The sequence below is a fragment of the Sylvia atricapilla genome, chromosome 18 (assembly GCF_009819655.1).
Source record: "Sylvia atricapilla isolate bSylAtr1 chromosome 18, bSylAtr1.pri, whole genome shotgun sequence".
NCBI lineage: Eukaryota > Metazoa > Chordata > Aves > Passeriformes > Sylviidae > Sylvia > Sylvia atricapilla.
In genome coordinates, this window is record NC_089157.1 from 9,344,696 (window position 1) to 9,416,605 (window position 71,910).

Below are 71,910 nucleotides of genomic sequence, written 5' to 3' on the forward strand. Positions count from 1 at the left end.
ATTCCGCCAAGAGCTGGGCACCAAAAACAGCTTTGAAATCTGGATCAGTGCATCGTTTCTTCCCCAGAATGGACTTTCCCAAAGCATCAATTGTGGTGCAGAGCAGGCACAAGGGCACGTGCTGCTCTGCTGTGCAGGTCCTGAGGATTTATTCCTGGGCTCTGTGCTCGCCTCTACCCAGAATTTGGTGCTGTTTACACACAAACATTTCTGGCTCTGTTCCTGCTGGAGTCTTCACATGTACGTGTTTATTGCCATGTCCACACCAATCTATAGCCCAGGTGGGGTAGGAGCCCAGCAGATGATTTTTCAGGAGGTTTTATTTCCATGAGAAGCTTCAGAGCACATTTTCACTCAGCACTGACTCATCGTTCTCTCTCTCTCTCCTTTATTTTTTTTTTTTTTTTTTTTTTTTTTTATTGCTACCTAATCCAAGAAACTCTGACTAAGTCAGCTCTGCCACGTCCCGAGTGTAGCAGGGATTCCTTGATGCAAACAGAACTGGTAATTCTCCTCTGAAATAGCAAGAAATTGCTATTTGTGGGCTCCTGCTTTACGCAATGCTGACCTTGGCTGAGGCAGCCCCAGTGGAAAGGGCCGTGGTGCATGAAGTCAATGCCACTGTGGTAAATAAAGGCCCAATTTCAACATCTCCTGGCACAGGAGGCAGAGCTGGGCAGGGGCACCGAGCTGGATTTTCTGAGCAGCAGTCTGGGAACCTCATGGCTCTGTGTCATGGGGACACAGCCCAGCTCGCCGTCTCAGCCGGGTGTTTTGGTGACTCCTTTGTGAACATGCAAACCCTTTCCATGTTCTGCACAGCCCTTAAAGAGAGCTGGCAGGAAAACCGATGGGCAGGGAGCACAAGGAGAGGGTTTTTTTCAGTGGCCCAGGCTGCTGGGACTTCAGAGCGTTGCAGGTATTGACTGAAATTAAAAAAAAAAAAGAGAGAGAATAAAAAAATGAGAGCTCGTTTCAGCACTTCGGCTTGGCAGAAAGAAATCACTGAGCCAGACCAGGGCTAGGCCATGATTTAGCCTCACACAGACCAGTTTAGATGGCAAAAGTCAAATTAGGTGAATACCTGCAGCCCATAAACCCCGGTGCCATGTGTACAAGTCTCTAAAGCAAAACACAGCTCAGACTCCTGAAAAAGGCCAACCACCCTCACTCAGCTTGCCCAGAGCTCTGCTCTGTGAGGCTGAGCCATCTTTTTCCCCCTGTAAATCCTTAAATAACACCATGAGCAGCCAGGACCCATCAAGTTCCCTTAGCTGATCAAAATTAAATTGCAGGATCAGGCTTGGAGAACCCTGGATCTGCCTTTCCCTGTGGATGGACAATCCTCTTCCCAGGAGGGGATCAGGAACCCTGTGGCTGTCCCAGAGCTCTTTGAACAGGGTCATTTCCCTCCTCCACATCCTCCCCAGCTGCATTTTAACCCCCAGGAAAGAGCTGAGACCACTTCCCTGCTGGGTGTGACCCTCCATCCAAGGCAGTGCTTTCATCCCAACCCCTTGTGTGACGTTTAAATTGATAAATCTGTGGATTTATCAAGCTAATACCTCGATTTGCTAAATTCCATATCTTCCCGTGGTGTTTTCCCTCTCTGGACATTTCCCAGACGTGTTTGCTGTGCAGCTTCTTTCCCTGCACAGGCTGGATCCTCGTTATCACATGAAATCATGTTTTACTGGGAGAAATATCACCTCAGAAACACGCTGGTGGTACCTGAGCTGGCTGTTTCAGCCCAAATTCTCAGCTTTCTTTCATCAGGATGGTTTTGTCGAGATGATATTGCCTCTCCTGGGCGTCATTCACAGGAGCTCCACAGTGGTGATGAATAAAACAACTGTGGCCAGACTGCAATAAATTAATTGTAGCATTTTATGTGAGTAAGAGAACGGGCAAGAGACCTGAGACCTGAAACCCAAATCTGCCTCTGACTCGGGCCCCGTGGTTGAAGGATTGGTCTGAAAAAGAGAAAAGATGTCAGAGTGGGAAGAGGGAGTTTGGGGGGAAAATAAACCCAGAGCAGCCCAGCACGCTGTGGTTTCTAACAAGCAATTTGCAGTCTCCATTTCCAGCCAGCCCCAGTACATGGAAGATCTGAATTTCTAATTTAGCAACTGCATGTTATGTTTTATGAGATGCAGAAAGTTTTTATTTTTTTTTATGGAGCTGTGTCTCTCTGCCTTTTATTTGCTGGAAACTGATTGTGGAGCTGCATTTGGGGAGTCCTCCAAAAAGCCAGGAGGGAGATGCCAAATCTCCCTCTCCAGCTTTTGTTTTGGCTCCAGGAGTTCCAGGTCACAGATTTCACCTTCCAGGTGAGCTGCAGCTCCCAGTCTTGCTTTGTTAAGGACTGCTTTAATCTCAGTCTGCAGTGGGAAAACCGAGTTTTGTCCAGTTCCGTGGAATATTTAATGAATGAACCAATCACAGAAATGGAACCCATGGAGAGGAGAGACAACCTGAAATCCAGAGTCCAGGGCGGTGTCCAGGATCATCCTCCTGCTCAGGGAGAGCAGTCCTGGGATGGGGGAAATCATGGGAATCAAAGGTGGGCATTGCTTCCAATCTCACCCCCCAGCCCCAATCCACCGGGATTTTGGGCACAATAAAGTCCCTTTTTGGAGGAGCCCTGTGTTCACACACCTGCAGGGAAATAAATCCCTTTTGTGCCTCAGCCTCTCCTCATCCTGCGAGAACCAGGAGGGAGGAAACCCAGAGCAAAGCATTTGTTTGATAATCCCAAATTTACTCACAGATGTTTACAAATGATCAGGTCCATGGCTTTGGCAAATGAAATTCAGGCTCAGGGCTGTCAGTGAAAACTGGGCAAAGGAGCCCTTTGCTCCGGGATGTGCCATGACTTGGAGCCCTGACTAAATCTGGGCTCTTGTTGTGCAATCAGGATCATTTTCCAGAGAGATTTCAGGGATTAGGTGGCCTGGTAAATCCTGTGGGGTGGGAATCATTTTACCACAGCAAAATATTAATTTATTAATTGCCTTTGCTGTGAGAGGAGGAACAGGTTTGCTCTGCTCTCCTTTCTTCAGACTTAAAAAGAGAATTTTACTTCCATTTTTAAACGGAGGGCATGTTCCAAAGTATTTCCTTTTTAACATTGACATTTTCATCTGAAATATTAACATATGCAGCATTCCTAGAACAAATACTGCTGATTATTCACTGATTTTCCAATCAAGGGTAAAGCCCACACTGCTATTTTTAAGTTACTGGTATTTTTCCCTATTAAGGGCACTGCCAAAATCCAGTGTTTTAATATGAATACGGCCACTATTTTAGATATTTAGAATTTTGTGTCTAAACCCTGACAATTAGAGCGAACACATGAAATGCATGGGAACACATGAAATTTTTTTCTGCAGGTTTTATCTGTGGATAAATCAGAGATTTATCTGTAAATAAATCAGAGAATCAGATACAGTTCAGTGGCTCACTGCCAGCCAGGGAAAAAATCGGTGGAAATAAATTAAAAAATAAACCAGAAATGTGGGATTTGAGAGGGAAGAAAAAGCTCTGATTGCCCAAACCTTTCTTATTTTGATTTTTAAAGCCTTCCTGAGCTGACTGGTGAATGCTTTTCCCAGCATTTGGGGCCAGGCTGGGAATTTGGGAGGTGGGATTTGGTGCAGGGAGTTATGAAGTGTGTGGAGCAGTGACGATGGGCAGCCAACAGCTCCTGGTGGTAATTCCAGGGGTGGAATTGGGGCTCCGAGTAGAGCAGCCCCCCTGGTTTGACAGGAGCTGGGATGGCAGCAGCACATCAGCAGCACCTCTGGATTACCTGGGGTGGCTCCCAGGCTCCTTTTCCAGAGGGATCCCAGGGGCAGGGAAGCCTCGGGGTGTTGGCTCAGCCATGGGGAGGGGAAATGGCTCCTGCAGGACCTGGGGAAAATTGTCCAGCTGGGAGAGGAGCTGAGCCCCAATCCCAACTTCCCAAAGTGGAGTTTTAGTGGAGGGGTTTGATATCGAGTTTTCCTTTCTTTCCTTTCTTTCCTTTCTTTCCTTTCTTTTCCTTTCTTTTCCTTTCTTTTGCTTTCTTCTGGAATGGTTCAGGTGCCTTGGGAATGTGTGGCCAGGGAGTTACAACCCCTGCAGGGCATCACCCCAACCCTCCTGCTCTGCTCCAGGCTCCCTTTCCCCACAGGGCAGCAGGTCCTCCTGGAGAATCCATAAAGAAAACTGGCGTAGAAAGCCAATTCCTCATCTTTTTTGGGGAAAAAAAAATTAAAAATCATAATTTTCTTTCTCTTTCACAGCAGGAACCCCGTCCTGTAAACACAAGGCAGCCCTGTGGAAACACTGGGAATGAGATTTTATCTATTTTCCTTGGATGTTTCCCCCTGTGCCCCCTCCTTTGTGGATCGTGGTTGAAGTGATAATGAGTAAATTCTGGGATTCCTCCAAAAATTTCAGCCAGTGCTGGAATTGTGCACAGAGACCCAAAAAACTCCATGTCCACAGGTTGTCAGCACCCTGATTTGAACAAGAAATAACAGTGGGGACCCCCGGTAAACATGGAATTAAAAAAAGGGAATGTTACATGGGAATGATCTTGTGTTTATACAGAGCTTTCCATCCAGGGGGAACCCAACTGCTCATGGATAACCATGGGACAACTTAGGGCAGGCAGGGAGAAATCCTAAATTCAGCCGGAAAACCCCCCCAAAAAATAACCCGTTTACAAGAAGCAAAGGGCTGAGAAAGCTGCAGAACGTGCTGGGGATCCTTCACAGAACAAGCAGGGGATGATTTCTGTGACAGAGGAACTCCAGGGAAGATCAAAACCAACCCTCGAGGGTTCGAGGGAATGAGGGAATTTTTTCCAGCCCCATTTGGATGTGCTGAGTGTGCTGTCAGAGCACCGAGGGCTGCTGCGAGGACACTTTCCATTTGTAATGTTAATTCAGCCATAAATCCTCCAGCTCCAATCCCAAGGCCAGCTCCGTGCTGTTCCCTCATGGCAAATGTTCCCCGGGCTCCAAAGATCCCAGGGTTTGGTGGGGGTCATGGAAAGGGGAGGGAAAAGAACGTTATTGAGTTGGCTGGGTTAAAAGTGGTCGGATTTTAACTTCTTGGAAAAGGTGAGAGGTTGGTGGTGTTGAGTTTGGGGAGCTGCAGTTTGGATGAATGAAAGGCAAATTTTTCCCACCTTATCTTGGGATCTCCCTTCCCAGGAGCTCCAGTTTCCCATCCCAGTCACCCACAGACCAAAAAGGAGCCAACTGAAGCACTTCTCCAAAAACCATGGAGATTCTCCTTCAGAAGAGACTCTTTTTAGGCATGTAATGCAATGTTTTAGCTTTCAGTAAAGATAAGAAATCTTTAATGTTTTCCAGGATGTATCTTTTATTTAAGAAAACTCTGATTTTCTCCAGCAAACCAGGAATTTTGTTGGAATATTTTAATTTTCTCAATCCCCAGTGTTTCTGTCAAAGACCAGCCCTGGTTGTTTAGGGGAGAAGGAGCCAAGGAGTGCTGAGGAGGTTTAATGGGATCAGTTCTTCGCTCAGACTTCGCTCTGAATGTTCCTTAAATCAGTGCTAAATAACCCTTCAGGGCAGCCTAATGAACTGTTTATTTATTCATTGATTTGATTCCTCTTTAAATAAATCTGATGGAAGTCGATAGAAACTTATTTTTCCTCCTCTTATTCCATGATAAATTTGTAGGAACATCTTGCTCTCCTGTGGCACCCCAGAGAACATATCCTTCACTTCTCTTTCTCATTAGGATTCATCACTGTTTTTTGGAAAAAAGCTCCATGTTCCCTCCCTGCTCCTTCCCCTTTTTTATTTTTTATTTTTTAGGAAACTCAGGCACGTAAAAACCAAACAGAGGAGCAAAGCAAAGCACACTCAGCACTAATTTGGCAACGGGGGAAAGGCACTAAAACAGCTTTTATTGTTGAAAACTCAGCCTGAAGTTCTCCTCCTATAAAAAATAAAAAAAAAAAAAACCCCAAACCTCGGTGACATTTGTTGGAAATTCTGGGAGAAAGTGGCTCATGAATTCCATTGCAGGTCTGTAAAACCAGCCAAGCTGGAGCTGTCATGGAACCAGTCCTCTGATTCCCACTTGGAGAAGTGGGGAGCTCCACAATTCCAGGAGCTCCACAATTCCAGGAGCTCCACAATTCCAGGAGCTGCCCCCAGGGATTTGAATGTTAAATTTGGATTAAAATCGGTCTGAGCTGAGCGTGCTCTGAGAGGATTTGGAGCTCTTGGCCTGGAGAGTCCCTTTGGGTGAGAAGGATTTGCTCAGTGGAGGAAAATTTTAATCTGCTGGAGGTGTGAGAAATTCCTGATGGAGATCCTCTGCTCCTGGGAATCAATGGATTTTAGCCCATTTTGGTGGGACCAGGGAGTGTAAAAGTCACAGGGTTTTGGCTGCCTGGCAGAGGAGAAGCTTTGTGGAGGCCACAAACTCATAGAAACTAAAATAATTAGAATTAATTATTCTGATTGTTAGAATTAAGAAGAATTAATGTGGACTTTTGCAACCGTTTCAGTGCCTCCCTCACTCCTGCTCCAAGTGGCTTTGTTTGGATCCACTGGGGACCTGTCCTTTTGTAAATTTAGATTTAGAGTAATAAAAATGAAAATAAATATGATGATGATGATCATGATAATGATTAATAATAATAATAATAATAATAATAATGCTGTTTTAAGCCAGTCACAGAGCTCTCTCGTGTTTAGTATATAATGAAAATGTTTAGACATCCCTTTGTTGGATTCTGACAGGGTTCAGGTGACCAGGTTGAGGCTGGTTGGTGTTTTCAGGGCTCAAAAAGGGTTTTTTTTTCTCCTTTTAAAGGAGGAGGTGCCTGAGGCAGCTCCAGCAGCTGCTCACAGGGAGCTGAATTGTTCCCCAAAATGTCCTGGGAAAACTCCACTCCAGGAGCTGCTCTGCTCCCTGCTCCAAACTCAGCTGGGAGAGACAAACCCTGAGACAACATCCCAAAACCCAGCCTGGCCAAGGAGCTCTCAGAGCACTGAGATGGAGCTGCTGGTGCGAGAATAAATTAACCAATCAATCAATTAGGGAACAAATCACCAAATCAATCAGGGAAGAGGGAAAGAAGTGGAGAAATAGCTCTGGTGGCTTTGCAGCAGCGGGGTGACCCCGAGGCACCCTGGATGTCCAGCATGGGAATCCCAGTTTGGAGCTGGGATGAGGGAATGGGGAGGCTCAGCTGGTTTTGGGCTGGACTGGTCAGAAACCTTCTGGAATCGGTCACATTTTTTCAGGATGAGGGGAAGAATAGAAACCACGAGTGAAACCCTACCCAGCACCACAAATAACTACAAAGGAGCCCAACCTCGGGGGTTTTAGGCTGTGTCTCCCCTGCCCTAAATCCTTTTCCTGTTTGCCTTAGCCCCAAAATACGTCAGAGATTCCCAGGAGACTTTTCTGCCCTGGAATGGCCTCGTGCTTCTACAAGGCGCTTGTCTGCTCCCTCAAACTCAGGACCCTTTTGCTCTCTGACTCTCCCTGTAAATTTTCCCAGGAATACATCCCAGGCAGGAATTTGCTCTCAGATATTTCCTTTTCCCCCTTGCCAGGTGCATTTCTTTTTTTCACATGAAATTAGAAGAAATTTGTCATTGAATTCCTATTTTTCTGTCCTGAAATGCATCAAGGGGAGAATTTGGTCTTCCTTCCTCAACCCAAGGCTTTCTCTCTAGATTTATTTATTTATGGTCCTTTGGGTTCATTATCCCAGATATTCCCTGGCCCCTCACGTGTTGGAAACTACAGCGATAATTCCAGTGGGGAATCACTTCTGGAGCAGTTTGGGGATTTTAGCAGCCAAGGTGAACATTTCAGAGCCCCAGTTTTCCTAAAGCCTGGTGTTCCTGTGATTTTTGAAGGGAAACCACCAAACAACCCAAATCTTTTATCACAAGAATTGTTGTTTTCTGGTATTCCTGTGATTTTTGAAAGGAACCAACCAAACAACTCAGGTCTTTTATCACAACAATTGTTACTTTCTGGTATTTCTGTGATTTTTGAGGGGAAAACAACCAAACAACCAACGTCTTTTGTCACAAGAATTGATGTTTTCTGCACTGTGGTCACTGTCTGGCCCTCATCAGGACTGAGACTCAAAACTTCTGGGACAACTGGGGAAGGGTCAGATTTCCAGGAATTCTGTCAGCACTGATGTGATTTCCCACACATCCCAGGATCCCTCCAAGGATCTCTCAGGGCATTTCATGGAATGTATGTAATCCATATAAACCTTCCAGATCCGGGAAATCTCCCGTGGACTGGGGCTGCTGTTGTTCCACCCAGACACACCACAAACCTCACGGAGCCTGTGGTTGATCCAGCCCAGTGCACTCAGACGTGCTCCTTTCCAAGCAGCCCTTGGACATTCCGGAATGCCCAAAATCCCTGAGCTGCCATTCCCAGGGGAGAGACCTCACTCACCTGAGGAGCCCGGGAACACCTCAGCTCCCCTGAAACCCAGCTCAGGGTCAGGTGGAATTGCTCTAAAACTGGAAATGTTTAAATGGACTCTTTATCCAGCCCTTTGGATTATTAAAAACCCCAAATCTGCTTTTTTAAAAAAAACGCAAAAAAACCCCAAAAAACCCCATGGTTTGGAATAGAAGGATTTTTCAAAAATTGGGGTTTTCATTTATTAAACAGAACAATGTTTAAATTTTGTGTCTGCAGACTAATCCAGGACTGAGGGAAATTTTGCACCCCTCAAGTCACTTGGAAGCAGGAGCGGCTGCAAGTGTGGGAGGTTTTCATCTGAACATCCCCACTGGAAGAACTTTAATCAGGTTTTCTTTGTCCAAGAGCATTTCATAATCACAGCGAAGGTGCAGACACCTGACCCTTGAAAGAACTTGATTCTGTTTGCTTCCCTCGTGAAGAGCAGCAGCAAGTGGATTGATTTGGCAGCTAAATTCCAGCCTGAGCTGGGAAATTGGGAATCTCCTTTATTTCCTGCCTCCTGTGCAATACAAAAAGTTCTTCTCCCCCTGCGTTCCCCACCTGTAAAATCCGAGTGTTTTCATGGGCAGTTTTGTTAAAAACAACTCCAGAGGTGCTCAGGTGATGGTGTAGGGCAGGAGTGGAGGTTCTGCAAACCTCAGGTGGCCAGACAGAAACTGCCCTTGGGACAACAGAGCCTCAGGAAGCTCCTGGAGCTCAAATAAACACTCCAGAGCAGTTGCTTGGACACCCTTCTGCAAACCTGCAAAACAAGGGTGGAAACCTCGTGAGCCCAGGTTAGAAATAGGAAATTCTGCTTCATGGTGTTACAGCTCCTCTCCTTATGACCATGACTCAGGAGAGCAGCAAAAAAACCCCATCAAATGGAGACAGTGAGGCTGGACACCCCTCCCAATAAAGCTTTGAGGTGTTCAGGGGTGAACTTTGGCAGAAATCTCAGAGGCTGAGGCAGGACAGACCTGCTGAAAACCTACACTGGCTTCTTCCTTATCACGTCTGACCTTTTATTTATTAAATCCTCCAGGATCAAGTTGGTCTGGAGCAGGAGGTGGGACCTCCATTGCTGCTTAGTCTTTCTAGGAAAACAGGCACGGTATGAAAACATTTGGATCCTTAATTGGCCTCATTAAAGACTCTGGCCATCTGGACCTCACTCATTTTAATTAGTCATCAATAGGGCGGTGATTTAGTCATGAAAAAAAAAAAAAAAAAAAAAAAGGTGGGGGAAAAAAAAGCCACCTCCACTCTGTCAGCTCTGCCTTTACTCAGCTTTTACCCACCAGGCTGGAGGGGATGATGTGCTCCCAGCAGCAGCTCCAGTTTTGGCAGAGTCGCTCCAAAACTCCCAGAGCCCTGCAAAGTCTGGAGAGGACGGAGCTCAATGTGGCAAAGAAATCAGGAGCATGTGATCACCCCGCCCTTCCCTTGTCAGCCAGGCTGGCGTCCACACTTCCAAGAGTCATTCCTGTGCAGAAAACCTTGGAGAACACAGGGAGGAGGAATTGCCAGGGAGTGCTGTTGGAAATCTGGGGCTGGCACCCCTTTTGTTTCCAGGCAGTTCTCATCTTGCTCTTCCCACAAGGACAGCTCAGGAGCGCAGGGAAAGGAACTGAGTGAGTCCTGCAGCCTCTTTTAGGATTCCCAGATTCACATGTTCCATGTGCTGCCTTTGAGTCACCCAGTTTATCCCAGTCAGAACCACCAGGACACTGCTCCAGGCTGGAGCCAAGCCCTGTTTGTCCATCCTGGGACAGCACAGGCACAAACAATCCTGGAAAACCACAAAAAGGTGGCACAGCAAGGATAAATAAGAGAGCCTGGAGCACGATGTTTGCAGCAGTGGGTGGGAGAAAATGGCCAAAATTGGTCCCTTCAGCGCTGGTGATGCATCAGGGGGTCAATCACATCTGGGTGGTCTTAAAAGCTGAGGAAATTCTGAGGTCCCATTCCCAAAGCTGTCACCTCGTTCCCAAACTTATCACAACTGCTTTGCCCCTCAAAGTCTCACCTTCCTGCTCCCACCTCCGTGTTCTTGGAGGGTGTCATCCTGAAAATTACGTGTTTGGGGATTGTATCTGAAATTAGTGATGGAATATGTGCACAGGCCCACCATAGGCAGGCGAGGAGAGATTTACTGGCTGCTTTTTACCACTAAATGTCACGATTTTGTACAGATTGTGCCGGGGTTTAATGAGCCTGAGCTGCTCTGACCTGGCTGGGTCCAGGACATTCCCCTAAAATCAGTGACAGCAAGATCCAAACCCAAGGTCTGGTTACAAGCAGAGTTGGAGGAAGGCTGTTGAATCAGGAAAATAATCTGGCTTAGCCACCCCATATATTTGACAGTTAATTTTGTATCTGTATTGAGGAAAAACACCCCAGAAAACTGCTTTTTATTGGGCCAGCAAAGGCTCTGGGTTCTGGCCACCTTATTAATAATATTCTTCTGCAGGAGAGGGACGCAGTTCTTTATAAAGATTTATTAATACCCATTATTATTTGCACAGGAGCTTTAATGTGCAGTAAAAGACCTATAAAGACCAGCAACCAAAGGAACTCTTCGATTTCACGCCGATCTGCACTAAGAAAATACCAAGGTTTTTTTTTTTTTTGTCCTTTTTTTTTTTTTTCTTCCAAATAATAATAAAACAAAGAGCTTTCAGGAGCAGCCCCAGCAGAAGGCTAATGTAAAGTGATATATTTGAGCCCCAGGAGGATGGTGTAAGTTACTCTTGCCTCTGAGGCCTGTTTATTGTGTTTGTCTGGTTGCCCTGGGAACCAGCTCACGCCGTTTCACTTTATTTTCTAATGTTCCTGTAAATGTTAGGTAGGGCCGGGATTTATTATCCACTGTCAACACCTCCGGTGGAACGCGCCGCTCGCTGGCGTTTCCTTGGCACTCAGCCCTCCCTTACTCCCTCTGACCAAAAAAAACCTTTTTTTTTTTTCACCCTGAAACGTGTGTGAGTGTGCACACGTGTGTGTGTGTGTGTGTGTGTGTGTGCCTTGGGCATCCCCATCCCGATGAATCCATCCCAAATTTATTTGTTTATCCAGCAGATCCCAAAGGCTCTCGCGGGGATGGCGAAGGGTGGCACAGCCCCGGGGGAGCTGAGTGGGAGCTGTGACTCATTTTTGGGGTGAGGTGGATATTTAGGGGCTGGGGAAGGAGTGTTTACCACCAGTGTTTATTATCCCAAAGGCAGCAGCGGGATCCTGCTGCTCCTGTCCCCGAAGAGCTCGGGTAATTCGGAGCGATGAATCATCACAATTATTAGGGCTGGAACGAGCTGCTTTCCCCTCCTCTCCTCCTCCTCCTCCTCTCCTCCAGCAGTCCCTCGGCATGACAGGGCACATTTGGTGGCAGACTGGTGGGCGTGAGGTTTATTTTTTAATTTGCTGCCTTTTTTTTTTTTTTTTTTGCCTTGGGGTGGTACCTCCCAGTCTAACAGCCGGCGTTTCACTGGGGACGCTCTTAACCTTTGAAATGTCCAACAACAAATGCAGTCCTGACTCTGTGACAAATGTGGGTTGGATTCTCCCCATCTTTTCCTAAGTCTTGCTCCCAGCCTGGTCTCTCCTTCCCATTTCCCTGAGGAGGATTCTTGCCCACCTCCCACTCTCCTTTACATATTCCTACTCCAGTTCCAATCCCAGAAATTCCCATTCCCATCTCCACTGGCCTGTTACAGTGCTGTATGTCCCGGAATTTCTTCACCAAACGGATTGTCAGGCTTTGGAATGGGCTGCCCAGGGAAGTGCTGGAGTCACCATCCCTAAAAGTGTCCCAAAAACCTGTGGATGTGGCACCTGAGGACGTGCTGTGATGGTGACCATGGTGGTGCTGGTTGGACTTGATCATCCTGAAGGTCTTTTCCAACATGAGTGATTCCATGAATCCGTGATCTTCCACCATCTCCAATTCCATGATCTCCACCAGCTCCTCTTTGCCTTGTCCCCAATGGGATGGATTTGGGCAGTGATTTGGAGTGGCTGCAAATGCCTCTCTTGCAAAAAAAACCCAAACCCCTCACCCTGGACATGTGTGCTCAACTTTGCTGCTGGAGGGATTTGCCTCCATTTTGACAATGGGATTTGGATTCAGCAGCAGTGAAGAGACAAGCTGGATGAATCCATGGGGAAAATCCAATTAAAGTGCCTTTGTTCCTGCCCAATCCTGGGGCTGATCCTGCCTCCCACTGCCCAGGAACATTCCCTGCTGGGCAGGAACCCTTCCACCACGGAAACCACAGCACCCAAAGCGTTGGGATGAGACTGAGGGTTCAGGTGATGGAGAATATCCAAAAGATTTGGGAATTGAGGTGGGAAAAGGCCTGGAGCAGAATGACAGGAAGGAAAGGTCAGGTGGGGAAGGTTGGATTTGACAGAGCCAGGCTGTGGGGAGTCCATTTGTCTTTTGGTTGGAATGAGTTAAGGGTGGTTAAGTCTCTTAGGGAATACCATGAACTGGGATCCCTGTTTCCTGTGTGATGCTGAGGAACTGGAATCTAAATTCCCAGGTTCTGTGTGAGAACTGGAGTGAGGTGGGACTAATTAATATTTCAAAGATGCTCGACCAAAGCCTTCCCTGATGGGAATCTGATATGATTCTTGGGAATGTTTCCCAATGAAACCAGGCCCTGTTGCTTTGTTTCAGGAGAGATGATGAGGAGAAAATGGATTCTTCTTTGTCTTTCTGAGAGAGGCGTTGCAGGAAGGCCAAAGCCGTGCACAGAGCTCTGGATTTTCCAGAACCTTCTCAGGCAAATCAACTCTTGGAATTTGTAACAGCAACAGCCCCTGCAGAGGTTTTACCTGAACCACAGTCAGTATAAAACACTCACATCCCTCACCCATCTCCACTTTAGGGACTGTTTCCAAATGAACAAACTGTGGTTGTGACTATTTAAAATGAAAAATGCCACCCTTGAAATAAAAATGTAACGGGCAAAATTCCTTTTTAATGAGCCTGAAATGGAACAGAGATGACAGTGACAAGAGTAACTCAGTGAAATCCCAGCTGCTCCTTTTAATTGCTCCTAATTTGCTCTCAGGTGCTGGTAATTGGAACAATTTGCCTTCAGGAACCTGTGAGGTCTCAGACATTAATTGATTTTGTCTTGCTTAATCAACCTCACCAAAACCAGAGCTCGTTTCACTGCCTGGTTTTCAGCTTAGAGCTGCCCAGGGTGAGATTTTGGGCAGAAAATGTCCCCAGCGGCCACCCAACTCCACCACCCACCCAAACCACGCTGGGGACAGTCAGGAAGAGCTGAACACCTCCATTTGCTGCTCCATTCCTGAAAAACACCCCTCATGAGACAGCACAGCACTGGGAGACGGGTTAAATAGAAAAAAAAAAAGGTGCCACTTGAAGTTTATTCTGACTCAAGCAGCCCTAACAAATGTGGTGTTTGCAGGCATTCTTCCTCCTCGTGCTCGGAGAGCAGCTGGATTTTAATGGAAAAATAAGTTCTGCCTTGCAGGGGCAGCGAGAGAGAACAAATCACAGAATGGGCTCCTTAATTTTCTTTTGAGAAACAAGTCCTATTCTCAATGTTGTGGTTTGAGGAGGCTCTGTTTTTCTATTCCAGGAGAATTCACTGTGTTGTTATCATCTGGCACAGACAAAGAGTGGAGGAGACATCTCAGGAAGCTCTGGAGTGGCCACGGGGTCACTGTTTGGGAACAGGAGCCACCCTCAGGGCTGATATCCCTGTCCCAAATGCCCCAGATGGGATTTTTGATCCAGGTGAGGCTCAGAGCTGCTTTCACCGTCCTGTTAATTCTACATTTCACCTCTTCCCTCCAATCAGAGCCTCAGGAAAACCCAGGAGATGTTGATGAACACTCAGAAAAAGGGGAGCAGCAGCTGGAGTGACGCTGGAATCACTTTGGATTCACTCTTGTGCCACCAAACCCAGACCCTGAAATCGCTGCAGTCCAGGACCACTTCAGGAAAGTTGATTTGCTGCTCGAAAATCCCCTGACATTTCCATTTTTTATTGCTAAAGTTTGCCCTATTTAATAAATTCTTCATTGTTTCACTGAACCAATTTGAAGTTCTCCCGTGCACTAAGCAGCATTTTGAAGGTGTTAATCCCTGTTGGATCAGTGCATCCTCTGCAGAAACCTTTCCATGGATCTTTCCCATCTGATTTGAGGAGATGCTCAAAAGGAGCAGTTCCCTGTTTGCTGCATCGACACAAACACGATTCCCTACAACTGTAAATTTCCATTTGCCATCACCCATTTTTCAAAAGGAAGTCGATTGTGAGCCTGGAAAGATTTATGGCTCCATTCTAAAATATCCATCATTTTAAACCCAGCCCTGCTGCTCCCATCCCCTGAACTGCCATAGATGGGCTGCTAATGTACTTAAAAAATTACATTTAAAAAAAATTACTTTACAATATATCCAGACATTTCAAGCCCTTTTGTGGGGCATGGACAAACCCAGAGCCATATTTCACAAAACCTATTTACAGTTCAGCTCTATGTTTTTTGCTCTTTAAGTCCTTTTCCATGGCTCTGCATTGCCAAGGCTTTTTTTTTTTTTTTTTTTTTTTTTTTTTTTTTTTTTTTTTTTTTTTTCTTTTTTTTTTTTTCTCCTTTTTTTTTCAGAAATAGAAATTTTCCTTGCTGTGACATCACTGCTTGTCCTCAGGAGCACCCCCACCCTCACAAGATCTGACCTCAGGTGTTGGCTTTTAATTTTTTTTTTTTTTTTTTTTTGGTGGAACCATTCTTGCAAACCCAAAGATTTACAGGCTGGGAAAAGGTTTGTAAGGATCCCAGATTAAGGGTGGGACTTTCCAAACAAGTCCCAGCCTTGAGAGTTTGAACTCCATTACCCAGCAGCTTTTCAAAGCTCCACCCTGAAGCTGTGTGAAATTATTCTGGCGGCGTGGAGAGCGTGTTTACCTAATGTCAAATATTAAACATTACTGCCCATTAAAATATAGGCCCTCATTATATTTGGCCCGGTGGCAATGTGCAGGAGAGAAGGAGCAATTCTCTTTTCCAGGCCTCTGGAGTTTGGCAGAGGGGCTGGCAGTGAATTTTGGTGTCTGTTTGTGGGTTAGGAGCTCCTTTTGGGGGGAACTCAGTCCCATCCTGGTGGAGAAGGGCAGGAGAGAAGGAGCAATTCTCTTTTCCAGACCTCTAGAGCTTGGTTTGGGGGCTGGAACTGGTTTTGATGTGTGCCTGTGAATTAGGATCTCCTTTTTGGGGGTCTGAGTCTGATCCTTGGGCCACAATTACCCGTGAGCCCTCAAAACACAGTGGGGGACTGATTTTTGGTGTCTGTTTGTGGGTAAGGAGCTCCTTTTTGGGGAACTCAGTCACATCCTGGTGGAAAAGTGCAGGAGAGAAGGAGCAATTCCCTTTCCCCAGCCTCTGGAGCTCGGTGGAAGGGCTGGCACTGATTTTTGGGGTCTGCCTGTGGGTTAGGATCTCCTTTTTGGGGAGCTGAGTCCCATCCTCGGGCCACAGTGACCTAGGAGCCCTCAGAACACAGCAGGGACCACTTCACCACGCAAAAATCCCAATACTTCCAACCCTGTGGGTGCTCTGGGAAAGTCCAGGCTGGAATAACTCCATGTGGGAGCACAGAGCTCTTTATTCCCAATCCTCAGCACTGCTCCAGAGTCCCCCCTCGGCTCTGGAGGTCTCTGGGATCCATGGGAGGGTCCTGATCCTGATGCCCTGGGAAGGCTGAGCTGGAACAGAGACTGGGCAGAGCTGGAGAATGAAGCAGAGATTTATTCCAAGGCTCCAGGATCCACCTGGGGCAGGACAAGAGCCTGGCCAGGGCTACAGCCAAGGGGGACCCAAAGTGGTCCCCAAATGGACAAAGGGTCACCAGGGCTCAGCCTTGGCTCAGTTTGGCTCCATTTGCACCTTGGGGTTGAATTGTCCAAGGGCAGCTGCAGCTTGGGAGGTCCCATCCTTCTTGTTCCTCCCTGCAGCCACCCTTGGCTGTGCTTTGGGGCTGAAAGTTGTCCTTGGTGTCCACTGGGGAAAGGATTTGTTTTGTGTCCCTGCTGTGTGCAGAGAGCTGAGTGACACTGACTGTGAGCTCAGAGCTGCCCCTGGGCAGCACAGAGCCTCAAACACAGCAAAGGGAAAACCTGAGGCATCATCATTCCCGTTGTCCCGTCCCAGGGATCCCGGGGTCACACGGGCACACACACGGAATTCCTGCAGGAGGAAGAGCTGCTGGAGAGCCCTGCAGCACCCAGGTGACGAGGACAAACAAACCCTCCTGGGGTTTGCTCTGGTCGTGGGAAGCTGCCACTGCTGCCTTTGCTGGGGACATTAGAGGCCAGGTGACAAATCTGACCCATGGATGGGAAACCACCCCCGGGTTGTGCTGACAGAGCGAATCCTGGGAATGGGAAGGGGGAAAATCCCTGCCAAGCCCAGCTGTGGCCCCACATTGTGCTGGGTTGGCCCCACATGGCCACCTCAGGCTGTTCCTGCCCCTCTTTCATCTGGAGTGATGACACTGGGATGCTTTTCCCTCAAACCACTAAAAATCTTCTCTAAATATGGCTGAAAATGCAAATTGTTTGTAACAATGGGCGTTGTTCTGGTACTTCTCTGCTCAGGTTTTCCTCAATCTCTTTGCTCTGTTTTCTATCATGAGGTTTTCTTCCTGACAAAGTCAACCTTGGATGGGGTTAGAGAATTCTCAGGTGTCTGCAGTGCTCAAGATCTCAGCTGTGCTGCCCAGGAATTTGTAGGGCAGGGTTAGATGGGATTTTGGGAAGGAATTATTCCCTGTGAAGATGGTGAGACTCTGGAACAGGTTCCCAGAGAAGCTGTGGCTGCCCCTGGAAGTGTCCAAGGCCAGGTTGGAGCACTCTGGAACAGTGGAAGGTGTCCCTGCCCATGGCTTTAAGATGAGCTTTGAGGCCCCTTCCAACCCAAACCATCCCATGATTCTATGGAAATAGCAGAAAATCCATCAGTTTGGGGGTAAAGAATGAGCTGAACCCCCAAAGGAAAGGCTGGAGAAGGACAAGGTGTGCTGTGCTTATAAAAACACTCATAAAACAAAACTACTGGGGACTCACAAGCTGTGAAAAAATTAATCCCACAGGTTTCCCCCTCCATCTCCAGCCCTTTTCTCATCAGAGCAGCTCAAAACCCTGGTGGTTGTGGAACTGTGCTCTTCAAACAGCGACAAGTGACAGTGCTGGAAGACTCTGGGGTCCTTTCAGTGATGTCAATATTGTGATAATTAATAATGTAATATATTGTGATAATACTATAACATTTTTTTTTCCCCAGGAAAATTGCAAAAGTCGTAATTGCCAAATCTCCCTGACTTGAACACGGTTTAAGGTCTGCTTTTCCCTGGCCACACTGAGGGCAAGAAAGGCGGAATTATTTTCACATATAATGATTTTGTGCACATATATAATGATTCTGTGATTTGTTAGCGGGCAATACATGGGGGAAAAGCGAATTAAAAGCATCAGCTCGGAATCCTCTTTGGAGGTTTAAAATGAGATTACTCCCCGTGCTTTAATGACCATTCCTCCTTCCTCAATCTTTTTTTTTTTTAGGGGAGAGGGGCAAAGGGAGAGGGAGGTGAGGGGCTGGTTTTCCAGCACCAAGGGTGGCAGTTGGGTGACAAGAATTGGTGGTGTCCCCGCTCCTCACAGAGGTGCCACAGCTACAGGGGACGTGGTCATTATTACGGCTCGGAGCTGGCTGGGGTCACCCCGGTTCATCTGCTTTATACATTGGGAGCCTTCTCCTCGTTACTTGCCAAACAAACCTTTTTATTTTTGCACACGTTTATGTTGATTTTGTGGTTTCTGAAATTGGATTCTGTCTCCTACGGGCCTGAGTTTCCACGGCAACCCCGGCCCTTATCTGCTGCTGCTGTTTGGCAGACAGACAACAAGGCCTTTCAGTTTACTTCTCCCATTTTCCCCCTAATATTATTTTCTTTAAAAACCCTTTTTTATTTTTTATTTTTTCTTCTTCAGCGTGTTCTTTCTCTCTTTTTTTTTCTTTCTTTTTTTTTTCCCCACTGCCCTTTTAATATTATTTTTACTTTCCCCAACCCCTGTCATTTAAAAAATCACATAATTAATTGAGCACATCCTGTGCCACACGGGGCTGCCACGACTTTGAAGTCCCAATAGATCATTTTATAGAGCCGTGGGTACCATTTTTTCCGAGGCAGCACCAGGCGCCAGCTCCAGGCCTTGTGGAATTCAGCATATCCTACTCCAGGTATGATAAAGAAACCTTGGCACCTTCTGTTTGTTTTTACTAATTTCCTTTCCAAACTGCCTTTTCAATATAGAGGAAAGACCTCAGGACTTAAAGTTTGTTATTTTCTCTCCAAAGTTAGTCCCTGTTCCCCCCCTGGCTCCCTCCTTCCCTTCCTTTAAACCAGACTGAACTGCTTCTCCTCTCTCCATGCTAAATTTGCTTTTTTTCCCCTTTTTCTTTTTTTTTTTTTCTCTTTTCTTCAGGAAAGTGTGGTCTGATTTAGCATCATGGAGCTGGGAGCTGTTACTGATCCTGCAGCAGCAGTGAGGCAAAAAGACCCTGACAGGCTCTATTAACCCTTAAAAACAATAAATGATCTCATCAGCCCCTCGAAGACAGAAGAAGAAGTAATAATGCAATCATTGACTTGGGTGAGGGAACAAGGCTTTGGGGGATTGATGCTGAAATCCATCCCCAAAGCTCCTGGTGCTGGAATTAACCAAGGGAGGCCGAGTTTCTCTCAGCTGAAAAACACTCAAAAAGGAGAATATGGATGCACAGACCCAGCAGAACTTGTATTTATGGGTATTTATATGTGGAGAACAGAGAGAGGGAGACAGAAGCTGAGTGCAAAAATCTGAAATCGAGTGAAAAATAATTGAGCCTGTGCCACGTTGCCTCCTGCATTTGGAACAAAGGGCTGCAAAATTCCTAAAAACTCCTTTAATACAAGTCAGGAACTCCTGGAGAGGCACTGAAAATTGTTAATTTTCATGTGTTTTTAGCACTTTTTGAAAAGACAAACGGCATCATTTGGGGTGGGTTTGTAGCCAGAGTGAATCCGTGCAGAATGATTGTCTTCGCTCTGGAATTGTGGGAATTCTGTGTCACTGAAAAGAAGAGAAATGAGATTTTCTTTTTTATTTTTTCGTACAGACATTTCGAGCCAGCTCTGACATCTGACAGGAAATCACATTCCTGCCTGTGAATCCATAAAAGGATTTCAAAATCCTGTAGGAAGAAAAAAAAAAAAAAAAGAATCATCTTATTCTCTGTGAAATTTTGAACAGTTTAAAAGTGATTTCTGGGTGTGTTTATGCTTCGTTTTATAGAGCTTCCTTCATTTCATGGCTGCTTGGGGTCTAATTCCAAATCCCACGTTGGAAATGAAAAATTTCCATTCTTTCTGATGGGCTCTGGATGAAGCAGTGGAGAAACTTTCTGTGGGACTGAAAATGGGAATCAACTCATCCCAAAATCCCCGGGGTTGGTTTTAAAAGCATGGGGAGCAGCAATTGCTCTGTCTGTGGGGCAAACTCATTGAATTCCTCGTCTTGTGCCTTGTGTTTTCATCCTGAGGTGGACAAACAGGCAGGAAAATCCTCGTTTTATATTCAAACACTCTTCAGAATGATGCCAGTAGGAAAATGGGTGAATTAACCAGGGCTGGAATTAATAGTGGAGATCTTCAGTCTCTCATAATCCTCTAAAAACTGCTTTATATAGTGAATATTTGATGACGCCATTAAATAATTTTTATAAATTATTTTGTCCTTCTGGCTGTTTCAGACAGATATTTAGTGTGACTTATTCCAGTTTTCTGCCTCTCTTTTCCTTTCCCTTCTGGAAAACTCACACATTCACTGAAAGTGAAGAATGTAATGAACTTTATGCTCACCTAATTTAAGTCTTGTTCACTGTAGGATGACAAAAAAAAATCCAGATTTGCTTTGAAAATGCTTTTTAATTTTATTTTTTTTTCTCCTGAGATGAATATGGGATCTTTAGAAAGAAAGAAAAAAAAAACCTACCTGAATTTTGAAACATTCCTGTGTCAAAGCAACGACCCATGTTGATAATTTTGATTTTTTTATTTCTCACTTCTGATGGTCGGAGCAGCAGTGAGATGCGATACTGAAAACTCCAATATTTGGTCAATAAATCACAAAAGAAATGTCATTTTTTTCCTCCTCCCCCCTTCATTTCCAAACTCTTGGGGCTCTGGGGAATATTTGCCACTGGTTTAAGGGAGCCACATTCCAGGGGCAGGGAGGTTCAGCCTTGGAGAGCGCCTCTGCCCACCCCGACTGGTCACTGTTTGCTCTGGAATTCTGTGGGCTCCAGGCAACTCACCTCCATCAACGAATCCACCCCTTTCAGCAAGAAAAACCCCATGAATCTGCCCTGGATTTGGACCTGAAAATCGGGCAAAATTCAGATGATTTGGGGGTGACACTGCAAACAATTCTCCAGTAGCTGCCTCCCGTGGGCTGGACGAGGCAGAAAGTGCAAATTCAGTCTGTGTGTGATTTAAAACAGCCACTGGGGCTTTAGGGTAATTTCTTTAACTCTAGAACGTGTTCAGTGAAAACCTACAGGGTTTTTTGGTTGGTTTTTTTTTTTCCCTCCTGCACGAGGCAAAGCAGACAATGAAGTTGCAGAAAGTGTACGAGACTGGTTTTGTTTAACTTTGGTCTTCTCAATTTACTCTCCCTGCCACTGCCCTCTGGATATTTTTATGGAAGCAAAAGAAAATGCTCCTTTTATGTATTAGGGCTATGCATGGGGGTGACTCATTTGGCAATATTAATAAGAGGTAGAGTCAGCTTTGTTTTGAAATCTCCTCCAGAATTATTTGGGTGAAAGAGAAGAAATGGTCTGACTGCAGGATGAGGCTGCACGGGGAGGGTTTTACTTTCCCTGGTGTTTCTAATTCTGCAGAATGACAAGATTAAAAAGAAAATACCCAGCATGGACTGCAAAGAGAGCTCGTCCCAGGGAAAGCCAGGCTGGGATATTCCTGTTTTGGAGGGGTAGGTGCAGCTCAGGCTGGGAATTCTTCACCCTTTGGTGAAGGGTGATAACAGCACACCCTGCTCCAGGCATGGCTCTTCCTCCTGAGCTGCTTTTCCATGGATTGTGAGCAGATCCTGATTTTTATAGGGCAAAAATGAAGCCCCAAAGCAGCCCCTGTCCTGTGTTTGGGCTTTTGGTGGCTCTCAGCACAGGGGGATGTGACAGCCCTGTTCTGTCCCCGTGTAAAGGCTTCCACATCACAACATCAGTCTGAAAAACAATCCTGAACCAAGAAATAGTCGTGAGGCAGGAGAAGAAGGAAAGGGAGCCATCAATGGTATTCACAAAGGAATGGTTCTGAGCAGTACAACCCTCCCAGGTCTCCCAGCCTGGCCCTCCTGTTTCATTTCATACACTGAATTAAAAAAACCTCCATCCATCATTTCATCAGGTAATTTTTGCAGGCAAGTGAAAATAAAGGGCAGCACCCTGACGAAAGCTGTGTACAAGATAACCAAAGCAAAATGTGCTTTTTATAAATTACTGTGTCACGCTGCCTGCTTTGGGGGGATATTTAGTGTGACTTATCCCAGATTTCTGCCTCTCTCCCTCTTTTCTCCAATTCCTTCGCTCTCCTCTTCTGGAAAACTCACACATTCACAAGAGGTGAAGAAAATCGTGAGCTTTATCCCTTATTAGGAAATCTGAATCCTACTCACAGCAGGATGACAACAATAATCCCAGACCTGTGTTACCCTGATGCCTTTTCCTTGGGGTTAAAATTAAGAATTAAGGGATAAAGGCTTTTTATTTCAATATTTAGTGAGGATTTTTATGGGGTAATAATTTGTTGAGGTAGAATATGTTGAAATGTATCTTTACAGGTAGGTTGCGTATGTAATTTTATAGGCTTTGCCAATTAACATATTTGAGAAAGATGTTTTAATGAGAGGTGTAAATTAATAGCGTGACATCTCTTTATCTTAAAGGTTGTTTTTTTTTTTTTTAGATGGATTTAATTTTAGTTTGTAAGATATCCTTTGGAGGAGGCTTTGGGTTTTTAATATAGTGTAAGGGGTTTTTTTTGGCTTTTAATTGTGATGTTTGGTTTTCTGGCTTAATAGAATATTAGGATTATGTAAAGATATTCGAATTAAATGAATACGAAAAGAATTAAATGAATATATAATGAACTCTAAGTATGAATGTTAAGTATGTACATAAATCCTATGAATATATATGAGGTATATAAGAGAATATGTATGAGGCATATAAGAAGAAAAGGCAAAAAATCATCATGGCATCAACCCTTTTGAGGGTTTGCCTCATCACATCATTTTGTTTTCCCCCATCCTGCATTTTCCAAGGCTGGAACATCCATCCTCCCTTTTCCCCATTGTCTGTAGCCCTGTAAAACAGCAACGTGAGTGATTTCCACTTGCCAGCTCCTTGCCTCAAACCAGCCTGTGTCTCTACCCACAAATAACCCCCCAATAATTAAATTGTCAGGGTTTTGATCTTGCTCACAGGAGCAGAGCAATTTCCATTCCCTCGTGGACGAGATTATCCTACAAGGTTATGATTCAAGCCTTCCCTTCTTGCTCCGATATGATTCTTCCAGACCTGGGGTCTGATAGGGCCCTGCACAGCACCAAGCCTCTGTTTTCTCTGTAAATACAGCCTACAAAATTTCAACAAGTCAGCCCTTGTGTGCCACGCCGGGAGATTGATGACAAACCACATTATTTTTTCCCCCCCTCTCTCTCCATAGAACTTGCCCACAATTACAGCGGGGCTCTCTCCAAACACACTGCCCTGGTTTTGTCCAGCAGGGAAAGGGGCAGCAGCACGGGGCTGGAGGCAACACTGAGCAGCATTATTTGGGGAAAATGCCCTTTTCTTTCCCCTTTTTTTTTTTTTTTTTTTTTTTCCATCTCCTCCCCTCCTATCCATGATAAAATATTGGAGCTGATTCAGCCACGTGGGTTTGTGCAAAGCCGTGAACCCACCAGCAAAGGTTATCTCAATACCAAGGAGGTGCTCAGACTTGGAAAAAAAAATTCCATGAGTTGCTCCTGGGATGCTCAGGCTGCTCCCAAACCAGGGAAATTGGTGGGATTGGGATTATTAGTGCTTTCCTGGAGATTAGGTTTGTGCCACGCTGGGGGTTTAATCCCAAAAATTCCCTGTTTTCTGTTGGCCTTGTGTTTGATAATCCAGAGGATTAATAATCACTCAGGGAACGGCACCACCAGTGCTGTAAAATGTCAGGGGTGAACAGTCGGCAAAAAGAAATTAAAAAGGTAATAACTCCTGAAAGAAGATGCCTTGGAGAAGTGAGACCACGCTGCTGTTGCCATCCCATCACCTCTAACATCCAGCTTTTTAAACATCCAGCTTTTTAAACATCCAGCTTTTTAAACATCCAGCTTTTAATCCCCGAATTTTGTCCTGCGTTTCCCTTGCGTGGCTGATAAGATCTGGAAAACAGGGATTTTTGCTGGGGTGCTCTGATGATCTTTCCAGAAATCTGATAACTGAATTCCCAGACTCCACAGAGGACTTGGGAGCACCTGAAAGCAAGGGTCCCTTTTCAAGTGAAAAAAAAAAAAAAAAAAAAAGGCTCCGAGCATCCAGCATCTGTCAGAATTCCCTAATTTGTCACGAGGCTGCCGCGGGCTCATCCATCATCCTGCCACGCCACGCTGGAAATGGTGCTGAAAAGATCCAAGTCATTGCCTCCAAAAATGTTTTCTTTATCTCTGGGCACCTTCAAATCTTCCACGGGAGCCCCCTGAAATCTCATTGTTTATAAAAACGTGTTTAATTTGGGTGGTTTGTGTATGAAATGAGGGCGGTTGAGTTTTTTTTTTTTTTTCCCCTTCCTTCAGGGGCAGTTCTGGTCAAAACATGGATGTGCAGCAGATTTCTGAGTGATAAAGAACCCTCTTGTGTTAAGTTTACCCCTCAAAACTTTAATTATTTTCTAAAATTTTTTTAAAATTTTTTTCTAAATTTTTTTAAAATTATTTTCTGCTAATCCCATTTTTTGTTGGGCGGGTTTTTTTTTTTTACTTGTTTACTTAGATCTCCAAATAAATGGTGACATTCCAAGACGTACAGAATAATCAGACCACTGTAGGTAAGACAATAATGACTTAGTTCCTCAATTATATCAATATTTAGCCCAAAAAATGGAGTTTCCAATGAGACAAATTTAATCAATCTGAATTTAGGGGCCAAAAATACAATTTCTACAGATTCTTGCGCCTGTAAAAAAAAAAAAATTTCGTGCATTTCTCTCATTGGTGGCCCAAAGTTTCTCAATAATTTCTGTGAGTTTATCTAAAGCCTTCTAAAGCTTATGTAGCTCTAGAAAAGATACAGAAATTCCTGGGGGGGGGAAAAAAAGAAATCTACAATTCTTCTGGAACTGAAAATTGTCTCTGCTTTGGTTGTTTGAAGCTAAATCATTCTGAAAACTTAATTCTTCCTTGGAATTTCAGAGAAAAAAAAAAATCTGGAAATGAAACAAGGCCTTGAGGTTTCAGCAAGAGATGAACCAGGATTCAAAGACAGACTTCCAAATTCTGTGTGATTTCCTTGGATACCAAAGCAAATTGGAGGATAAAATGGAATGTGACTGGAATATTGATATTCACCCCACAACTTTAAGACAATTTTTGTTCTAGGAAAGTATTAAAAAATCCAAATTTTGGTTCTAGGAGGACAACGAATCCTCAGCAACTCAAGCCAGTGCAAATGGAGTTTTTCACAGTTCCCTGGGCAGGGAATGGGAAGGATTTTAAAGGAGTTTTGGCAGGGAAGGAGGAGAAAGAGCATTGGGCCGATGCCTCCAGTAGCTCAGAGAATCCCACCAGTTTTCCATGAGATTTCTGACACCTCTGTGGAAAATCTGACCAGTTTAATCCTGGGAGCTGCAGCCCTGCTCTTGAGGAAAAGGGATCCAGGATGGAGTTGGCAGCGCTGGAAACGCTCTCTAGTGAACTCAGAAACTGTAGCAAACACCAATATATTTAATTTAGGGTGCTTTTTTTTAAAATTAATTTATGTTTAATTTTTTCACTGTTTATTTTTCAGCTACCAATCAGTTCAGAACGTCCTGATCCAATCAGATTCTCTGTCAACAGCTTGGGAGTCTTTGTAAGGAGGACGAGTTCAAGCTGTGGCCTTGCAGGGCACTGAGCTGGAGCGGGGAGGTGAAAACCAGGGAAGAGCCTTTTCTTTCCCTTAAATAATAAATAAATAAATAAATAAATAAAATTAAAAAAAAAAAAAAGGATAGAAAAAAAGGAAAAAAAAAGATGTAAAAAAAAGGAAAAAAGATTAAAAAAAAGAAAGGCAGCAATAAAGCAAAAGGCACTTCCTAAAGGTAGCCATTAAATCATTCAACACTCAGCTCCCCCGAGAGCAGAGGGTTCCTCTTTCCTTTCCAGGAGGGGTTTTCAGGAACCATTCCTCATCCCCTGCTCGGTGTCTTCTCCCTGGGCATCACCACAGATTCCCTGGGATGGCTTTGAGCCCATAGATCACTTCCCAAAAAGTTTCCAATGGCTCCCCAAAGAGGAGGGCCCAGGGCTCTGTTTTGCTGATGATAATGTGCTAATGCTCCAAGACCCCGCATAAATCTTCTCCCTGCATCATCATTTGTCAAAGTCACAACACGGGGCTGGAAACAGCAAGAAAAAAAAAAACCCAATTCAACCAAAAAAAAAAAAAGAAAAAAAAAAAAAAAAAAAAAAAAGAAAAAAAAAATAAATAAAGTAGGATGAGATAGAAAACGTGGCTTTGTTTTCTTACATATCCCTCCCATGTGAATTTTCCCCCCTCCTCTCCCCCTCTTCTCTTAATCTCTAAACCATCTGATTGTGGAGGAATGCTAAAGAAAGGGTTTGGTTTCTTCAGGGTTTTTTTGTGTGAGTGCACACGTGCGTGGTCTGCTGGACACTGAGAAATGGAACCTGGGAGTTTGTTGGAGGAGCCTTTGCCACCTCTGCTGGGGAAAATGCTGCTGGGGAGAGGAGGGCTGGTGCCCTGGCGCTGCTCCCCGCTTTAGTCATCTAATTTCCATCAAATCAGATGGAAAAACACCCTCCTATCAAAAACCCTGATGGCTGAGGGAGTTTGTTTTCAATCATCTCTGAGGGAACAATCCCACAGACCACATCAAGATGTTCTGCAGTGCTTGCTGGAAGTGAGAGAGAGAAAATCAAACTTGTTTCAGTGTTTTATTTCTCTTTTCCTTTTCAGCTCCGTTTCAATGCCTTCATCTCAATTTTATTTTTTCCCCCCCACCATCTCCTTGTCATCCTGATAAAATGGTTCTGTTTAAAACATCTCCTGAAAATCACTGGATGGGGATGTTCAGCTGATGTTTGTGCTCTGAGGTGCCAAGGCAGACACATTTTACTGGTTTTACCATTGCTAATTCTGTCTTAGATGGGTTCTTGGTGTCCAGAAAGGGAATTGTGATGGCATTCGAGCCTTGTCTCTCCCCTGTGTTTCTGTTAATAGATGAACACCCATTACAGGTAGACAAGAAGGAAAATAAAGAGATTTCTCCACCAGCATTTAATTGGATCTACTGGGAAGAGCCGAGACTTGGAACCTGACATTTTAATCATTACCAGCCCAGCCAAAACCAGATGAAATCAGGTGAGAACTGAAGGGAAAACAAATGTGAATTGATGTGGTGACACCGAGCCCAGCTCAGTCCTGCTGTTTCCAGTCAATTATTATGAAATACATGGACATGGCAGGATAATCTAGGGCTCAAATCCAGCCCTTCCCAATCATTCCCAGCCATTCCCAGCCATTCCCAGCCATGCCAGCAGTGCCAGTGAAATCCCTGAAGGCAGCAAAGCAAATCAAAATCAGCTCCACATCCCCTGGGACATGCTTGGGGCAGTTTGAGGTGGCAGAACCCAGCCTGAAATGCCAGAATAAGGCAGAATAAAGAGAATATTTTTATTGAAGCATTAAGAGATGGTGTTGGTAGCCACTACTGGATTCCCAAATCCAGCCAGAGCCTGGAAACCCTTCCAGGGTTGGAGTGAGGAGCCGTGAAACCTCTCCTTTGTTGCACTCTGACATTTGATATGCATTAAACGTTAAATATTAAACATTCTGCTGAAGGCTGACCGGTCTCCCTGCATTGAAGTGGCTCCGTTGCTGCTCCCAGCTCTCTCCAGGCTTTATCTCTGGTGTTCCCTTACAGCCTGGATGTGAGATCAGGCCGGGAAAGGGCCGGAATCTCTGTCCATGCGGGAGCCCCCGGCAGTGCTGGCAGCATTCCCGAGCCCTGGCATCCTCCCCCAGTCCAATTAGGCTTCACCTCAGGTAACTCTTCAAAAGAGAATTCTCGATAATCTGAACGTGACGGGCCACACGTCAGGAAGAGGCAAATGAGAGCCTGAAATCCGGCACGGTGGAAAAGGAGCCACGGGGTTGTTTCCATCAGGGAAACCTGGAGGCTGTACAAGGGCTGGGAGGGGAGAGGGGCACCCCGGGATGGGATGGGATGGATTGGGATGGGATGGGGAAGGGAGGGCTCCTGGGCAAAGGTCTGCTCCTAACAGGATCCTCATGGAGCAGGTTTTGGGTTTCACACCTCGCTGACAATTCGCTCCGGTTGGTGTGGGGAGGGTGAGGAGAGAAAAGTTTATAGGGTCTTGTATGGGGAGGATGAGAAGGGAAACGTTTTTGGGGCCTCATTTGGGGAGGATGAGAAGGGAAATGTTTATGGGGTCTCTGTCTGGAGAGGAGAAGGAGCCACACGATGCTGCAGTGTCCTTTTGGGTTTTCTTTCTCTGTCCCAAATCTTTTCCTTGTCACAGGATCCTGCCACGTTTTGGGGTTTTGAGGGTTTGGGGAGCAGGGTGAGGCTCAGCTCCAGCACCCCTGGCTGGTGGCACTGCTCTCCTTGCACACAGGATCCAGAGGGAGAGGGAAAACTGAACCCAGAGGGGGATTCCTGCATCACCCCCACGGGTTCCCTGCCAGCCCTCTGGCACTGGGAATACTGGGATGGGGGAAGAGCCTGGGCTGATTCCTGCTCCTTCCTCACCCATCCCCATCCTCACATCCCTGAGGAGCTGTGATGGATGGGGTTATTCCATGTGTGGAAACTGGGCTGGAATTATCCCTTCCTCCTCTGATGCCTGGCTCTTCATTAGGTATGTTTTCTATAAACAGAGATTAAATTAAATAATATTAAAAAAAAAAAAGACACTGGAAATACTCTGAGGAAAGTGTGTCTCTGGGAGCCAAATGAAACTCCACATAATCCCCCTTCTCTCTGTGAGAAGAGAATAATGTCCTCCAATTAATTATATCGAGGCATATAATTACACACTTACACAGTCAAAGACATTTTGTAGCAGAAACAAGATTGAATGTCAATCCCGGCTTCCAAAACCACACGAAGTTAAAACAAATTTTAGCTCCCATATTGAACTTTTCAAGCCACTTTTATTAATATGTGGAGCGATTATTGTTGACTGGACAAATTATTTGGGATGGAGTTTTTTTTGCTGCAGTGCAGAGCTGGCAGTGCAGAATGCCAGACTCCACGGAGAACTGCAGTAAGCCAAAAAAAAAAAAAAATCTGGATTTTCAAAGATCGTTATCAAAAATAGATGCTGAATAACGGCTGGTTTGGCCAAGAACAATATGTGGTGTTCTCACCCAGGGGTTCCTTATTTCCCTGTGGATTTTTGGCCTCCCTGGGCCGTTTCCCTCCCAAATTCATCCCGTGGAGAAACCCCACCATTTAAAATAGGAATAAGCACTCCCGGATATCTGTTGAGGAATTCTTTTTTTTCAGGCAGTGTTTGCTGATGGATTCTGATGTCTCAATCAGGATTTCAGGACACAGATTTTTCCCTTATTACATTTGATCCAGCCTGTAAGGAGATATTTTATCACAGCCCTGTAACTATCGACTCCAGCTGATTATTTGCTTCAAGTTAAGCATGAGCTTAACTCCTCTTGTTGGCTCTGACATGGACATTCCCACCAGTATAATATTCCCAATCCCTCCTGTTATTGCAGCATTCCCCATAACGGGAACCCCAATATTACTGAGCACTTGGGCAACCTTGGCCAATGTCAACAGAATGGGAGGTGCTATTTCATTAATTTCCCCCTGACTTGGGACAAAAATAACTTCATCCATGTCTTGGTTTTGTGTTTCAACCTCCAGGAGAACAATTTTCTTAAAAAATAAAGAAATTGGTTACTTTATACCCCGGCTGGTTACATTAGACTGTAATTTCACAAGGCATCAGTGATTCCAGGGGCTGATTTCTGACAGGCAAAAAAAAAAAAAGAAAAAAATGAATTAAAAAAAAAAATGACCACACGTTTGCGAGCATCAGTAGTCACCTCTCCTCATGCATAAAGCACCCAGACACATTTTTGGCCGGCAGAAACAGGGGAAGGAAGAAGCAGAGACGTGTTTTGGGTTCCTGACACACATTTGGGTTGATGAAGGGGGATCCCAGAGTGAGGACAGAAAAATGGGTCCCCGTGGGGCAGGGCAGGATCTCCTCTGAAAACAGAAGGAGTGAGAAAATCAGGGCAGGCAGAACCTTCCTGCTGGGAGAGAGACCACAAAGAACAGCGGGAAGCAGGTAAAGGCAGGGAGGATTCCTTGCCCAGGTAGAGCTGGGTGTCAAGGTATTTATGGTTGGGTCTCTTCTGTGTCTCTTCAGCTCCTCCTTAAGCTGGATTTGGGAGTTTGGTCTTTTTTTTTTGGTGTGTTTTTTTTTGGTGAGGAGTTGAAATGAACCCCCCAAACCCTCCTGCAGGACTCTGTTGTAAATCTGTAGCAAGTCAAATGTTTAAAATCTAAAGGCCACCTGCATGACCCTGAAACTTGTGCAACAAATGGTTTTCCATTTTTTTTTTTAATATTTTATTGTTATGATTTTTTTTTAATGCTATACAATCAGGAATAACACCACAATCGCATGTTTGAAGCTGGTATTAATAATTTTACAGCCAGTAAACACCTGAAACCTCTCCTCTCCTCTCTTTATTGGCTCCCTGGATTTTTATGAGTGTATTGCTGCAAGTAAGGCAGAGCAGGGAGTTGCCATGTTGGGAAACACCAGGTGCCAATCTGTTTCAAAATCATTCTTAGACTTGAGCTTGAAATGCTTTAAAATCATGTGGGGTTGAGTTTTGACCCAGTTTTGCTCCCTGACCTCCACTTTGCAGTTTGACAGAAAGTGTCGTGAGTTTTGGCTCTGTAAAGGATCCAGGAGGAGAGCAGAGTGAGAGGGAGGAAAAGAATTCCTTGGCTTTGCTTGGGCTCCTCTGGAAGGGTTGGTCACTGTATGGGGTCACCCTTCCCCTTTGGACTGTCCAGCCCTGGGGTCTCCTGGTGGGATGTGGGAGGGAATTATGGCTGCTCCATCCCTGGAAGTGCCCAAGGCCAGGCTGGATGGGGCTTGGAGCAACCTGGGGTAATGGAAAAACAAAAACAAAGGTGTCCCTGCCATGGCAATGGGTGGAATGAGATGAGATTTAAGATCCCTTCCCAACCCGAACCATTCCACGATCCCAAGATTTGGTGCAGCCAGCACGGCAGAAAGGAAGGGCTGGGTGGGGTTTTCTTGGCCTGAAGGATGCGTCCAAGCCTGTCCCTGTTCCACCAGGGTCAGAGCTCATCAAAACCCTTTTCTGATCATGGATTCCCCCCCAAAACCAGGACTGGTGAGGGTTCAGCTCTGCTTTTGAAGGACAACTCAGACGACGTCCTCTGTGCCCTTTCCATGGCACATACAGACATAAACATGTTTAATGCGTATTAAAATGCAGGCTGTGGCAGAGGGGAGAATTAAACCCAGGTCTCTCAAATCCCAAGTCAACCTTAACCACTGGATTATTTCCCTCTCCCGTGTGAATGCTGCCTGCGCCCATTGTGTACAAACAGGAGAGAGATTTACTGGAGAAATAACCACAATCATCCACGTGTGTACATGTATATAAATATATATCTCCTCAACAGCGGCCTGCGAAAGCACCGCCTCGTAAAAACTCTCTGAACACTCACTAAATTCTGGGCCAGATTTCAACTCGTGTTCCTGAGATAAGGACCAGAGGGGAGGAGGAGGAGGAGGAAGAAGCAGACAGCAGCAATCCTTTCATCCCCCTGGCCACAGCTGGTGGGGCCGCTCCTTTCAGCAGATGGGAATGAAAATAGATATATTTACAATTTACAATTGCAGTTGGATGGAGAAAGGAGCAGCGGTGAACACAGAGCAGTCGTTTGCTAAACCCATAATAGTCGGGATTATGCAGCGCCGCTGCTACAATAACATTCGATTGCTGTCAGCGCTCCTGTGCGAAAACAAATTAGCTGGATGATTAATGAACATCCCCCAGCAGCATGTGGATTCTCCTCGGTGATGCTCCAGCCCAGTGTGTGGAACGTGCTGCCCTGAGCTGTCCCTGCTCTTTGTGCTGCTCTGTCCCCTCGGCGCACCTGGGAGGGTTCTGGCCCTTTTCGAGGGGTTTTGTTTAAATAACAATCAGTGAGAGAAAACCGAGAGTCCAGAAAGAGGTGCTGAGGTGGGAAATGTCTCCCTGAGGTTCGGTGTGACCTGAGGATGGCTTTGTGGAGAGCGGTTCTGCTGCCAGCTCCAAAAAAGCAGCGCTTGGGCTGGGAGGGCTGAAGGTCAATAGGAATGGGCTCCGCAGGGGAGAGGGCACCAGAATTCAGGGAGTGTTTGGGCAACGCTCTCGGGCACAGGGAGGGAGTTTGGGGTGCCCTGTTGGCCCCTGTTTTGGGGTGCCAGGGCCAGGAGTTGTTCTGGATGATCCTTGTGCGTCCCTTTCCACAGGGGATGTTCCGTGGTGTGGTTCCAGGGGTGCTGTGGGGCAGGGGGTGGCTCTGTGGGGCAGGAGGGACTCCTGGGGTGAGGAGCAGAGCCATGAGCAGGCACAGAGCAGGGGTCTGCCCCCTCCTGCCCTGACCATCCCCTGCTCCGTGGTGTTTCCCTCTTGGAACTTCTGCCTTTTTTATCCTTCCCAGCTCACAGACCTGCCGGGAATCAGAGTGAAAATGGACCATGGGGAGCTGGAATCCGTCACCAAAAGGCACCTCCAGAGATCTCCTGCTGCTTTTTCCTGCTGTACACGTGGGGGCTGCAGCCTCTGGGCGTTCAAAAAGTGGTTTTTCACTCTGAAATACCCTCCTGTCTCTCTCAGAGGTGTTTCAGATGATTCTGCAGGGGACATCCATGGCAAACAGGGAGATGAATGTGTTTTTTCACTTTAATTAATCAAAGCATGATTAATCCAGGAGCTGGCTTTTAAAGATCCCTGTGCATCCCTTCCAGCTCGGGATGTTCTGTGATTCTTTGGTTCTCCAGATGGCCAGGGAGGAAGGAGGCCCTGGGTGTGAGTCGTTACCCCACAAAGGGTGGGCAGACAATTCCAGACCTGAGCCATGCCTGCAGGAGGAGCTGGATCTCCTCAGGGTGGGTTTGTGTGAAAGGTGGAACCGTTTTGGCTGTGAGCACAAAACCCCAAAATGGTTTGGGTTGGGAGGGACCGTCTCATCCACCCTCCAGCCATGGGCAGGGACACTTTCCCCTGGACCAGGCTGCTCCAACCTGGCCTTGGACACTTCCAGGGATGTGGAAGCCACCAGAGATCCTGGTGCTGAGTGTGGTCCTTCCTGAGGGGCCGAGCTCCTTTCTGGCACTTGCGGGGTTAAGGGTGTTTTTTCTGTTCCACACACACTCACACGAGCCTCCAGCAGTTATATAATATAAAAAGGCTCTTTTCTCAGATCCCCACAGCGCGCAATAGGACTCCACATATAGCACACCAAAAACATAAAAAAATAAAAGGAGCCCAAACACTGCCAAAATCTACATTTTCATTTGGCAAACCAGTTAAATCTATTCATAATCTGGTGCCTGAATCAGGTTTCAGACCAGACTAGACTGCCTTGGCTCCTGGTTTTTGTTGCTCGACCTGTCTCTGACTGAATTTAGCTATGATGTTACATCTTTAGCTGTAGAGAATTTCTAATAATGGTAGCCTGTTTTATTTTGCCACTGGAGGGTACAAGTTCCAGCATTTCCGTACCCAGGTCCAATTGGAGCCGGTTTCGGACTTTTTTTTGGATAGAAACCTCCCTTGTTGCTTTGCACTGTTTTCTTTTTGCCCTTTTTTTTAATTTTTTATTTTTTTTTTAATTTTAATAATGTTCACCCTCGCAGCTTCCAGGAGGCGAAATGAAAACACAGCAAATGTGAAATGTGCAGTGTCAAAAAATCCACGTTAGTCCCACCTGCCCCATTCCTGCGGGGCCCCTGGAGCTCCCTCAGCCCACAGAGGTGAGGATGGAGCCACAGATCCTGGAGGGTCCCTTGGGGCTCTTCCCCTCCTCGGGAGGCCACAGCTCAAAGTTTGATGGAGGCAGTGGGAATGAACATTAATTGGTAGTAAATTAGTCTCTGTTTTTGGGCGCTGGGATGGGAATCCTAAAGGAGATGCACCAAAACCAAACCCCAATTTTCACTCCCTGTTCACTGCTCTTATCAATGAAACTGTGAAGGGGCTTCACTTCACTTCTGGCTCAACATCCCCCAGCATCTCAGGGCTGCAGCACCACCCCAAAAACATCTGTACACCCCTAAGGGCTCCCTGCTCCCCTCCAATTCCCAAGCACAAGGAAAGCAGGACCACGCTGGGCTGGGAATTTAGGGACAAGGCTTGGAGAGTTTTGGTGGCATTTTGATGTCTCCCAAACTGACTTTTTCCCTGGCAGGATCCAGTTCAGCTTTTCTGTCAAACCTGCTGCCTGCTGGAACAGGAAATCTTTAGGGTTTTATATAGTGCTAATAGGCCACCAGAAATTTTGGCTATAGAAATAACCCTACACAGAGAATTAGAGAATGCGGACGAGGATTCTTGTTTTAAATATATAGATATAAACAGAGTGATTCCTTCTCCCTCGGTAAATTAACCCGGGCTCTGTTTGGGCTAGGCAACCACAGGGAAATTAGAAAGGAGTAAAATCGTGGAATTTGTTTGGGAAACAAATTTTCTTTAATTTTATTTTAAGCATCTTGAGGAGAAGCGAGGCGATGCGAGTGATTTGGAAGGCAGCTGTGAAGTTTTAGTTGTTAAAAGTGAGGTCGAGGCTGGAGTTTCTTTGGTTTTGTGCCTTTGTGTGAATCCAGAAGTGGTGAAAGTTGACTCGGTCTGGGGAGAAAAGGAGGTTTCACCTCCAAGTTTTCCCCCAGTGATCAGAGGGGAGACTTCTTCACCAGCCATACACTTATCCATAAATATACCTTGGAGAATCCAGAGCAACAGGGAATGCTGGATGATTCCAGCCCGTTTGTGTGACTGTGGAAAGGTTTAATGGAATTAGCACTCCAAACCCTGAACCCAGCTGGGGAAAAGCCACCACCACAGTCCTGGGGGTGATGGAAAAGGCTCAGGGATGGATATTTGGGAACAAAAATGGAGAAAAAGGTGGAATAAGGAGTCCTGGGCAGCAGCAGGAGGGGACAAGGACAAAGCAGGGCCATGGCTCCACCTGGGATTCATCTCCCTCCCTGCTGGGGCAGGGAATTGCATGGGGGCTCCTCTGGGGGGTTTGGGGAGTGGCACCCCCAGGTCCCCACTGCTCCCATCCAAGGGACATGGAGGGGCGTAATTTGGGGTTAATTTGGCCGATTTTGAGCAAAAGTAACCCAAAGAGGGAGCCAGGAGGTCGGGCTGAGCTGGGGAGCTCCACCCTGCCAGCTTTGGGTGGGTTTGTGTTAAATTGGACGTCTGAGCAGTTTTTATTTTCTGCCCAACCCTCATCATTACGTGCTTGCATAGAAAATCAAGTTATCACACCTTTAATGAACCTAATTTCCTAATTCTGACAGAGTTGCCACTGCCAGTGATTCACTCCTTGCTTTTTTACATATTTGGGCTGTGTTTTGGTTTTTTTTTTTTTAAACCAGGCAGATCTCCATGGCCAAACACTGGGCTCATTATTTCCTTTTCACTTAGCTGAAACAGAGTATGTAAGAAACTGCAATCAGTGTTATCTTAGGGCAGGGGTTCCTCCAAAATTTCCACCCTGGGGGGAATATAGGAAAAGCAAAACATTTCCTGACTCATCCCTTCTGATCCTTCGTCCTCTGGTCTCAGGCCTGACCAGGAGGAGATGCCATGGATCAAACAAACACTTTGCAGAGTCGTGCAAAACTTGAAGCTCTGGGATGGTCAAGGTTTGGAGCTCAGCTCTGCCAGTCTGGGAGAGCTCAGACCTTCCTGCTTTAATCCTGATGGATCCATGGAAACTTTTCCCGATGCTACGCAGGTTATTCTTCAAACATGTAAATTTTATTTAATTAAGTGAAAGCACTCTCAAAAGGCTAATTCTGCTCTCCAGTGCTGCTGAAAGGGGATATTAAAGGAGCTGCTCTGTTATATTCTACATATTTGGGGTAATTTCAGAGTGTCTCAGTATCTGCAGAGCCTTTCTGGCAGGTAATTGAGGGTTTTCTACTGGGGAATTCCTATTAGAAATTAGAAATTAAAATTTCTAATTTAAACTGGACCGTGTTGTAGGAACACAATGCTAAAGCAGAAAGCTCAGGCAGGGAATATTCCCCAATTGAACATTATTGTTGCTATTGGTGTAAAGAGGGTGGGAAGGGGGATTGTAAAAGTGTGAGGAATTAACACACGGGCTCCTTGAGCCCAGCCTGATTCTCTGCTGCTCTGACTATACGAAGGAGTTTATAAATCCTTTATAGGCTTCTGCTTCAGGGACCTCTTCTCGAATTTGCCATGGGATTTGGAGGTGTGAGTTAGCCACTGCTCTCCACTGGATCCACTCCTATTGATTTGGTTGGAATTTAGGGTTCAACCCCACAGGCAGAGTGTCAGCCTCTGCTCCAGCACTGCTCCAGAACCTTTCATCTTCATGGTCAGAATTCACATTTCAGTTCCCAACCCAAAATGCATCCACTGGCACTTTACACCCAGGAGTTCCTCAACTATTTCCTAAACTAACCCACTCCTTTGGGAGGTGCTAAAATCCCCCATCGTTTCCAAGGTCTTGCCTCCCACTCTGCAATTCAGTCCTGATGTTCTTCCAGCAAAGAGCTGTGAGTGAGGACTGATGGAATTGTGATGGAATTGTGATGGAATTGTGCTCTCAGACCCTTAAATATGGAGGGGACAACTTGTTCTTGCAGTCAAAAGTGAAAGGAACACAATCGTGGGATCTCAGACTGGTTTGGGTTGGAGGGGAACTCTCGTTCCCCTTCCCCCATCCCAGGGTGCTCAAAACCCCATCCAACCTGGCCTTGGACACTTCCAGGGATCCTGGAGCAGCCACAGCTGCTCTGCGCCAGACCTCCCCACCCTCCCAGGGAACAATTCCTTCCCCAAATCCCATCCAACCCTGCCCTTGGGCAGTTTAGATTTGTTCAGTATCAACAACCACCGTATCAAAGCACAACAGCTCTGTCTGGAGAGCCAGGCTTTGACTTTCTTGCCATTTCTCTCCTAAACTCGCCCAAAGCAGTAGTTAAATAATTGATATTTGCTTTCTGGAGGGAGAGTTTACTCTCCTCTGACCCTGCTTTGGAGTTCTTTAAGATAAGGCCAAATATTGACAAAGCTGCTGCTGAGATTTCAGTACACAGAAAAAAAAATTGGTGTTGCTTAGGAGTGAAAAAACCCCGACCAGCCTGGCTGTAAACTTCTCCTAGGGTAAATAAATGGAGATGTGCTCACTGAGAAATCCTGCTGATGAAGAAATCCGTGGTGTTAAAGGGGAGCAGAGAGTTCCCACCTAAACAAAATAGAGGATTAATTCTGTGATCCTAATTTCCTTGATTCCAGACTTACCCAGGCAGAGGGGGATAAACCCAGGGACATTTAACTCATCACGGCTTTCCCAGAGAGGGAGGAAAAAAGAAGTTTCTCCCACAGTTTGGTGGGAATAGCAGAGCCAGAGTGGCTGCCATATTGTGCCAAGCCCCAGCCCTGCTTTGGGAAAGCTTTTAAAACCCTGCAGTCTAATTATGGTGCTGGAAATAGATCTGAAATTATTTGGAACTACAAACCACTATTGATTGGAATAGAAAGTTCAAGAAAACCTGGGTAAAGGTAATGGCTTTATTAATGCCTCCACCACTATTGTTGGTAGAAGCTTTCATTGCTCTTGTGACAAATTTGTCCCTTTTATCCCGTTCCAAGTCCCTTTGCTGTGCCTTGTGCCCAGCGTGGGGGCATCAATCCTTTCTGCTTTGAACAACTGGGCCGTGTTTTCCCTGCCTTGAAGACAGCAGTTGTTTCCCCTCACCTAGGGGAGCAGCCCCAGGATCCTGAAATCCTTGGAAATCACCGAACACATCCCTTGTTTCTGATGGTCTGAGTCAGCTACAGACCTGCAGAAGGCACTGCTGGAAAAACAGCCCGAAATCAATTGGAAACGACCATTTCCAGCGGCGTGAGGAGCCATTTATTCCCAAACAACCCCCTCCTCTCTCCCACGTGCCCCTGTGAGGGCTGTGATGTTCCTGCCTGGCACCAGGAGCAGTGTTTACATCTAGGCCTTGGCACCACATGAATCCAGCTCCGAGCAGCGCGATAGGATCAGGGAGCTCGGGAATGACGGATCACGGATGGCCGCTGCCCCTTCCAGCAGCACCCCGGCGTGGCCTGGGCAGGCTCCTTCTGAGATGGCTGGAGCTGGGTGTTTGCTTTCCTTGGATCACACCCCTCCTGGGAGAAGTGCTGCTGGATGTTTTTCCCATGTCGATGGTGCAGGCTGGTTCCTTTGAGGAAAACCGCAGCCGATTCCTGCCGCTGGCGCTGCCACCTCGCCGTCCTGACAATGGAAAGATTTGTGAGTCCTGGAAACCCACGGGGTGGAAATCAGCATCAGTCCCTCGCCATTATTGAGTACAGACTCACCACCACCAAAAAAATCCCAAAAAAACCCCCCAAAAAACCCCACAAAAACAACAACAACAAAACATCCCACCCCCCCCCCCCCCCAAAAAAAAAAAAATAAAAACAAAAAATTCAACTTCAGATTTTCCTCTTTATTTATTTCCACCAGCCTGGAACTACCTGAGCAGCTCGTGGAGGGCTTAGAATGTCCACCAAGTTTCCTAACGCCCACAGAAAATTCCTATTTGGATGGTGATTGGGGTTATTTGTGTTTATTGCTGTGCTAATGTATCTGCTGTGACCGTCCAGGAGAGCACCGTCATCACCAGGCCTGATAAATGTGCTGGAGGATGTAAACCTGGATGAGAGTTTTGGCCTGAGGAAAGTTTGTTTTTCCAAAGTGAAATGATGGATTTCTCATGCTAGATATGAGCAAAGTTGCTATAAAGTAAAGGAAAATAAATTAAAATGGAGGCAAAATGAACTTTATGTTTTCTGGAATTAAATCCATACTTATTTCATCTGAATGTATTGATCAGGTATTTAAATTTGAAATCAGGGATTGTAATCCTGTCCAGCTGGAGTCAAAAGCTGGAAAAATTGCCAACAGGCCAAAGCAATAAAATAAAAGCAGCAAGAGAGAAGAACAAAGGCAGTGAGGGATAAGATTCTGCTCCTGTGACTGCCCACCACTTAAGGATAAAAAAACGTGGATTAATAATGATTGATCCCATCCTAAACAAAACCACAGGGGGTGAACCACCCTCTAAGACACCCAAACTTCTCCATTAACTGGGCAGAAAGTTGTAAAATTAAGTTATTAAATAATTGGGATTTATCTGGATATATAAGAAATCCTCTAGCTAGGCAATCTTGCTGATGAGAAATAAAGTTTTAAATCAAAAAGGAGTTTATTGCTCTTTATCTTATCTCTCCACACCATGCTCACATTCTATTGGTCCCAGGCATCAGAGTTTTTCCTGGGAGGATAAATATTCCCTTCCCTTCCTCAAAACATAACTTGGCTCTGAATTTTGCTTTATTTTGCTCCTTCTGAAGCAATAAAATTGGAGATTTGATGGCCACTCCATGAGATGGGGACTTGTCTGAGGCTCAGCAGCACTTCCAGCCCTTCCCAGCTCATCCCAGTGAATCATTATTTGTTGTTATCCGTAATGCAGTTGTTTGCTTGTCGGCATAGAGATTATCCATGAAAATCCTGGTTTTCCCACCCACTCTGCAGGCAGGAAAGTGTTTGATGCAAGTGTTGGAAGGGACAGATTGATGACACATTGCTCTTGCCTTCATCTAGAATTAAACAAAAAAAAAAAAAAAAAAAAAGGAAAAATTCCAAGAAGAAAGAAGAACAAAAGCATTGAGGGATAAGATTCTGCTCCTGTGGCTGCCAAAAAATTAAGGAAAAAAATTAAAATGATGATAAAGTTGTGCTGTGAAGTTGTAGGAACATCAGATTTGTTACTGACTGTTCCTGCATGGGGAGAGGTCACCACAGAAGGGTCAAATCTCTGATAATTTTTAAAATTCCTTTTCTGGGGGTGATTTGGGCAGCTCTGGGGGAGTCTCTGCAGACTGGAGAGGTACCTGAGAAACCCAAATCCCCTCAGCCACTTGAGGAATATCTGCTCTTTGCAGACCTCGTTGTAGCCCTTCAGCTTCCCCCAGGACAGGGAGCCCTGACTTGGGCGTTTTCATCAGTGTTTTAAGATTTGTGGTTGTTTCTCTGGACTGGAATTCCTCGGAATTTACCGGGCTGTGCATCCCCTGTCAGACCACAGGGAATTACAAACTCGCTGGCTCAGCTGCCACCTCCCAACCCAACCACCCCGAGTCCTTCAAAATCAGAGGACAACTCAGGATTTTTAACACATTTAAATGAATAAAATTAATTATATTAATAGAAATTAATAAAAATTTCCATGCAAAACGTCAGGTACGCATTCCCCCTTCCACCCCCACCCCCCCAAAAAAATAACCCTGTTCCCTGGAGGGATGCAAATGCATGCAAATGAACCCCAACAATCCTCTTGGATGAGGCAGGAGGATCTCTCCACCCACGGGGTGTTTGAGTTGAAAGTGATCCCGCAGAAACGGGAGGCAGAGAGGAAGGTGGGCGACTCGCTTGGACTCCTCAGTATTTCTTTTAGATTTAGCTGAGCACACATTTTGGAGGGCTGCTGGTGCTGCTGAGGGCTCTGCCAAACCCCCGAAAATAACTCACCAACGTCATGGTCTGAGGGATGGCTGGGCTGCCTCTGCTCAATGCTGCGTTGGAAAAATAAAAAATATATTTAAAAAATGGGTCTGGGGCTGCTGAAAGCAACACTTTTAATGTGGGCACACGAGCAGGGCAGAACAGGCAAGAAACTCGGATTATTCCAGCAGCAGCTGGGCTGGTGTTGGTGGAAACCCAGTGGTGGGCACGGGACAATGAGGACATTCTTGTGGCTGCGAAGCTTTCGTTTTCTCCGCTGCCTGGTCGTTGATCTGGGTGAAAAGAAGTGGGAATAACCTTCATTTTTACAACAGCAGATGTGTTTTAGAAACAGTGGTTTCTTGCTCCCGGCCATAGGGGGATGAGCAGCTGCCAGCTCCTGAGGGTTGCCAGTTTGTGTGTGAAAAGTGTGTTTTCTGTCTTGTTTTATGAGTTAAAAGGCAAAATTGGATGGTTTTACCTCCTTTCTTCTCTCGAGGTGTTTGGGTAGCTGTTTTTACTAAACAAGCCTTGCAGATACCTGCAAGTCCTTCCTTACTAAACATCTCCTAAAGATGCTGTGCTTTCTCTCTCGTTTTATGAGTTAAAGGACAAAAATGGATGGTTTAATATGCTTTCCTCTCTCAAGGTGTTTGGGCATCTGCTTGTTTTAGTTTTTATTCACTAAACAAACCCTGCAGATCCCTGTAAGCCCCGTGGCTGAGCGGGAAGAGGGAACAATTCCCATTATTCCCCAGGGGAGTGAAGCACACCCACCTGGGCTCTGCAGCAACGTGGATTTACACCAGTCCCACAGCCAGGTTGGCCCTGGAGGCCCTGCAGAGCACAAAAGTGCCCTTTGCAGGCTTGTCCTGGCTGTGCTGGTCAAAGCCCCCATCCATCCCTCCATCCATCCTTCCATCCATCCATCCATCCATCCATCCATTCCTCAGGATGGGGCGTGGCCCTGATGGAGTCACAGCTTCAAATCCAGCCAGAAGCTGGCAGAGGAAGAAATAAAATGTGATCAGATCCCACCCCGAGCCCAGGGGAGGCTCTGCCCATGGCTGGGGTGAGATTGGATGGAGTGTGAGTTCACTGCCAGGTTGGCTTTGAGGATCAGGAGGGCTCATTGGGTTTTGTCTGGGGCAAAAAGCCCTGTGGTGACAACCTGAGGGATTTCTCAGGGCTCCAGTGAGGATCTGCAGGAGAGGAAATGTGAAGTGGGAATGGAAATTCCCAGTGGGAGTAGTGCAGGGCTCAGATCTGGGTGATAACACCCGGCATCTTTTCCCAAAGAAAGATTCCGACTGTCCTGAGCCAAAAAGCTGCAGGGCGAGAAGATCCTGTGGCCCTCTCAAATACTGGAGTTTGGGCTGAGCCTTGGAGAAAGGACAGAGCTGAATTGACCTGTTGCTTCCAAATGTTGGAGTTTGCAGAAGGACAGCATGGAGCTGAATTGGCCTGTGACCCTCTCAGGCGTGGTGCTGCCTGTGCCGAAGTCCTTGGAAGCCCTCATCCCTCTGGACAGCAGCGGATGCTCTGGAAAGGTGACCTCAGCTCTCTCCAGAGAGAGAGAGAGAAATTTCGGAAAGGCAGCTGAGACAGCTCTCAGCCTCCCCCACCCACTGATACCATGACAATCCGCAGCTATTCCCGAGGAAAGCATCCAGAAAAAAAAACCCCAAAAAATCCAAAACAACAACAACAACAACAAAAACACCACCACCAAAAAAAAAAAAAAAAAAAAAAAAAAAGCGCCCCAAAACCCTCCCTCCCTTGAAAACAAACAAAACCAACTGCAGCCGCAGAGGGCTGGGCGGCAGCGATGGACCAGAGCAGCTCATGACTCCGTTTTCCCCGACACTTCTCCCACTCGCCGATGCTGAATGGGATCCCAGTCTCCTGCCCGGCTCTGCTCGCTGTCAAACCCTCGGAAAAAAAAAAAAATACAAAACCCAAACCCCGCGGCTACTGCAGCTCTTACATTTCGCAGGCTCCGCTGCGCTGCCAGCTCACACCTTCTAAATCCCGGCTCTATTTCCATCGGGGTGGGGCAGGCGGAGACGGGCAGGGAATTTCTGTGGAAGCTGCCTGCTGCCACCGCTTGATAGCAGCGGGCTCTGCAGGGCCCGGGCTGCGCTCCCGGGTCCTCAGAGAAGGGAAAATGTTGAATTGTGTGCGGGCCTGTGGTGCTCCGAGAGAAGGGAGAGTGCTGCTGCTGCCGAAATGCACCGAGAATATAAATTTGGATTTGTGTCCACCCTGGAAAAGAAAGAAAAGCAAAATACGGCCAGGCTGTAAAAGCAATCTCTCAAATGTCCCATGAACATGCAGGTGATGATCAGCCTCTCCATTATTTTAATTTGCAGTATTCTGGCTTTCTCTTTTCTATTTTCTCTCCTCTCCTCTCCTCTCCTCTCCTCTCCTCTCCTCTCCTCTCCTCTCCTCTCCTCTCCTCTCCTCTCCTCTCCTCTCCTCTCCTCTCCTCTCCTCTCCTCTCCTCTCCTCTCCTCTCCTCTCCTCTCCTCTCCTCTCCTCTCCTCTCCTCTCCTCCTCTCCTCTCCTCTCCTCTCCTCTCCTCTCCTCTCCTCTCCTCTCCTCTCCTCTCCTCTCCTCTCCTCTCCTCTCCTCTCCTCTCCTCTCCTCTCCTCTCCTCTCCTCTCCTCTCCTCTCCTCTCCTTAGTTTTTTTTCTTCATTCTGACGATTGCCAAAAGTTCCGAACGAGGATCAACACACATTAATTAAGACAGCTCAAATTGCTACAAGAACATTTGGGAAGAGGGAACCACTGAAGGATGTGGTACAGGGGGAGAAGCACTGAAAGCAGTGGGCAACTGATGGGTTGATTTGTTTTCATCTTTTTTAGCATTTTCTATGATGGGGCCATCCAATGAGCTGTGGAATCACCACCACCACCACCATCATCATCATCATCATCATCATTTCAGTATATGAAAGGGTGGAATGGAGCAGCTGTGGCTGCTGGGGTGACCAGGTCTGTGGAAATGGTCCCTGCCTGTGGGCAGGGGTGGGGTTGAGGTGGGCTTTGGGGTCCTCCCAACGCAAACCAACCCAAACCCAACCCAACCCAAACCAACCCAAACCAACACAAACCAATCCAAACCAACCCAAACCAATCCAACCCAAACCAACCCAAACCAAACCAAACCAACCCAACCCAATACAACCCAAACCCAACCCAAACCAAACCAAACCAAATCAAACCAAACCAACCCAAACCAACCCAACCCAACCCAAACCAAACCAACCCAACCCAACCATTCCATGCCCTGGGGCTCTGCCTTCCCCTGACACTCAGCCCAGCCCAGGATGCAGGACCAGGAGCTGCTCTGTGTCCCAAATTCATTTTGGAGCCACCATTCGGCTGCTGGTGTCCCTCAGTCACCAGCTGTGCATCTTCGGGCACTTTTTGGACATTTCCTCACCCCAGCCTTTGCACGGGCAGCCAGAGGAGTTGTGGGAATCCTCTCCCACCACCCTGGAGCTGCCTGTGCTGCCTCTGCAGGGCCCACTTCTGCTCTGAAGGACCTTTGTGTCCCCACAGCTCTACACGAGGCTTTGGATCTTGGACAGCCCTGCTAAGACGATGATCTAAACTGACCTAAATTCCAGGTCAAGCAAAATTAAGGTTAATTTCACTGATGTCATGTTAAAATTTTAATTGGCATAAACCTTCTGGGGCAGGGATTTTTCCAGGGAGTGCGTGTGCAAGTTCAGTCCACTGATGGAGGCTCCTGATTCCCAAACTTTTCCATATTTACCTGTTTTTGCCTTCATATCAGGGTGTTTCCTTCCTACAAATTCAGGGGAAAAAAATTTAAAAAAATGAGGCACTCAGGCTCCAAAGAGGGGACAGAGAGGGTGATGCTAAAAGAGTCCTGCCAGGAGCAGCCATTCCTGCAGATTGAAAGATCAGGAAAACATAAATGCAAACAGAGAGCCCATTAAACACTGGTGGAAAAATGGAAGCCCTGGAATGTCTCCAGTATAACTAAAAAGCAGTCCAGGACTGGAGTGATTCTGTGTTTGTTTTCTGTCCATTTTTCATGGTTTGCTCATTGTCACTTCCAACTCTTCCAATATCATTAATACAGCTGACCAATGTTATTTCTAAGAAAAATATTTTCATTAAAAAAAAAAATAAAAAGGACATTTTCCTGAGACTAATTTTTCTGAGCGTGGTGATATATCGTTGAAATAGTCCTTTTTCTATAAATAATTGGCTCTTTTTTTTTTTTTTTTTTTAAAGCAGTGTTTATTGAACAGCTGACTGGAAATACTACCAAATCTTCACCAATTAATTACAGATACAATATTTTTATTTCACAAAACCTGGTTTGGGCCATCTGTGACAGGATCAATCCAAGTAGTGCAGCTTGTGGGGGCACAATAGTTCCTGTTAGAAGGGTTGGAGTGGTTCTAATGATCATCCCAAAAATCCACACAAATTCCAGGCTGGGGGACTCCGGTATGTGCTGACGGGGAGGAGCTGCTCAGCAGAGCTTTGTTCCAAAAGGGCATCTCTGAGCTCCTGTTCTGGGAATTTTTGGGTGGATGGACTCTCCTTTCACATCTCTCCACCCGTGTTCCTCATTTTCCCATCTCCAACAAAAAGCTGGCACTGAACGTGCCCAAAATATCCCCGTTTTAACCCTTTGTGCGCCAAGCTTTTATCTCATAGATGCTCAACTCCATCTCTGGCCTCATTAAACTCCTGAAACTCTCTTCAAATTAATCTCGTGGGAAGATTGAGAGGGTGACAGGAGAGTGAGACACGTTGGGATGGACAGGCTGAGCTTCCAAAACCCCCCAAAATTGGGACAAGGAGATGGGGATGGACCCAGAGGTGCCAGGGCAGAGTGAGGTGGGACCAGCCCAGGTAATTCTGGGATTAGGTGTGGCCAGGGAAAAGAAAACTGAGGAGTATCCAGAAAGTGACAAACAGGGGATGAATTGTGAGGGGTTTAGGGGTGGAAAGGAGGTTTCTCCGTATTAGAGAAATATGTTAATCACAGTAACAGCTTCGTCTTGTGTGTGATTACAACCCCGCTCTTCCCTCGCTCCCCCCACCCTGGCAGAGGTTAATTTTGTGTGTGCACATTCAATATTCCCTTGCCAGGGACACGGGGCACTTATTGACACAGATGCAGAGCACTTGAAGGCGGCAGGGGAGGGGGCAGAGCCCGGGGAAACTCTGGAGCCAGGACCCAGGGCCCAGCCCCACGGCCACGGTAATTTGTGGTTTTTCCTCCAACGCTTAGTAGCCACAAAGAAGCCTTTAGAAACTTCTGGTCAGAACCAGGACTCCCCTGTTCCTCTGCAGACGAAACACTGAGCCCTTACACTCCAACCCAATAAATATTTCATCTGGTTTTGGAGGGAGAAAGGGGTGGAGCTGGGCAGAAATTGTGTTTCACGAATGCAAATGACAGCTCAGACCCTCCAAGAGCCAAACCCTGCCTTGCCTCCCAGCCCCGAGCGTGGGCAGGGGCACAGGGGGGCTCTGGGGACAGGGACAGGGGATTTGGGCACCACAGGGCTCCCCTGGATAAAGCACAATAAAGCACAGAACCCCAGCAGGAGCTGAATGTGCAAGATGTTACACAGACGGGAAACTCAGAACCAGAGCAGGTCTGGAGACATCCCAGATGAATTAAGAGACAGAAAGATAAGTTTAAAACACTCTTTACTCTGTCCAAAGGAGTGGACAGATTTCTGATAATGCATTTACTTTGCCTTCTCCCATTTTAATCTTTGTTAATCAGGTTTTTAATCACTGCCCTTAAATGTGATCCTCCCTCCTCGCCCTCCTGAAGGCACTGCTCTGGTCCCAGCAGATCTTGTGATCGTGACTCCTTGACCAAAGAGATGGGGGACAATCTTTGGAAGAGCCTGGGCACCATTATTCCTTTGGGAAGTCCTTGGGATGCAAAGCACAGCCTCAGGAATCCATCCAGGAGGAGACAATTTAATTAAAAATGAAAAATTTAATTTTCTATATTAACATGGCCACTTGGGGGAAAAAAAAAAATCCTGAAATTAAGTCATCCGTCCAACCATTCTGGTCAAATCAGCTGTGAGGAAGAAAAGGTTTTGAAATCAAGAAGACAGAGTTCAGTAAAATCTCCAAGAGTAGTTGGACTGGAAGGGAGAAGAAAATCCAGATCTGCTGAATCCAAAGCTGAAGAGAGATGGACATGGGAATTTGTAGGAGGATCGTGTTCCCATAGCCCATAAGCACTCCAAGGAATAAATCAGGGGCAGAATTTATTTAGGGCAGGGCTCTGATCTCCTCTAAGTGCTTTTAAGGCTGCAGGGAAATGCCCACGTGGCTCTCCTGTCGCTGCTCTCTGAGGGATTTATATCCAGCTTTTAGGAGTTGTTCCTGAGAGGAAGATTTAATTCCTGTCCCAGCCCATCCCAGCTTTCTATGGCTGAAAAAATGCTGGAAGTTTGGGGTGTACAGGAGGCAATCCCATAATTCTGAAGAGCTCCAGCTGCTCTCCATGAGCCCATCTCACTCCACAGCTCCACAAACAACTTCCACAGCAGGAAAATCACCGACCCCACAAAATCCAGCCAAAGACAAAAATATTCAGAAGTGGAAACCCGTGCACTGTAATCAGAGGAGTCTCTCAGTAAATGGCACTGTTAATACCCCCCAAAGATTTAATGTTTTATCCTTTGCTTAAAATCCAGCTGGAGTTTAGATTCACATAATCATCTGGATTAAAAAAATGACCTCAAGATCATCGAGTCCCACTGCGATCGATAACATAAAGATTAAAAAAGTTGGCATCTGGTTTGGTTTGATGCTGATACCATTCCTGATCTGCCAGCTTTTCAATTATCCCTAACAGGAGCCCAAATATATTACATTTCTACGAACTGCAAACAGAAAGTGGAAATGGTTATAAAGAGACCACCAAGTTTCATTATCTGAACTTGTAAAAAAAGTACGAGCAGAACGGAAAATGTTCAGAAACCTGAATAAAACTCAGTGGTTCAGCTCAGTGATTTTTAACTGCCTTTGGAAAAAACCTCCAGATTGACAAGGTGACAAGAAAAAACAAATCCTGCCCATATTCCCTCAGTTTGAGGGAGTTAAGAGATATCTAATGGAGCAGGGAGAGTGATTATTATATTTTAAATACTGGGGTTTAATACCGGTGGGGCGTCTCAAATGAAACGAAAAGCGAGGCCAAAATTGGAAATAGACATTTCTGTGAAAATTCACGAAAGGCTGCAAACATCAGCCTGTTTAAAATGATAATAAATCAGCTGAGACCCTGAAGGATATTTATTATGCTTGGAATTAGCAACACTAAAACCAAAGCTCCTGCGATAGCCACTGAGGAATCAAATGGGAATGAAATGAACCCCGCGGTTCGATTTTGCACTTCGAGCACTGTCAGATTTTTGGGACCCCCCAAGGCACTTCTGAAATTCCCCAAGGCACTTCTGAAATTCCCCCCAGCTCCAGGGAATGCCGTGGGGAGCAGTGGGGGGCAGCTGGGTGTGGTTTTGGGTGGGTTTTGGGGTGGGTTTTTGGGCAGGATCCCGGCGCTCCCTCCGTGCACTCCTAAAAGTTGACACCAATATCCCACTGCTCTTTCGTTATATTGTTTATTATTTCCGTTCTGTGTTTGTCCTAAGAACTGTATCGTGTAGCAAATAAAAGTTTTTCCACAATAGCAATAATAGTTTCTGCTGAACAAGCACAAGTGAGTGTATTGTGATGAAATCAGCGGAGGAAAGTGTGTATGGAGGGTTCAAACCTCTAGAATTCTGATAAATGATAAATAATTTGATTGAAGAGACGGGGACGTGAATTCTCACACTTCGTTAAAGGACGTAGACATTTAGCTGATGTCATGGAGAAGCTCAAGGAGCTGCCACTCTGGTGTAGTGTGAGGACTTGCTACTATAGAGCTTTGCTTTTTATCAATCACAACTCAAAAAGACCCCATTTTCTGCATATTTCAGGGTCTGATCAGTGTAGACACCATAAAATCACCACATTATGCAAGGACAGTGAACTTGTACTGCTCTCCTACTCATAAATAATAAAAGATCATGGCAAAGTGACTCCTCCGTGATAGAAGACTTGATGTGAACTGAAGTATTAATTTCAGTCTTTGCGTACACATGGTGAGAATTCATTTAGGCAGACCTGTTGATAGAGGTGTGAAATCCTGTGGATTATATCTTTAAATGTAAAGATAACTAGATTTGATTTGATTTGATTTGATACTAAAAGGTTGTCTGGACTTCCATGATGAAAGTGCTATTTCAGGAATAAAGAGAAGCAGGCAAAATCTGTCCAGAGCCATTCCAAAAGAAAACCAGGAGAAGGTGCTGGAGTTTGGAGTGCCCCAGAGCCGAGGTCACCCTGATGAATAAAAAAGCCAGAGTGGTTTCAGGAGCGGTGAATAACTCTCCAATGAAACAGTTTCAAAAATACACCCGCATTTCCATATCCTGGTTTTATTTTATTTTTTTTGCCTAAGTTTATCAACCTCTTCTGGGTTTTATTTTTTCTTCATAACCTCAATATTTTGTGATTTTTTTTTTGTTAAAAATGAATTTTCTTCCATGACCTTTTACCTCCTGAAATCCCAGAGTCTTGTTCTGCAGACCTTCTCAGCCATTCACTTCCTAACAAAAAGAAAAAAGAAGGAAAGATTTCAGTCCAACTCCTTGAAGGGAACCTCTCATTGGGTCAGCCTCAAACAGGGCCACCACTTCCACCTCCAAGACGTTAAAAATAACTCCCCAAAAATGAGTTTTTGAGGAGACACATCCAATTCATTTGAAATCCCATCAGCTGAGAAGAATTTGGACGTGATTTAAAGCTGAATTTTCATGTTTACCACTTGGCTGGGGCCATCTCCGTGACGCCCTCACCAGATGATTCTGACATCATCTGAGACAGAAAATGGATGAGCAGGAGCCTCTCTGGAGGAAGAAACATCCTGTTTTTTTTCAAGCATCCTGAAGAGTTTCAGCCTCTGTGGTTTAGTGGAACGTAAGCAAACAAACAAAATGAAAACAAATCGAATGATTTCCTATAGGAATTCCCTGAAGGCAGCGGGAATTTGGAAAACATTCAGTAAACAGGAACTGGCAGAAACATCCCCAGAACCCAAATGGATTTTTATTTATCTTCTCCACTGCATGCCTGGGGAAATGCTGATAGAGAAATGCAGGTAACAATTTTAATGAGCACTAATTTTTTTTCCCCCTATTTGTATTCCAGGTCTGAGTTTGTTTTTCTTAAAACACAACAGCCCTGCTTTACTCCCTCACTGGGGCTCACATTCAGACCAGGCTGGACAAGGTTTCAGGTGAGTTTTGTCCCACTTGAGGTGGAAAACATGCCCCAAAATCTGGTTTTTGATGAGACTGAGCACCTTCAGCTCCAAGTTTGCATTAAGGGTTTCATTAATTAACATGAAATGTGGGGTTGAACATTGGCTGCAGCCTCGTGTGAATAACACAGACCTCTGAGTGCCACCCCACCCTTGCATGGGGTTTTAATTGTGATTTATTCAATTTATTCATTTATCAGGGCATAATACTTAATCCAGAATTTATGTAGTTATGCTTTAAAAAAATACAATGCACAGCCTGAATGCATTGGTATTAATTACTGCCAGTGGGGGTAAAATAAAAGGAGCTTTTTGAAGCCAGGGAGGAACCCCTGATCCCTGGCACTGAGCTGCTCCCAGCTGACTCCACAGAGCTCAGGACAGGGATGAAATCCTGAAATACAGCACTGGGATAGGGAGAAGGAGCAATGGAAGGGAAAAGAAAACCCACTGGGACAGCAGTGCTGGAGCAGAGCTGGATGAGCTGCCCATCCTCTGCCTGCCCAGACCCCCTCAGTCCTCTGGGAAACTTTCAACCCCTTCTCCAAGGCAGTTTCATGCTCATTATCTGTCAGATTAATTAAGCAGGACTTAATGCACTCGTTTTCTTCCTTCCTCCTTACTATTACCTTTTCAATCCAAAATATACCAAATTTTGGTGGATAACGAACTCATCCCCAGGGATTTGAGGTCCATGTGCAGCTGATCTGCTTTGACATTGCTCAACTTCCCTCTTGAGATCCACACCAGTTTCACCCAGTGCAGGTCTGGCCTTTTTTGGAGGAAACCTCCCACACCAGGTAGACTGAAATCACTCCAAATATCACACAGAGAGGGACACTCACATCCAATAAGTGAAAACCTGGATGCTTTTTAGTAATTCCAGCCTGGAGTGAGGCTGATATAGAAGTTTTTTGCTCTCCGGCCTCAGCTACAAACTTTACCCAGGGTTGAATATTGACCCAAAGAGATGGATGTGGTGGGAGAGGCAGCCATGGGATGTGGTGCTGCCAACTCTGCTGCCTTCAGCCCGGGCTCAAGGACATTTTTGGAGGTAGGTCCCAACTTTCCATGAAAGGGAAAAGCCATTTGTCTGTCTGTAAGGAGAAGCGAGGCATGAAAATACAGCCTTTAAAAAAACACAGTTTCAAACCACTCTCAAATTTCAGCTGGCTCATGGAGCCAACACCATCCTCAGGGGGAGCCAGCTCCGAGTCCTGATCCTTGCTGAATTAGGAGGGCTCTTTCCATGAGCAGGCAAGGGAAACCTCCAGATCCAACATCCACCTCCTGTGTTCTCTGTGCTTTAAAATGCTCACCTCAAATCAAAGTCCTGAAAAATCCCAAAGCTCTCACAGTGACAGTTCCCCTCCGAGTGACACCTGGCGAGGCAGACACAGAGTTTGTGGCTCCAGGTGTGGAGGGGACATCCGGAAAAGAGCCAGCTGGGTGGAAATTATGAACATTTGGCTCCTCGCTCTGTTCTCGTTACTTCTTTTGTCTCATGGACCAGTGGTTTCCATAGGTGGAGATCCCTCCATGTCTCAGCATCACCCCAAGGTGTTCCCAACTCCCCAGTGATGCTTTCAATTTTCTCTTTGCTGTGTTTGAGGCTCTGTGCTGCCCAGGGGCAGCTCTGAGCTCACAGTCAGTGTCACTCAGCTCTCTGCACACAGCAGGGACACAAAACAAATCCTTTCCCCAATGGACACCAAGGACAACTTTCAGCCCCAAAGCACAGCCAAGGGTGGCTGCAGGGAGGAACAAGAAGGATGGGACCTCCCAAGCTGCAGCTGCCCTTGGACAATTCAACCCCAAGGTGCAAATGGAGCCAAACTGAGCCAAGGCTGAGCCCTGGGGACCCTTTGTCCATTTGGGGACCACTTTGGGTCCCCCTTGGCTGTAGCCCTGGCCAGGCTCTTGCCCTGCCCCAGGTGGATCCTGGAGCCTTGGAATAAATCCCTGCTTTATTCTCAGCCCTGTGCAGTCTCTGTTCCAGCTCAGCCTTCCCAAGCATCCCCATGACCAGCCCAAACCCACCTGCAGAAGGCACCTCTCCCAGCCAAACCCCCTGAGCCCAGCAGCAGCTCTGATCACCCTCCCCTAACTCAGTTTAGGGGAGAAATCTGTGGGTCCAGGCTGGTGGGGGGATCTTTTCTGGATATTTTGCTCCACAAGCTGGTGGAGCATTTCAAGATTTGCCTTCCTGTGGAACAAGAGCTGGAATTCTGTGCTGAAACCTTCCCAAATTTCCTTCTCCGACATCTGCCCGGCTCTGGCTTGCTGAACTTGCCCTTGGGCTGAGGTGATTTATGGTCCCCAGCCATCCCAGCTCCCTCTCCGTGCCATTCCTCACTCCTGGGAGGTGCTGGTGCCCCCGGCCCCATCCATGGCAGCACCTGGGTGGGATGGGAATGGCTTTTTCCAAACAGTTCCTCCTCCTCAGATACGCTCTGCACATCCGTGTCTGGCCAGGAGCTCAGCCATTTATTTTTCCTCTCCATAGGCGTGTTTGGAGCTGTGGGTGGCCTCTCCTGTTTAAAATAAAGAAGCCAGGGGGAAGCTTTGTTCTTCACAGGCTGAAAATCAGAGCATCTGTCCTGTGCTGGGTGGGAGAGGGAAGCAGCAGAGCTCAATCAGCTCCAAGTTTCCCCACCTGAATTTTTGTTTTGCTCGGGTTGAAGGAAACAGGAACACAAGGCAAAAAGAAGATAAGAACTTTGCAGATGGACAAGCTCCAGGTGATGAAAATGCTGTGAGTCTGGATAGTCACAGTACTGGAATTCTACAGGTGATCAGAAATTGAAAGTATTTGGTATCATCTCCCAGCTCCTGAGTGGCCTCGAGTTGGGTTTTATTGGATTAATATTCCCGTAGAAATCAGCCCAGTTCAAAGACATCTGCAGGGTCATTCAAGGCAGAATGTGTTACATTCTGTAGTAATTCTAATGTGAAAGAGTTCTCTTTAGAGCTTCACTCACAGTTTGCCTCCACTTTTACTGTTCGAGGCACGAAATTGTCCTTTTAATCACAGCTTCTAGCTCCATTTAAAAGCCAAACAAGCAGAGCTAGAAGAGTAATTTTAGATTTAACTATTTTTTAAAACTATGCCGACATTTTGCAAAACCAGCCTGGCAAACTGGGAGACACCAAATTCTCTGAAAAAACCCGACTCTGAGCAGCCCAGCCCAGCCCAGCCCAGGAGCACACAAAGCCATGAAGCACTAAGTCAGCTCATGGATCCTCCCAGCACAGGCCAGATGGGGTTTCTGCCTCCTTTTGCACCTCTGAATCTCCTCGTAAATATTCCCCCTCTGCAGTGGAAATTCGTGCAGGGCAGGGACATTTATGGCTTGTCATGTGGTGCTGAACAACACCAACACTCCGTGGGCAGGGAGGGCACCACAGGCTCTTCCCTCATCGCTGTCCCAGCCACAGGGAACCACTCCTGGGTGTCCCTGAACTGTCCTGCCAGGTGAGGAACAGACTGCGGTGGCCCTGGCCCTTGATTTACACAGTGCTCCTTCTATCACTGCTTAACTCATCCCCGTGCATCCACTGCAAAGCCCATTTTCCTGCCTGGAATTTCATTCCTGGCTAAGGAATGGAAGGAGATGCTTCGTTATTATTGCCCGTCTGGAAACCTATTTTTAAACTGGTGTTTTGCAGGTCATTAATCCCAGCCCTGGATGGGAGCCTTTAGCTTCTGACCTCCCCAGTGACCGAGTTATTTACTGCAGACGACAAATGGTTATTTTTCAGGGTTGTTTTCAAAAGGCTTTTCCCATTTTGGAGACTTTGTGGAGCATTGTAGGAGCCCTCCTGGTTCCCCTGTCTCGTATCCTTAATCCACCCTGAAAGATATACAGGGCACTTTAGGAATGACTCATGCCACTGTAAGAGGATGCTTATGCAATATCCACATTATTCCTATTATTTCTTGGATGCCTCAGTCCCATAACTCTGCATGGTCTTAATATTGAGGGGGAATTTGAGCTGCATAACATCCACAGAAAATCTCCAAGAGTTTGCTGATACACTTCCCAAATCCAGTCTATGTCTGTGATCAGCACTAAAAATGGGCAAAACTGGGCTTTTAGGGTTGAAAATCAGATATTTACTGTTATTTATTGCACGTGTTATTGTACCCTGCAACAAATGAACACGGCTTCATTAAATCACCATTTTCAAGCGGCTCTCTGGCAGGACTGATATTTGAGATCAGCAGATAAAGGAGTGAATTCTGTTCTGAACAGACAATTACTGAGGAGGGTGGGAGCAGTGGTCCCACCAGCCCAGGAGCTGCTCCCTCACAGGGGAAGGGGAAACTGGGAGCAGGGAGATAAGGAACAACCAAGCCAAGATTAAATTTCTGTGGGAAGGAACCAGGAGGAGATTTATGCACACAAATGATGGGTTCTCCCTCATCTTTCCCCTCTTTGGTTGTGCCACTCCATGTCCATATCTGCAGGTGTTCCACAGAGCCCAGGACAGCTTTCCTGGGGCTGGGACAACCCCTGCACTGCACAAACAGCACTTGGTCAAGCTGGGGATGGAGTGAATTAAAGAGGACCAGGTGACAAACACAAGACCCATCCAAAATGATACTCCCAGCTTAAATTTCCATGGCTTAATCTGAGTTTTGGCTGAGCAGGGCAGGCCTCCACGGTGGCATGTTGGTTTAGTGGTTGGAGGATGACATAAAATAAAAGCCCTGAGTTCAAAGGGCCTGGCTGTTTACGGGAATCCCACCCTGCGAGCCCTGGCAGGAGCGTCCTGGATTACTCACCCGCGTTAACTCTTTGGATAAACATTTCCCTGTCGAGCCTAAGGTTGAGCTGCACAGCCCCTGACAAGGGGAAAAAAAAAAGAAAAAAAAAAGAAAAAAAAAAAGAAAAAAAAAAATCCATGTTCAAAAATAAACACGACACAGGTCTGAATTAGGGGCTTGTTCCTTACAAAGGAAGGGGTATTTACACAAGGGCACCTCATCGGGACACGTTGGTTTTCCAAAGGAGAGAGCTGGATCTGGGAGGGATTTAAATATCACTGAGTGACAGCACTGGAAGAGGAATGGTCTGAGCCACGGCAGCTGGGCAGGACAGGAGTTTGGGAATGGTTTTGGAGCTCCACGGTGAGCTCAGGAGGTGAAGGACCTGGCAGGCACGGCGGGGTTGACTGGGAAAGCCATCTCATGCTCTAACGACAGGAACACCTCCAGCTCCAGCACCCTGAATCACTGCCATCCATCGAATTTCCATGATGTCAAAGCAAGTGTGAAGGAAAATGGGCTGGGGCTAAATGGAGGATGGGAGCACGAAGCAAAATCGTGGTGGATTTGGGGGGTTTTTTTTGGCCTTCCCCAGCGAAGGTGGCGGCGCGTTTAAAAGTAAGGATTGAAACGGGAACTGAGCTCGTGATGATGAATGGTCAGGAATTCTACTTGAGAGTAGCCCCACCACGTTTAATAGACGTTATAAATGTCTGCATCCAGCACAGGAGGTGAAAGCAGGGCAAGAGGCATTGATGGGATATAAAATTCCCAGCAGAAGAAGTGTCAGGGTGTTTTGTGTTCCAGGTCTGGAGAAGCCTCTGTCCTACAACCTGCAGCTCATCAGTAGGAATTAATTAGGAAGAAATTCTTCCCTGGAAGGGTGGGGAGAGGTGGGATGGAATTCCCAGAGAAGCTGTGGCTTGGATCCCTGGAAATGTCCAAGGCCAGGTTGGAGCACTCTGGGACAGTGGAAGGTGTTTCTGCCCATGGCAGGGTTGGAACTGGATGATCTTTAAGGACCCTTCCGAACCAGCCCATTCCATGATAATTTCTGGAGCAAATAAGTCTGAAAGAGCAGAGAATTACCTTTGCAGTGCAGCACACTTTGAGACTGTGCAAGAACCACACATTTCAAATCTGTTTTACAGTCCAGCAGCACCGCTACATCGTTTCCATTTTCCCTCTTTGATTTTCCCACAAATTTTTAATTATTTTTAAAGCTGTAAAATGCTAATACTCTGAAGACAACCTAAAGGGTTGTCTTTGACGACTTAGGATATTCCTAAAAATTTGGCAAGGCCATTACTAAACCCTTGGCTCTATCCATGTGCTGGACAGGATTAGCATCTCAAATGCTGCTCACACCATCATCTTCTGGGCATAACAATGACAATAAAAAAAGAAATTCCAATAAAACTGGAAAAAAAAAATCTGAGTTCATAAGGATTCTGTCTAACCTTCAGCTGGAAACGAGATGACAAATAGGCCAGCAAGGCCAACTAAGATTTTTTTGGGGTATTGATTTAAAGCAGAGAAGCCACAGTGGGCAGTTTATCAATTCCAGTGGAAACCAAGGATCATGGAACTAAAAGGTATTAATCACTGCGGATTACAGAACCCAAGGCTTCTATTAATTTCCCTGCCAGTTTCGTTATCTTCTCAGATTTTCCTGTCATTTCTTTAAGGCTTCCCTTGTAAATTTTGCATTTTGAGCTGTAAGGGGCCATTAGAGGATGGCAGGAGTCCTGTGCTTTTCTCGTAATGAATTCTCAGGTTACCCCGGGTTTTCCTGTGCAAACAAACTGAAGCCACACGCAATTATCCCTCGGCTGCCCAGGCAGACATTCTCCAGGAGGATCTTCTATTTTTAATCCAGCTATTATTGGAATAAAGTGGGGGAAGGCTCCCAGGTTTTGCAGTCCCTTGTTAGGGCTAAAAATAAAACATCAGCAGTGCAAATGTACGTCTGGTGCATTATCCATGAAAATAAGAATTTGGGGGTCGTTCCAACTGGGATTTCAAGAGCTGGGACACTCTGGAAGTTCTTGCTGAGCATGAATCCAGCCTGTGGAGGTAGAAATCTTCCATTTCCACACAAGTCACTTGTTTCAGTGAAAACTCCTGGGATTTATATCAGAAGGATGAGGAGGTTCCCGTCCCACCCTTCCCTGATTAATTCAGTCATCACAGGTTGTGTTTTCAAGCTTCTTTCTACAACCCTCACAAATAAAACTGAGTTTCAAAAAACTCTTGAATCATGGAATCATGGAATGGTTTGGGTTGGAAGGAACCTTAAAGCTCGTTTTATTCCATCCCTGCAATGGGCAAGGACATCTTCCGCTATCCCAGGGGGCTCCAAGCCCTGTCCAACCTGGCCTTGGACACTTCCAGGGATTCCCATTTCCATCAAGAGCTGGGCCTTGGGTTGCCACCAGAATCCCCCTGGCTATAAAAGTGATCACCCACATGAATCCGACCCCATCCACTCCATTTAAAGCAATCACTGGTTTCACAGTGTTGGCTCTGCAGCCCTTGAAATCAAGGAAATGCTCTTTAAAAACCAGGAATTATTGTTGGAGATGTTATTACGTTTAACCTTCCACGCCATTCCCCTTTGCAGGTTGTGCTAAGGCAAAACCAACACATTTTCTTACATTTATTTTGGTTATTTTTAACTGTAGCTTTGCAATTCAGCAGCTTCCTCCAGCTCTGTTTGCAGGCCAGAGTTCTTTACTCATCAGAGGAAACGTTTGCCCTTTGTTTCATTCTCCTGTAGCCAGGAACATCATCCAATCATGATGCTCAGCACGGTGACAGCACCAGTATTTCATGAGAAGTGAAGAGGGCTCAAAACTAGTCCCTTACTTATGTATGGGGGAGGAGGAAGGGAAAGGAGGAGATGCAGGAAGATTTTCTTTGGTTTTACACAGATTTTCTTTGATTTTACACAGAATTTCTTTGATTTTTGTGCAGAATTTCTTTGACTCTTGTGCAGACTCTTGCCATTTTCAGTAAGAATCTCCTCCCAGCTGCGCTGCAACACACCACAGTTATCTAGGAAGAGCTTCTTTGGGTTCCCTAAGTCAAATTTCCACAACTTTTTAACCATTTCCACGCCGCCGTTTGCTTCATTCAGCACCAAACAACCTCCCCATTTATACAGCTTTGCCCCCAGCCACAAAGTGAGCATATAATATATTACAGGTCGATTTCCTTTGATATCCCCCCATCCCCAGCTGCCTTTCCACGCTCCCAAGCCGTGGATTAAGCAGCGTCCAGGCAGCCCACAGAGCTGGGCAGCAGGAGAGCTCGGCAATAAGTCCTAAATTGAAAGCTCTGCTGTGTCTCCCCACCGGGAGAGCCCGCTGAGATAGGCTTCTTTTAATATTGCCTTAATAGGCTCAGTTAATTAAGTTCAGTCTATCTGGAGGGATTTTCATGGCCTATGGAGCCCCGGCAAATGGGAGCCTATTCCTGCCCCGGTTTATTATCAATAGTGGCTCAGGGAAAAGTGATTACAGCACTCGGGAGAGAGGAGAAAAAAAAAAAAAAAAGGAATCGCCTTCCTTGGTTTTGCTGGTTCTGCACATTTCTGAGCATCCCGACATCCAGCGGAGCTGCCGGAGGGGGGAGAAGATGGGGCTGGAAAAACGCATCCTAAAAGGCATGAACTCACCCGCCTTACAGCACGAGCTGCTGGGGGCTGTTAATCACTCAATTAGGCCCTAATTATCAACACCCGCCGCATCAAAAGGCCTCCCGTGGGCAGGGCAGGGCTGTGGCCATTCTCTGTGACAGGTGATCCCTGCCCACAAAGGGCTCGCTGGAGCCGGGCCGGGCGGCGATCAAAGATCATCAAAGATCATCAAAGATGATCAAAGATGATGCTCCGCGGCTCCCTCCGGCCCCGGCGACACGGATCGGGGCTTTTAGGGATAATTCACCCAGCCCCCGGGGCTTTTATGGGTTCTTCTGCCAGTCCCGCGGCTATTGTGGATAATTCACCCAGTCCTAGGGCTATTATTGATTATTCACCCAGTTCTAGGGCTATTACTGATTATTCACCCAGCCCCCGGGGCTGTTATTGATTATTCATTCAGCCCCGTGGCTATTATGGATAATTCACCCCGTTCTAGGGCTATTATTGATTATTCACCCAGTCCCGGGGCTTTTATGGATAATTCACTCAGCCCCGGAGGCTATTATTGATTATTCACCCAGCCCCCGGGGCTATTATTGATTACTCATTCAGCCCCGGGGGCTATTATCGATTATTTACCCAGCTTCGGGGCTCAAATCAAAGCCTGACCTCGGGCAATGGGGCAGGAGGGACATGCCTGCTGCTCCTGCCACTGGTTTTATGGAATCCCAGAATGTCCTGAGTTGGAAGGGATGCTCCAAGATCATCAAATCCAGCTGCTGGTCAGCAGCACCAGCCCCAAGAGGCGCCAAAATCGCTCTGGAGCTCTGGCAGGTTTGGTGCTGTGAGCATTTCCTGTGCCCAAACACTGTCAGGGGGAAGAAGCTTTCCCAATATCCAGTCTACATCTTTGGGGGGAAGAACTTTCTCAGTATCCAACCTACACTTTTGTGGGAAGACGTTTTCCCAATCTCCAACCTTCGCCTTTGTGGGAAGAACCTTTTTCAAAATCCAACCTACACTTTTGTGAGAAGAAACTCTTCCCAATATACAACTCCCACTCTCTGGGGAAAGACCCTTTTCCAATATCCAACCTCCAACCTCTAGGGAAAGACCTTTTTCTGATATCCAACCTAAACCCTGCCCTGACACGACTTCAGACTGTTCCCTTGTGTCCCCTGTGCCAAAATTCACAGCCTTCAAAGTGACCTCTGCTGGCAGATTCCTCTCTCATTATAACAGTGTCTCCAATATTGAAAGCTGGCACTGAGGTGAGGCTTTTCCAGCAGCTGGGGCTGTCCTGAGGGTCACCCTGTGACCTGGAGGAGCCTCGGAGGAGCTGCTGGATCTCTTCTAGGCAAGGGCAGGAATGAAGCCTCTGGAAAATTCTGGGCCAGAATTCCCTGTTTGAATGAGATACACACATAAATACCATCCCTTCCAACACTGCAAGCTAACTCTGAGGGTTGGGAATGCACACGTTTTCTTTCCTTCAAATATATGCAAAATACCTGGTCCCTCCTTAGTGCTAAATAAATTACTTTGCACATGTTCAGGAATTTTTTTGTCTCTCCTTGAAGTTCTTCAGTGTAAAGATCTCATTTACTGTCCCCAACATGTCCTGACAGGGCTGAAAGTTCTTATTATCCATTGCTTTGGATTAAATCCAGTTTAGTAACACTTGGTCTGTAATGATGGTTTAACTTTTGACCCATTTCTGATATTTGGCATGCAGAGCTCAAATTGAATTAAGAAGCTGTGCTTTCACAGAGTAACAAAACTCATAGGGCAAGAAATGGTCAGGCTGAGGCAAGAATGTTCTGACTCCTGCCAGGGTGAAAAGAGCCAGTGGAAAACCGAGTCCAGCAGTCTGGCATTGCAGGATGCTCCAAGAACACAAGAATTCTCTCACCCTTTCCAGTCCCAGTCTCATTTCCTGGGTTTTACCATGACTCGGGGTTATGGAGGCACGCAGTGAGTCAGCCTGGATCAATTTTCCTAATCCGCACAAAATGTTGATAATTTGTTCAGCTGTTCCCTTTTAACAGAGTGACAGAACAAATGCAGGAGGAGAACTTTAGCTTGGGTTTCTCTCAGAGGCTCCAGCCTGGCACCCAGCTGAAAGCTTGTGATGAAGGGCTTTAATTCCAGCACTGAAAGTATTTGATGACATTCTTTTTATCCTCGATAACACAATAAAGGTAGAGCTGGAGGGAATAAAGGATGCCCCAGCCACCTGAGGGTTCCCTGGGTTGGAATTCCCAGCCTGTGGAGCTGGAGTTACTCAGAGCAGAGTGTGCTGCTCCACACTCCTGACACTCCCAGGGAGGGGAAGCTCTGAGGCACAGCAGGATCCAGCATCCCCCAGGCTCTGTGCAGGAATCCCCTCCATTGTCAGGGAATGAAAATCCTCAGTGGATTTGAAGGAACATTCCAGACCTGTCACCAGCTCTGGATCCTCAGCACTGCACATTTGTCCACCTGCATTATCCTGCTGCTGGCTGAGGGCATCCCATGCCATCAATCCCTTTTATCCTTCCAGGATTTCTTGTCTAGGTCAGCAAACAAATATTTTTGCGATGAGGACGGGCTAATTAAGGGTTCCTGAGAGCTCCTGGATATACTTTTAAATTCAATACATAATAAATTCTTACAGATAAACCCCTAAACTGCAAAGCCTGGATTATTCTTGCCCAGGCTGAAAGCAGCACCAGCATTTCTCACAGATGTGTCATCCATTCCTTCACCACCTGGGATTAACTCTAATCAAAAGTGACGTCCAAGACAATCCTTATAGCCAGTTATTTGTTTTCTTAGTGCAGGCCAGGAGATTCCTTTTTGCAGTCTTGCAGAATATTACGAAATATTACCTTATGTCCTTACGAAGTCCTGGCATGGTGTGAAAAAGTAAGGAGCGAGCTGGAGGAGTTCAAGGGTGAAGAGGTTTAATATTTTGAAGTTTCCCCTCTAAATATGTGCATTGGAAATGTTTGGATCATAAATAACATGAATCTACAAAGGTGGCAAGAAGTGGGGAGTTTATTTTAGATAAAAGCAGGACAAAGCACTTGGAAGTCAGCGGCATCATCTCATTGTTTGAGGAAATCTTTGGCCTGGAAGGAGGATGCTGTTTATTGACACTTGAAGCAACAAATGCTCTAAAAATGCCCCCAAATTGCAAAGTGCTTCTGCCTGCTGCATCCTGTGGACAATCGAAAGAAAAAGATGTGGTAGAGTAATATTCCTGGGATAACCAAGGGGTCTGGAAACAGCTGGGAATGGGAAAGGGGCTCTCCTGGTGATGGCAAAGAGGAGCTGGACTCCAACCCAAGCCCTGGTGTCCCAGCCTGGGCAGGGGCAGAGGTGCTGCGTGGTTGGGGAGTGACTCAGGCTGCTCTCTGCGAGCCCTGTGGCTTGGCCACGGCGCTGAAGGTTTTGTTCTGAGCTGACATTTCTCGCTCTGATTAATCCTTTCCAGCCCCTGGGCTCAGCTGACTCGGCTGAGCCATTGTTCGGCTCTGTGAACTTCGTCTCTTTTCAGGGCTTAAACAGAAGACCCCTCTCCCCTCCCCACCTCATCCTTCTTGCTAAAAGCCTGTTTGTAAGAGCCATAATGAAACTCCAGGTGGCCTGGTGATTCCTGAGTAATCCCCTCAGGGATTTGAAGCACTTGGTTATGCCTCATGCATGGTAACAAGCCATGGATGTGATTTTCCCCTCTTTGCTTTCCGCCGGGCTGTGATTTAATAAGTGCAGGGCATTAAATGCTAAAAAAAAAAAAAAAAAAAAAAAAAAAAAAAAAAAAAAAAAAAAAAAAAAAAAAAAAAAAGGGAAAAAAAAGAAAGTTCAGAATCAAAACAATCCCTGGAAACACAACAAGCTCTGCAGTGTGTGTGCATGGACAGTGTATCCAGCAGTTCCCACTGAACATTAGATTATCTCCTGAGCCAAACTGTGCTGAGGAGAACAGCAGATAACTCTGGGGCAAGTCCTGGTCCCACAGCCAGGTCCCTGTTGTCCTTCCCCTCTGTCCCATATGGGAACATCACCCTGGCTGTGCCACCAAACGCCTTCGAGCTTGGGAAATGGTGAGAGTCAGGGCTGGAACATTTCGCCCCTCTAAAGGAAACAGCAGGAGAGCAAAATGAGTTTTCAAGGCTGAAAAAAAAAAAAAAAAACCCCAAAAAAAGGTGGTTTAGGGTGTTTGATGAGCTTCCAGAGGTCTGCTTGCCACGTGGGTGAAAAGGCCAAGTGCAGAGCAGAAGGGGCAGAAAAAGCTCAGAAATGTGGTTGTGGGATTATTGGGATGCTACAGGACACTCCAGTGATTCATTTCCTAGACCAGAACCTCCCCAGTTTTTGAGCAGAGGTGAGGAGGATGAGGGAGCCTTTTCCTAAAAACTCCTGAGATCAATCATTGCTTTGGCCGAGTTCACCTCTGTTTCTGAAGTCACTTTGGGTGTTTCCATGGATTTGTGAGAATTGCTAATAATTGTTAATAGAAAAATATCAGAATATAAGATCAGGGTGCAGCTGAAGAAGGGCTTAACTTCTAATTCTTAATGAGTGACAGCAAACCAGGTCTTCCATTGGCCAGCACCCCAAAACTGTCCCCCCAAACATGTCCCTGTCAGAGCTGGCTGCAGTCTGAAGGGATTACACCTCTCATCCCCTGCAGCCGCCCTCATCCCGCTGCCTGGAGAGAGGAGCATTGTGCTCCGTTGGTTCCACCAAAAAGGGATTTCCAGGGGAGAGCCAGGGTGAATAAATCACCAGCAAATTGCTATTGGCAGGGTGAGGTCGGGAGCAAGCGGCAGAGGAGGACCTGGAGACAGGGAGGGAAGGGGAGAAAGGAAGAAAACAGCTTTGGTGCACGTTGAAATCCTGGCCTGATTTTGGTCTGAGGCTCCAATGCGGGCCAGCAGCTGCTGCAGATGATGTATTGCAAACGACTTATTGCTGTAATGCATCATGAAGCTCCACGGCCCTGCTGACAGGTTCCCCTCATACATCACCAGAGCACTGCCCAGCAGGAACAGCAGTCCTGCAAACCAAACAGCTCCATAATTTCTTGTACAGCCCCAACCCACCCACCCCCCCACCCCTCCAAATTGTGAATTTCTTTTCTGCTCTATTAAAGATTTCTGCTTTGAAAAGCATGGGCCAGAGCAAGCCTTCATTAAACGGGCTCTGATGGTTTCATAAGTCCCCAAAGTCATTAAAGGTTTTAATATAAGAGATTAACTATTGCTATTGTTGCTCAGCACGAATAAATTCTCTTTAAATGCTTTTTTATGCCCTCCTGGTAGTGAGTGAGGAGCTCAAGCTTGCCTGGGAGGAGGACTTTGGCTGTGGGGCTGAGACAAGCTCTGTTCAACCTCTTAAAAAATGAAATTCAGAGCTTTGAGCAGCAAGGCTGTGTCGTGGTGAGCCCAGAGACCTGTGGAGCTGGAGATGCTGCCACATCCAGAGGGGATTTGTGTGGCTTCAAGGTCAGCAGGAGCCCTGGATGCTCAACCTTTCTGGAAGTCAGGCCCTAAAATCCCACAGGTTGTGTTGCACATGAGAATAAAAGAAATAATTGGGGTGAATCCAGGGAAAGGTATTGAGCAGATCAGTGAGGACATCCAGAGTTGCAGCCCCAAAAGTCATGTTTGAGTCTGACTCACCCTAAAATCTGACCCTGCCAGAGGCTCCTCAGGGGTCCCTGCAGCTCTACTGGGGCACAGCACCTGAGATATTTGTCCAGAGGCTGCACTCGGGTCTCTGCCCACCCCTGAGAGCCCAGGGACTGCTCCAGCCGTGCTGGGGATGATCCTGCAGGGAATCCACAGGGAATGCCGCTCCCTGAGGCACAGAGATATCACCGGATACATCCCACAGTATTCCCTGAGCTCACAGAAGTGCAGGTGCAAAGGGAAGGGACGAGCTGGAAATCAATGCTTGCATTTTGCCAGGTTGTGGGAAGGTTCCTAAAGCATCCTGCTGTTAAAATTAGGGATCCTTTCTCCTTGCATTGATGAGAGAAAGACGAGGGCTTTTCCATGCAGACAGCAGAATGCATCGATTCACAAACAAGAATTAATTAAGAAGGGAAAAAAAAAAAAAAAAAGAAAAAAAAAAAAGGGGGGGAAAGAGGAAAAGAGCAGAGGAATTTTAGGTTCTGGGACAAACAGAATCCTTTGCACAAACTCTGGAAAGTTCTGGGTGGCACCAGCGGTGACCCTGAGGAGGTGCCCACTTCAGAGGGGCCGTTCACGAAACTCCAGCAGGGAATTGCCAGTGATTTATCAGAAATAAAAAAAAAAATAAAAACATTTCACAGGAGGGGATCTGCACCTTGGCTTTGCCTTGGAAATGCCCCTGGGCTGGGCGGGGCCGCTGCCATTCCAGAGCTATTTTGGATCCAAGATTAAGTGTCTTTTTATTTCGTTGAAGTCGGGTTTTAATTGAAGGCGCTGCTGCTCTGCTTCGAGGAGCACCAAACGAACGTGGTTTGGTGTTTTTCTTTCCCAAATCCTAAGGGGACGTGCCCCTAGACCAACATTCGACTGTTTTGTTTTTGGGGGGTTTTTTTGGTTTTTTTTTTCTTTTTTTTAGTTTTTTTTTTTTCCCCCCTCAGTCAAAAGATCCAGTGTGTGCTAATTCTGTCGGGCTCCCTCTCACTCAATCACTCATATTCAGTGCCCCCTAAAGAAACATTGCAGAAGCCAGGAGGGTAAGAAATTACCCAAATGAGCTGCCTGTGCTTCTCCCTCACATATCACACACGGAATTGTTGCCACCTTGCTGGGAAAATTAGCCCTGGTTTGGCTTTGCTTATCAAATAACAGAGGAGGTGCTGTGCTGGGTCAGGGGCTGGCCAGAGCTGGGGTGGAGAGGGAAAAGGATCCTGCAGGAGTTTATGAAGTGATCTTCTAAATCCAAATTTTTTTCAGAGATTTCGTGCTGAGATTTGGTGGCCATGAGCTCCCCATTGCAGAAAAGATGTGTGTTTTTTTCTGATTTAATCTGGGAAAGTGCCTTATTTAATCTGGGAATGGTCTTTATTTAATCTGTGAATGTGTCATTTTTTTATTCTGGAAATGTGCTTAATTTAAAGATAAAAAGTATTTCTAAGTTAGAAACCCTCTGATTTTATCACTTTGCAAACTCCCATCTCTCCTGAGTTCTGGGGAAGTTTTAATGTATAAATGGGCTTAAGACGTGTTCAAATTCATCCCAAAAATTCAGTTTTCAAGCAGAATTCCTTCTTTAGCAGAATGAGACTTTATCGGAAACTTCGTGATTTTACATTTTGCAAACCCTTGTTTCAAAATTCGCTTAAATTTGAAAATATCAGGGGTAAAATAAAGGCTAAAGGAGAGAAAAAGAAAGGATTTTACTCCTGAATCCAGTTTTTATTTCCTATTTCTAAGGAATCAAAAGGCTTCTGCTTCAGTTTGACTCAAGACATGATAATAAAAAAAATCAGTTCAGCCATGGAGCTGCAAAATCAAAACTTTGTAAAAAATATTTCTTCTGCCCCATTTACTTGGAGCTGATGGTGGCAATTGGGGTAGAAATTAAATTCATAATTAATTATTCAGTTTTCAGTCTAGACCCAGCAGAGGGTGAAGGAGAACCCAGCAGCTGTTGGGATGTTGGGAATGGTGGAGGAGGATGTTGGATATCCAGTGGCTTCCTGAGTCAGCCCAGCCCTGCTTTGCCTCCTGCTGCAGCCAGGACATCCTTTGGAATGTGATGGCAGCAGGAATTCCATTTGGGAACAGAAAACCAGATCCAAATTTCGTTCCCAAGGCCACGACATCGCCGTTTTCCTTAATTTACAAAGCTCCACTACAGCAAATGCAAATCCTGTGAAAAACAGGAGATTGAAATGGTAACAAAACCAGAATAATGAGCCAAAAATCTGTCAAAATTCTGAATTTCAGGAATAACTCAGGGGCTTCTGCTGCCTATGTCTCTGAGCTCCTGATTCCTGCTCTCTGCCATCAGGATTCACCTGCCTCAGGGGGATCTTGTGCCTCACCTCATCCTCTGCTTTTTATAATTTACCTGAGGTTGTAAAATTACCTGAGACTCAACTTGAAGCTTCTTTACTTTGAAAATTGCATGAATTACCCAACGCTCTGATTATACATGAGAAAATTGCAACCAAAGCAGCCCTGAAGTCCAAACAGAGCAGCAGACGCTGCAGCATCCCATCCAGACACCTCCCTGCCTCCTGCTTTCATCAAATCTGATCTTCTTCTTGGAGTTTGCTCTGCATCACAGAATTGTGGAGGCCAAGCCCCAATGAGAGCAAACCCAAGCAAGGAGCTGACGACAGCCCATGCATGAGGAGAGTGGGAGCTCCCAGGAGCCTCTGAGGCTCAGCAAATGCAGCGACCTGCCCATCCTCATCCAGCACAGCCCAAAATCCCAGGTTTGAGGTTTTGGGAAGTTTTCCCTGACTGTCCAGCTCTGTCCTAGGGCGTCCTGAGCAGCCCCGTGGCCGGAGCCTCCTTACGTCACCAGGGAGAGAAAAAACCCCCAACCCTTGCAGCTCCCCAGCCTTCTGCAGCCCAATTTATGTCCAATTTGCAGACTTTCAACATAGCAGCCTCACAGTTCATAAAATCAAACTCAGCCAGGGCTAAGTCTCTGGGTAATGGATTTAGGATCACTCGAGGTGTTACTGGCAGTTCATGATGGGTAACTTTCTTGTTAACTAAAGTCCCTTTTGCTAAATGAGTTCCAGGTTTAACTCCCCCCAGTCCTAGCCTTCACTCTCCCTTTTTTTTTCCTTTTCCCCCCCCTTTTTTTTGGCAGCGCTGTTGTGGATGGGAAGGGAGGGGGAGAGGAGGAGGTGGCACAGGACTTTTTATTGGGCTGCTCGTGGAGGGCTTTTCATGGCCGGGGCTACGGGGAGCAGAGACAGAGGGAGAGAGAGGGGGGAGAAAGGTGGGATAAGTCGGTCTTTGTGTGAGGGGAAGGTGCTGAAAGGAGGGCTGTGTGCTGGGGCCGGGGAGCAGCCCTCCGGCTCCGCTCGTCTGCGCGGGGCTCTGGAGCCAGCACGGGGCTCCTTGGCTTCCGCAGGTCCTCCAGGCACCGTGGGGAGCACGGCCGGGTGGGGAACATGGCAGGGAAACCATGGCCAGGCAGGGAAATCATGGCAGAGAAATCATGGTGAGACAGGGAATCCATGGCAGGGAAACCATGGCCAGGCAGGGAAACCATGGCAGGGAAATCATGGTGAGACAGGGAATCCGTGGAAGAGAAACCATGGCCAGGCAGGGAAACCATGGCAGGGAAACATGGCAGGGAATCCATGGAAGGGAAACCATGGAAGAGAAACCATGGTGAGACAGGGAATCCATGGCAGGGAATCCATGGTGAGACAGGGAATCCATGGCCAGGCAGGGGAATCATGGCAGGGAAACATGTCAGGGAATCCATGGAAGGGAAACCATGGAAGAGAAACCATGGTGAGACAGGGAATCCATGGCAGGGAAACCATGGTGAGACAGGGAATCCATGGTGAGACAGAGAATCCATGGAAGAGAAACCATGGCCAGGCAGGGAAACCATGGCAAAGAAACCATAGCAGGGAAACCATGGCAGGGAATCCATGGCAGGGAATCCGTGGAAGGGAAACCATGGCCAGGCAGGGAAATCATGGAAGAGAAACCATGGAAGAGAAACCATGGCAGGGAAACCACAGTCTGCTCATGGCAGGAAAACCCAGCCCCTCCTGCCATGGGCTCCCTGGGCTGGCAGTGCTGCCCAGAGCCCATTTTTGGAGCAGCAATGGGGTGTCTCCATCAGTCACCCATTGAACCTTCCCTATAGAGCTCCTGGGTGCTGCTTTTCCTCCAGCACTGGATCTTGCAGCTGAGCAGCCGTGTTGTTGGTCTGGCAAGGAAAAGCTCTGCAGGCTATGCATCATCTCCATGTGCTACCCACGAACCCGGCAGATTTTGGGGGAGCATCATCAAAAACCTTTCCCCCTCTGACAACATTGCATTTCTGGCTAAAAAAAAAAAAAAAAAAAAAAAAAAAAAAAAGTGGGGCCGTTGTGTTTTGGCCTTAATCAAAGCAGCAGCTTAGTCCTTCAGGCCACTTCTGCTTTCAAACATTCACCTCCTAAGTGTTTTCTTGGAAAAGTGATCACCCCAGGAACTCTGTGTGTCCTTCCACCAGCCTGCACAGAACCAAAACTAATGAGGAGAGTTGAAACAAGTGTTTAACACCATTTTCTGAGGTCCAGCCTCCCTGCAGGAGTTGTTTGCAGAGAGGTTCCTCACTCAAAACACATCTCAGGTGAAGCAATAATTCAAAGGTGTAAGAAAAGCCCCATTCCAAATGAGAAAATGGTGCTATTTTTGGTCTAAAGCAGCGTTTTGGGTTGAATTTCAACACCATCATCGACTGAAGGGCCTCCAAAGGCCATGACAAGCACAGGCATGGTGCTGAACAGAGAAAGGAGTTTGCAGGCCAAGTTTAGCAACCTCCAAACCTACTAATGGGTGTCTTTTACATTCTGGCTACAATCAAATGGGCCCAGTAGTGATTTATTATTGATACCAAATAAAAAACCCACTTGATAATCTCAAAGCGTTACCTCCAGGAGAATATTTCCTTTCCTTTCTGGAGATGCCAGCCAACATTTTCTTCTCCCAGCCTGGGACAAGCCTGAAACTATAAATGGAATATTACAGAAATCCGATGGAGGACTCTCCTCCACTCCATTTCATGGTTATTTGTTTGGAGTAACTCAGGAATTGTCATGTGAGCCCCTTTTCCTCTTGGAAGAGCCAGTGTCTCCCTGCAGCTGTGCCAGCTGCTCCCTCCAGCCCAGCCTGGATTGGCTTTCAAACTAAACAAATTATTTTATTTAAAGAAGAAAAAAGAAGAAGAAATTGTTCACCAGTCCCCCCCAAGTCCCCCCAGCTCTGTTTGCTCTGGTTTTGTGACAGGAGCTGTGGTCACGTGCTCTGTACAAGCAGCTCTGGCAAAAGCCACGGATGATGTCTCACTAAAAACTCAATTTTTAAAACGTAAAGTGATTTCTTTTTTTTCTTTTTAAAACCAGCTCATGAATATTAATTTCAATCTGCCGTGATTTCAGTCAGGATTTCCTGGTTGAATGGAATTGATTTCCCGATTTAATTTCATCGAATTCTATCATGGTTCAATATCTCTGGGGAACTGCTGTGAGCAGGGTTCTACTGACAGGGCCAAAGTGACTTCATTGGGAGTAATCCTGATGAAGATGAAGATGAAGATGAAGATAATGATGAAGATGAAGATGAGAGAGATTCCCAGGCTGGATCAGGACAACATCCACCTTCCCAGTGCCTTGTCCTGGCAGAGCCCAGCTGTCCATGAGGAAGCACGGGATGCAGGGAGACACCAAAGGCAGAAGGCAGGGCAGCAAAATCCTCCAGATCCTTCCAGATCCACCATTTCCACGAAGAAATTCCTCCTGCTGTCCAGCCTGAACCTCCCTTCTGCCCCTTTCTTCCAGTGAAAGCCTCCAGACAATCCTTTCCCCAGCCCTAAGGAGAATTCTCCCTGTTGCACTTCTCCATCTGCACTCCCTGAATCCCATTTCCAGCTGGGATGGGGTTGGATTCCCAGGCCACGGGCTCAGCAACCACATTCATTTTCAGCAACTTGAACAGCCAGGAAAGGCTCTTGACCAAACAAATGGCTCCCCATAAACATGTCTGAGGAAATTAAGATGCTACAGCTGATCTGCTTTAATAAAATTACGCGCCCGGCTCCGATTCCAGTGTTGCTCCCAGTGTTTTCTGCATCGCACCGTGCAATTAATCCTTCCTAAAATAAACGGGCTGATTAAAATTCCATTATCCTGACAGTTCACAATAAACCACGGGACCAATGATCCCCTCTCTTTTTTAACCTTTTGAGCCGTTATAATTAATTCTGGATTTATGTCATTTGCTGGCAAATGTTCCGATCACCTTCCTAACTACTTCGACAATTCCAAACAGTTGCACTCCTCCAGCCTGTAAACAATGGACAATAATTGAACTCTTTAACCTGATTCCCATTTCATGGAGTTTCCGTTGGACACAAAGCTCAGTATTGAGTTGCTCAGGATTGAGGTGCTTGTCTTTTTAATTTTTTTTTCCAGTCTCTAATTAGGTGCTCATTTAAAATAAAATAATAGTACTTTGGAAAAAAGACAGAGAAGGCCCTGAATTAGATTCTTTTGGTCCCATATTCATCTTGTGAGTGAAAAGAGACCTGCTGAAGAATATTATTTTATGGTGTTGTTTCAATCATATTAAAAATCACAATATTTCCATTCCCAAATTTTCTGCAATTCCATGTTGTCCAAAGCCAACCTTCCCTGTGCTTTAGGATGACACTACACCCAGAAAAACACCCCAAATAATCATAATTTTACCCAGTGGAATCACTCTTTGCCCAAATGCCTCTAGTTTTCACAACAAACACATCATGGAAATTAAACTAATCTTCCAACCAAGCTTATTCCAGATACAAATATCAGGTTTGAGGCCATCCCTGCCCCAACCTGTGGCAAAAGTACCAAGAAATCTGGTTTATATTCTTTAAAAATCATGTAAAGGCAGGTCAGCCAGCTTGGAGGAGGTGGATTTACTAAATCAACCACTCCTTTGCCTGCATTTTGTGGGTATTTTTATTTCCCCGTCTTACAATTTCCCAAAAAGAAACCAAATAACAAATGAGGTGATCCGACGCTATTAAAATCGCCACTTAAATGAATTTGTCTTGGTTTGGGGAAAAGAGCATCAAAATGTCAGCTGCTCAAAAACACAGCTCCAATCTCCAAATTTTTCAGAAGGTGGAAAATCCATTTCCTAACCAGCCCTACTTACCACTGGGTACATGGGTTACTTATCCAAACTCACCCTGACCTTCAAAAATGTTTGGGTTGATGTCAGTGTTTGGGCTGAGGTTTGGTTTGGCCAGTCCTGCTTTTTCCATAGCAGTGCACCCATCCCTAGAAGAGATGGAATAAAAAGAGGAATTCTAAGCACACACAGAGACCCAACTATTGAATAGAATAAATTTTAAAAAAATCCGTTTTCCCCCCATCTTTATCTGACCGATGATCGTGAGCAGTGGCTGATCACACCACAAAACCCATCGGCCCCAACAGCAACACCCGATGAAAAGGAGGAAAGAAAACAGATTTATGAACGAGCTAAACCGTGTTTACATTGATAAATGAGCTTTCTAGAGATCCCCAAGCCCATTCCAAACCCCCTTTTTTCAGCAGCTCTTTCCCCAGCCAGCTGCAGCATCCCCCCGGGACATCCCCAGTGGCACCGGCTGCAACCTCCCTTCTAAATTTCTGCCGAGGTCTCCGGAGCAGTGCCCGGCTGCTGAGAT